This window comes from Balaenoptera acutorostrata, chromosome 3, assembly GCF_949987535.1.
Source record: "Balaenoptera acutorostrata chromosome 3, mBalAcu1.1, whole genome shotgun sequence".
NCBI classification, from domain to species: Eukaryota; Metazoa; Chordata; class Mammalia; order Artiodactyla; family Balaenopteridae; genus Balaenoptera; species Balaenoptera acutorostrata.
Window position 1 is genome coordinate 142,074,484 of NC_080066.1, and position 72,089 is coordinate 142,146,572.

The following is a 72,089-nucleotide window of genomic DNA, read 5'->3' on the forward strand; positions in this document are numbered from 1 at the left end:
AACACCATCATTTACCAGGTAAGAACTAAAACAAGCTATGTGTGCTATAAAATGGGGGATGGGGAGCGGTATGTATACTGGATATTAGCCTTCATGTGCCAACCTCTCTTTCATATTTCTGTATTACTTGAGTAAAGTCCTGAGTATGGGATGGGAGAGTATTAAAAAAATGTTAAAATTTGCACTGTAAAAATCATACATTTGTATAGAAAAATCTTTATTTTGAAAGTAACTCAAACCATGGCAATGAGAAGAAATGTGTATTGTTAAACTTTTTGGAACATTCTTCTTTTCTTTAAGCATATAAATAAGGGTGCCCACTGAGGTGCCAATCCTGCTTGGGTCTCTCTCTTAATCTTGCCTGAATATTTTTTCCTGCCTGATAACCAGTGTTTCTGAAAACACACTCCTGTATTTTCTTCCAGTGGACCAGCTCTGATATCAAGGCCATGTTTAGAGTGAAGTGCAGGTTCAAGGCTTATTTTGAGTGGTTGTTAATGACACGTAAGCTAGGTACAATGGAGACTCATCCAGGATTCACTTTGTATTTGGGGAGACTTGGATGGAATAGAAAAATGATAACTATGAATAGATCCAAAAGAGATGCTAAAATCTCTACATACTGTAACATGTTTGCGGAAAGACTGAGACTGTGACCTTGAGCAGTGGTTTTGCCCAGAGTAGGTGCTAAGTCCAGATAGTACTGAAAATGGAGTCTTGTTGCTTCTTTTGCTCAGGTCTAAAAGCCTGAGGCAGCATCATTCATGCTGTACACTTACTTCTCAGATACCTAAGCAAGAATGACAAGTCTAATTTTCTTTTCCTTACTCTAGCAAAATACCCACTGTCATCTTGTAAGGACAATATGATCAAGCCTCTTGGCTGAAAATGCATTTCCTCAGCCATAATGTCCTTAAGGCTTCTAAATAAAATGGAAATTCAAACTTTACTTTTAGAAAAAAATCACTATGTTGCACTTCTAAAAATAAGTTTTGTTCACAAAGAACTTTCTGTAATGCTAGAGGGAGGCATTCTAGCTGACATTTATAGAGTGTGGCAATAGAGTCTCCTAATAGATGTACAGTCAACAGTCTGCCATTAACTCTAGTCACGGGTAAAATAAAGGTAAGGGAGAGATGATATACAGCCCAGTGATGAAAAACAGAGAGCAGCAGTGATGAAGGTTTATGAGTCTGCTGGGCCAGACTCAGATACCTTCAGGGGCCACATAAGCAATGCAAGTTTGCAGAACAGTGTGTGTAATATAACACGGAATGTTACGGATTTTGACACATCAAGCACACACATTTGGGGACTAGCACAGGCTCATGAGCTACCAGCTTGTGATTCTATATTTACAGTCTGGAGCAGAGAAAAGTGGTCTCATTATTGGGATTATTTCCTTACCAGAGAAAGAACTGGGAACTAGAGAGAGGCAAACATTCATGTTACAAATCTCAACATTTCTCCTTTGGTTTTTTACCTGATGCAAATCATTAAGTCTTGCTGAGGCAAAGTCAAAAGTGTTTTGTAAATGTTTTCCCTGTTTTCATCAAAGCAAAGGATCATGATGAGGATGAACAAAAGAAGCCTGAGAACAGCTGGTCCTACAATCTATTAAAGAGAAAAAGAATGAAATGATGCCATTTGCAGCAACATGGATGGACCTAGAGATTGTCATACCAAGTGAAGGAAGTCAGACAGAGGAAGACGGATATCATATGATACGCTTATATGTGGAATCTAAAAAAAACGATACAAATCTACTTACTTATAAAACAGAAACAGATTCACAGACTTACAGAGCGAACTTAAGGTTACTGGGAGAAGGGTGGGGGCCAGGGATACTTAGGGAGTTTGGGATTGACATGTACATACTGATATATTTAAAATGGATAACCAGGGATAGCTTCAAGATGGTGGAGGAGAAAGACGTGGAGATCACCTTCCTCCCCAAAAATACATCAAAAATACATCTACATGTGGAACAACTCCTACAGAACACCTACTGAATGCTGGCAGAAGACCTCAGACCTCCTGAAAGGCAAGAAACTCCCCACGTACCTGGGTAGGGCAAAAGAAAAAAGGAAAAACAGAGAGAGAAGAATAGGGACAGGACCTGCACCAGTGGGAGGGAGCTGTGAAGGAGGAAAGGTTTCCACACACTAGGAAGCCCCTTCACTGGTGGAAACGGGGGTGGAGGTGGGGGAGCTTCAGAGCCACGGAGGAGAGCACAGCAACAAGGGTGCAGAAGGCAGAGCTGAGAGATTCCTGAACAGAGGATTGGTGCCGACCAGCACTCATCAGCCTGAGAGGCTTCTCTGCTCACCTGCCAGGGCAGGTGGGGGCTGGGAGCTGAGGCTCAGGCTTCAGAGGTCAGATCCCAGGGAGAGGACTGGGGTTGGCTGCGTGAACACAGCCTGAAGGGGGCTAGTGCCTCACAGCCAGCCAGGAGGGAGTCTGGGAAAAAGCCTGGAACTGCCTAAGAGGGAAGAGACCATTGCTTCGTGGTGCAGGAGGAATAGGATTCAGAGCACCATCTAAATGATCTCCAGAGATGGGCGCGAGCCATGGCTATCAGCACGGACACCAGAGGTGGGTATGAAATAAGGCTGCTGCTGCAGCCAACAGGAAGCCTGTGTGCAAACACAGGTCACTCTCCACACCTCCCCCGCCCCCCCCCCCCCACCGCGGGAGCCTGCACAGCCACCACTGCCAGGGTCCCGTGATCCAGGGACAACTTCCCCAGGAGAACACACGGCGCGCCTCAGGCTGTTGCAATATTATGCTGGCCTCTGCCGCCGCAGGCTCGCCCCGCATTCCGTACCACTCCCTCCCCCGGCCTGAGTGAGCCAGAGCACCCCAGTCAGCTGCTACTTTAACCCCGTCCTGTCTGGGTGAAGAACAGATGCCCTCAGGCGACCTACACACAGAGGCGGGGCCAAATCCAAAGCTGAACCCCAGGAGCTGTGCGAACAAAGAAGAGAAAGGGAAATCTCTCCCAGCAGCCTCAGGAGCAATGGATTAAACCTCCACAATCAACTTGATGTACCTGCACCTGTAGAATACATGAACAGTCAATGAATCATCCCAAAATTAAGGCGGTAGACTTTGGGAGCAACTGTAGACTTGGGGTTTGCTTTCTGCATCTAATTTGTTTCTGTTTTTATGTTTATCTTAGTTTAGTATTTAGAGCTTACTATCATTGGTAGATTTGTTTATTGATTTGGTTGCTCTCTTCCTCTTTTTTTAAAATATATATATATATATATTTTATAAATGGATGACCACAACAAAAGCAACAATGATTACAATTACCAAACACGAAACACACTCACACTATGTCATAATATTGACATTCAGTCCAGTAATCCTCCACTGTAACAGCTCCTTTACTTTGCAGTGAAAATTAATTTGTATATTTTTTGCCTCTGAGTCCTTGTGGGATTTTTTTTTATTATTCAAACAGAAAGTCACAAAAATTATAATCATCCTCATCAGTTTACTCAGTCCCATGTAATTAACTTTTTTTTCATCTTGATCATTTGTTAGCACTTTTATGAATTCATCAGTTTTCCATTAGAGTTCTGAAAATGCTTATTCATTCGGTTCAGCAGTATAGTCAGTTACCAGAAACCTGTACTTGTCAGAGTCTTTTCCATGAATTCCTTGAAGATGAAACTCTTTTATAGGAACATATTTGCAAAAGCATCAGAGTACACCCAGAACTGTCTGTAAATGACAAAAGACTTAAAAATGACCATGGTTAAAGATTTGATGAAAGTTCATAATAATGCAATTGACAAGGAAATTTAGTTATTTCTGAGATATACATTTTAAAGTAATAACTAGAATTAGGACTTATAACATTATACCAGAACATATAAGATTTTTAGAAATTTCATATAATGTCTGAAACATTTATATTAACATATTTCCATACAAATAACCAAAAGAAAGTTTAGTATTAGCTGTTTTTTGTTTGTTTGTTTGGTTGGTTTTTTATACTGCAGGTTCTTATTAGTCATCAATTTTATACACATCAGTGTATACATGTCAATACCAATCACCCAATTCAGCACACCACCATCCGCACTCCACCGCGGTTTTCCCCCCTTGGTGTCCATACGTTTGTTCTCTACATCTGTGTCTCAACTTCTGCCCTGCAACCTGGTTCATCTGTACCATTTTTCTAGGTTCCACATACATGTGTTAATATACGATATTTGTTTTTGTCTTTCTGACTTACTTCACTCTGTATGACAGTCTCTAGATCCATCCACGTCTCAACAAATGACTCAATTTTGTTCCTTTTTATGGCTGAGTAATATTCCATTGTATATATGTACCACTTCTTCTTTATCCATTCGTCTATCGATGGGCATTTAGGTTGCTTCCATGACCTGGTTACTGTAAATAGTGCTGCAATGAACACTGGGGTGCATGTGTCTTTTTGAATTATGGTTTTCTCTGGGTATATGCCCAGTAGTGGGATAGCTGGATCATATGGTAATTCTATTTTTAGGTTTTTAAGGAACCTCCATAGTGTTCTCCATAGTGGCTGTATCAATTTACATTCCCACCAACAGTGCAAGAGGGTTCCCTTTTCTCCACACCCTCTCCAGCATTTGTTGTTTGTAGATCTTCTCATGATGCCCATTCTAACTGGTGTGAGGTGATACCTCATTGTAGTTTTGATTTGCATTTCTCTAATAATTAGTGATGTTGAGCACCTTTTCATGTGCTTCTTAGCCATCTGTATGTCTTCTTTGGAGAAATGTCTATTGAGGTCTTCTGCCCATTTTTTGATTCGGTTGTTTGTTTCTTTAATATTGACCTGCATGAGCTGTTTATATATTTTGGAAATTAACCCTTTGTCCATTGATTTATTTGTAAATATTTTCTCCCATTCTAAGGGTTGTCTTTTTGTCTTGTTTATGGTTTCCTTTGCTGTGCAAAAGCTTTGAAATTTCATTAGGTACCATTTGTTTATTGTTGTTTTTAATTCCATTACTCTAGTAGGTGGATCAAAAAAGATCTTGCTGTGATTTATGTCCAAGAGTGTTCTTCCTATGTTTTCCTCTAAGAGTTTTATAGTGTCCGGTCTTACATTTAGGTTTTGAATCCATTTAGAGTTTACTTTTGTGTATGGTGTTAGGGACTGTTCTAATTTCATTCTTTTACATGTAGCTGTCCAGTTTTCCCAGCACCACTTATTGAAGAGACTGTCTTTTCTCCATTGTATATCTTTGCCTCCTTTGTCATAGATTAGTTGACCATAGGTACGTGGGTTTATCTCTGGGATTTCTATCTTGTTCCATTGATCTATGTTTCTGTTTTTGTGCCCGTACCATATTGTCTTGATTACTGTAGCTTTGTAGTAGAGTCTGAAATCAGGAAGTCTGATTCCCCCAGCTCCGTTTTTTTCCTTCAAGACTACTTTAGCTATTCGGGGTCTTTTGTGTCTCCATACAAATTTTAAGATGAGTTGTTCTAGTTCTGTAAAAAATGCCATTGGTAATTTGATAGGGATTGGATTGAATCTGTAGATTGCTTTGGGTAGTATAGTCATTTTCACAATATTAATTCTTCCTATCCAAGGACATGGTATATCTCTCCATCTGTTGGTATCATCTTTAATTTCCTTCACCAGTGTCTCATTGTTTTCTGAGTACAGGTCTTTTGTCTCCCTAGGTAGGTTTATTCCTAGATATTTTATTCTTTTTGTTGCAATGGTAAATGGGAGTGTTTCCATAATTTCTCTTCCAGATTTTTCATTATTAGTATATAGGAATGCAAGAGATTTCTGTGCATTCATTTTGTATCCTGCAACTTTACCAAATTCATTTATTAGCTCTAGTAGTTTTCTGGTGGCATTTTTAGGATTTTCTATGTATAGTGTCATGTCATCTGCAAACAGTGACAGTTTTACTTCTTCTTTTCCAATTTGTATTCATTTTATTTCTTTTTCTTCTCTGATTGCCATGGCCAGGACTTCCAAAACTATGCTGAATAATAGTGGTGAGAGTGGACATCCTTGTCTCATTCCTGATCTTAGAGGAAATGCTTTCAGTTTTTCACCATTGAGAATGATGTTTGCTGTGGGTTTGTCATATATGGCCTTTATTATGTGGAGGTAGGTTCCCTCTATGCCCACTTTCTGGAGAGTTTTTATCATAAATGGGTGTTGAATTTTGTCAAAAGCTTTTTCTGCATCTATTGAGATGATCATATGGTTTTTATTCTTCAATTTGTTAATATGGTGTATCACATTGATTGATTTGCATATATTGAAGAATCCTTGCATCCCTGGGATAAATCCCACTTGATCATGGTGTATGATCCTTTTAATGTGTTGTTGGATTCTGTTTGCTAGTATTTTGCTGAGGATTTTTGCATCTATATTCATCAGTGATATGGGTCTGTAATTTTCTTTTTTTGTAGTATCTTTGTCTGGTTTTGGTATCAGGGTGATGGTGGCCTTATAGAATGAGTTTGGGAGTGTTCCTTCCTCCACAATTTTTTGGAAGAGCTTGAGAAGGATGGGTGTTAGCTCTTCTCTAAATGTTTGATAGAATACACCTGTGAATCCATCTGGTCCTGGACTTCTGTTTGTTGGAAGATTTTTAATCACAGTTTCAATTTCAGAGCTTGTGATTTGTCTGTTTATATTTTCTATTTCTTCCCGGTTCCTTCTCAGAAGGTTGTGCTTTTCTAAGAATTTGTCCATTTCTTCTAGGTTGTCCATTTTATTGGCATAGAGTTGCTTCTAGTAGTCTCTTAGGATGCTTTGTATTACTGCAGTGTCTGTTGTAAATTCTCCTTTTTCATTTCTAATTTTATTGATTTGAGTCCTCTCCCTCTTTTTCTTGATGAGTCTGGCTAATGGTTTATCAATTTTGTTTATCTTCTCAAAGAACCAGCATTTAGTTTTATTGATCTTTTCTATTGTTTTTTGTTTCTCTTTCATTTATTTCTGCTCTGGTCTTTATGATGTCTTTCCTTCTGCTAATTTTGGGTTTTGTTTGTGCTTCTTTCTCTAGTTCCTTTAGGTGTAAGGTTAGATTGTTTACTTGAGATTTTTCTTGTTTCCGGAGGTAGGCTTGTATAGCTATAAACTTCCCTCTTAGAACTGCTTTTGCTGCATACCATAGGTTTTGGATCGTCGTGTTTTCATTGTCATTTGTCTCTAGGTATTTTTTGATTTCCTCTTTGGTTTCTTCTGTGATCTCTTGGTTATATAGTAACGTATTGTTTAGCCTCCATGTGTTTGTGTTTTTTACGTTTTTTTCCCTGTAATTCATTTCTAATCTCATAGCATTGTGGTCAGAAAAGATGCTTGATATGATTTCAATTTTCTTAAATTTACTGAGGCTTGATTTGTGACCCAAGATGTGATCTATCCTGGAAAATGTTCCGTGCGCACTTGAGAAGAAAGTGTAATCTGCTGTTTTTGGATGGGATGTCCTATAAATATCAATTAAATCTATCTGGTCTATTGTGTCATTTAAAGCTTCTGTTTCCTTATTTTTTTTCATTTTGGATGATCTGCCCATTGGTGTAAGTGAGGTGTTAAAGTCCCCCACTATTATTGTGTTACTGTTGATTTCCTCTTTTATAGCTGTTAGCTGTTGCCTTATGTATTGAGGTGCTCCTATGTTGGGTGCATATATATTTATAATTGTTATATCTTCTTCCTGGATTGATCCCTTGATCATTATGTAGTGTCCTTCCTTGTCTCTTCAACATTCTTTATTTTAAAGTCTATTTTATCTGATATGAGTATAGCCAATCCAGCTTTCTTTTGATTTCCATTTGCATGGAATATCTTTTTCCATCCCCTCACTTTCAATCTGTATGTGTCCCTAGGTCTGAAGTGGGTCTCTTGTACATAGCATATATATGGGTCTTGTTTTTGTATCCATTCAGCAAGCCTGTGTCTTTCAGTTGGAGCATTTAATTCATTCACGTTTAAGGTAATTATCGATATGTATGTTCTTATTACTATTTTCTTAATTGTTTTTGTAGGTCCTTTTCTTCTCTTGTGTTTCCCACTTAGAGAAGTTCCTTTAGCATTTGTTGTAGAGCTGGTTTGGTGGTTGTGAATTATCTTAGCTTTTGCTTGTCTGTAACGCTTTTTATTTCTCCATCAAATCTGAATGAGATCCTTGCTGGGTAGAGTAGTCTTGGTTGTAGGTTCTTCCCTTTCATCACTTTAAGTATATCATGCCACTCCCTTCTGGCTTGTAGAGTTTCTGCTGAGAAATCAGTTGTTAACCTTATGGGAGTTCCCTTGTATATTATTTGCCGTTTTTCCCTTGCTGCTTTCAATGATTTTTCTTTGTCTTTAATTTTTGCCAATTTGATTAATATGTGTCTCGGCATGTTACTCCTTGGGTTTATCCTGTATGGGACTCGTTGTGCTTCCTGGACTTGGGTGGTTATTTCCTTTCCCATGTTAAGGAAGTTTTTGACTATAATCTCTTCAAATATTTTCTTGGGTACTTTCTCTCTCTCTTCTCCTTCTGGGACCCCTATAATGTGAATGGTGTTGCATTTAATGTTGTTCCAGAGGTCTCTTAAGCTGTCTTGATTTCTTTTCATTCTTTTTTCCTTATTCTGTTCCACAGCAGTGAATTCCACCATTCTGTCTTCCAGGTCACTTATCTGTTCTTCTGCCTCAGTTATTCTGCTATTGATTCCTTCTAGTGTAGTTTTCATTTCAGTTATTGTATTGTTCATCTCTGTTTGTTTGTTCTTTAATTCTTCTAGGTCTTTGTTAAACATTTCTTGCATCTTCTCGATCTTTGCCTCCATTCTTTTTCCGAGGTCCTGGATCATCTTCACTATCATTATTCTGAATTCTTTTTCTCGAAGGTTACCTATCTCCACTTCATTTAGTTGTTTTTCTGGGGTTTTATCTTGTTCCTTCATCTGGTACATAGCCCTCTGCTTTTTCATCTTGTCTATCTTTCTGTAAATGTGGTTTTCGTTCCACAGGCTGCAGGACTGTAGTTCTTCTTGCTTCTGCTGTCTGCCTTGTGGTGGATGAGGGTATCTGACAGGCTTGATGGGAGGGACTGGTGGTGGGTAGAGCTGACTTTTGCTCTGGTGGGCAGAGCTCAGTAAAACTTTAATCCACTTGACTGTTGATGGGTGGGGCTGGGTTCCCTCCCTGTTGGTTGTTTGGCCTGAGGCAAGCCAACACTGGAGCCTACCTGGGCTCTTTGGTGGGGCTAATGACAGACTCTGGGAGGGCTCACACCAAGGAGCACTTCCCAGAACTTCTGCTGCCAGTGTCCTTGTCCCCACGGTGAGCCACAGCGCCCCCCACCCTGCAGGAGACCCTCCAACAGTAGCAGGTAGGTATGCTTCAGTCTCCCCTGGGATCACTGCTCCTTCCCTTGGGTCCCAATGCACACACTACTTTGTTTGTGCCCTCCAAGAGTGGAGTCTCTGTTTCCTCCAGTCCTGTTGAATTCCTGCAATCAATTCCCACTAGGCTTCAAAGTCTGATTCTCTAGGAATTCCTCCTCCCGTTGCCGGACCCGCGGACTGGGAAGCCTGACATGGGGCTCAGAACCTTCACTCCAGTGGGTGAATTTCTGTGGTGTTCTCCAGTCTGTGAGTCACCCACCCACCAGTTATGGGATTTGATTTTAATGTGATCGTGCCCCTCCCACCATCTCATTGTGGCTTCTCCTTTGTCTTTGGATGTGGGATATCTTTTTGGCTGAGTTCCAGTGTCTTCCTGCTGAATGATTGTCCAGCAGCTAGTTGTGATTCTGGTGTTTTCGCAAGAGGGAGTGAGAGCACGTCCTTCTGCTCCGCCATCTTGGTTCCTCCCCATATATTTTTTCTTTTTCTCTTTTTATGAATGTGTATGTGTATGTTTCTTTGTGTGATTTTTTTCTGTATAGCTTTTACCACTTGTCCAAGGGTTCTGTCTGTCCGTTTTTTTGTTTGTTTGTTTGTTTTAGTATAGTTTTTAATGCTTGTTATCATTGGTGGATTTGCTTTTTGGTTTTGCTGCCCTTTTCTTTCTTTTTTTAGTACCCTTTTATTTTTAATAATATTTATTTTTTATTTTAATAACTTTATTTATTTTATTTTTCTTTCCTTCTTTCTTTTCTTTACTCCTTTTTCTTCTGAGCTGTGTGGCTGATAGGGTCTTGGTTCTCAGGCCGGATGTCAGACCTGAGCCTCTGAGGTGGGAGAGCTGAGTTCAGGACATTTATCCACCAGATACCTCCTGGCACCACGTTATATCAAATGGCAAAAACTCTCCCAGAAATATCTATCTCAATGCTAAGACCCAGCTCCACTCAACGACCAGCAAGCTACAGTGCTGGACACCCTACCAAACAACTAGCAAGACAGGAACACAATCTCACCCATGAACAGACAGGCTGCCTAATAACTTAAGAAGTTCACAGACACCCCAAAACTCACCACCAGACGCAGTCCTGCCCACCAGAAAGACAAGATCCAGCCTCATCCACCAGAACACAGGCACCAGTCCCCTCCACCAGGAAGCCTACAAAAGCAATGGAACCAACCATACCCACTGGCGGCAAACACCAAAAACAACAGGAACTACGAACAAGCAGCCTGTGAAAAGGAGACCCCAAAGACAGTAAGTTAAGCAAAATGAGAAGACAGAGAAATACAAAGCAGATGAAGGAGCAAGGTAAAAACCCACCAGAACAAACAAATGAATAGGAAATAGGCAGTCTACCTGAAAAAGAATTCAGAGTAATGATAGTAAAGATGATCCAAAAGCTTGGAAATAGAATGGAGAAAATACAAAAAACGTTTAACAAGGACCTAGAAGAACTAAAGAGCAAATGAACAATGATGAACAACACAATAAATGAACTTAAAAATACTCTAGAAGGAATTAATAGCAGAATAACTGAGGCAGAAGAACAGAGAAGTGATCTGGAAGATAAAATCGTGGAAATAATGACCACAGAGAAGAATAAAAAAAAAGGAAAGGAAAGAACTGAGGACATTCTCAGATACGTCTGGGACAATATTAAATGCAACAACATTCGCATTATAGGGGTCCCAGAAGAAGAAGAGAATAAAAAAGGAACTGGGAAAATATTTTAAGAGATTGTAGTTGAAAACTTCCTGAATATGAGAAAGGCAATAGTCATTCAAGTCCAGGAAGCACAGAGAGTCCCTTACAGAATAAATCTAAGGAGAAACATGTAAAGACACATATAATCAAACTATCAAAAATTAAATACAAAGAAAAAATATTAAAAGCAGCAAGGGAAAACCAACCAATAACATACAAGGGAATCCCTATAAGGTTAACAGCTTTCAGTAGAAACTCTGCAAGCCCAAAGGGAATGGCAGGACATATTTAAAGTGATGAAAGGCAAAAACCTACAACCAAGATTACTCTACCCAGTAAGGATCTCATTCAAATTCGATGGATAAATTAAAACTGTTACAGACAAGCAAAAGTTAAGAGAATTCAGCACCACCAAACCAGCTTTACAACCAATGCTAAAGGGACTTCTCTAAGCAGGAGACACAAGGGAAGGAAAAGACCTAAAAAAACAAACCCAAAACAATTAAGAAAATGGTAATAAGAATATACATATTGATAATTACCATAAATGTAAATGGATTAAATGCTCCAGCCAAAAGATATAGACTTGCTGAATGGATACAAAAACAAGACCCATATATATACTACCTACAAGAGACCCACTTCAGACCTAGGGACACATACAGACTGAAAATGAGGGGATGGAAAAAGATATTCCATGCAAATGGAAATCAAAAGAAAGCTGGAGTAGCAATTCTCATATCAGACAAAGTGGACTTTAAAATAAAGACTATTACAAGAGACAAAGAAGGACACTACATAATGATCAAGGGATCAATTCAAGAAGAAGATATAACAATTGTAAATATTTATTCACCCAACATAGGAGCATTTCAATACCTAAGGCAAATGCTAACAGCCATAAAAGGGGAAATCGACAGTAACACAACAATAGTAGGGGATTTTAACACCCCAATTTCACCAATGGGCAGATCATCCAGACAGAAAATAAATAAGGAAACACAAGCTTTAAATGATACATTAAACAAGATGGACCTAATTGATATTTATAGGACATTCCATCTAAAAACAACAGAATACATTTTCTTCTCAAGTGCTCATGGAACATTCTCCAGGAAAGATCATATCTGGGGTAACAAATCAAGCCTTGGTAAAGGTAAGAAAATGGAAATCGTATCAAGTATCTTTTCTGATGACAATGCTTTAGATTAGATATCAACTACAGGAAAAAATCTGTAAAAAATACAAACACATGGAGGCTAAACAATATGTTACTAAATAACCAAGAGATCACTGAAGAAATCAAAGAGAAAATTTAAAAACACCTAGAAGCAAATGACAATGAAATACGATGATCCATAATCTATGGGATGCAGCAAAAGCAGTTCTAAGAGGGAAGTTTATAGCAATAAAATCCTACCTCAAGAAAAAAGAAACATCTCAAATAAATAACCTAACCTTACAGCTAAAGCAATTAGAGAAAGACAAAAAAAAAAAACCCCAAAGTTAGCAGAAGGAAAGAAATCATAAAGATCAGATCAGAAATAAATGAATAAGAAATGAAGGACACAGTAGCTAAGATCAATAAAACTAAAAGCTGGTTCTTTGAGAAGATAAACAAAATTGATAAACCACTAGCCAGATTCATCAAGAAAAAAAGGGAGAAGACTCTAATCAATAGAATTAGAAATGAAAAAGAAGAAGTAAGGACTGACACTGCAGAAATACAAAGGATCATGAGAGATTACTACAAGCAACTATATGCCAATATAATGGACAACCTGGAAGAAATGGACAAATTCTTAGAAAAGCACAACCTTCTGAGAAGGAACCGGGAAGAAATAGAAACTATAAACAGACAAATCACAAGTTCTGAAACTGAAACTGTGATTAAAAATCTTCCAACAAACAAAAGTCCAGGACCAGATGGCTTCACAGGTGAATTCTATCAAACATTTAGAGAAGAGCTAACACCTATCCTTCTCAAACTCTTCCAAAATATAGCAGAGGGAGGAACACTCCCCAACTCATTCTATGAGGCCACCATCACCCTGATACCAAAACCAGACAAAGATGTCACAAAGAAAGAAAACTACAGGCCAATATCACTGATGAACATAGTTGCAAAAATCCTCACCAAAATACTAGCAAGCAGAATCCATCAGAATATTAAAAGGATCATACACCATGATCAAGTGGGGTTTATCCCAGGAATGCAAAGATTCTTCAATATACGGAAATCAATCAATGTGATAAACCACATTAACATATTGAAGGAGAAAAAGCATATGATCATCTCATTAATTCCCCAAAAGCTTTTGACATAATTCAACACCTATTTATGATAAAAGCCCTCCAGAATGTAGCCACAGAGGGAACTTACCTCAACATAATAAAAGCCATATGTGAGAAATCCACAGCCAACATCATTTTCAATGGTGAAAAACTGAAACCATTTCAACTAAAATCAGTAACAAGACAAGGTTGCCCACTCTCACCATTATTATTCAACATAGTTTTGGAAGTTTTAGGCACAGCAATCAGAGAAGAAAAAGAAATAAAAGGAATCCAAATCAGAAAAGAAGAAGTAAAACTGTCACTGTTTGCAGATATTATACATAGAGAATCATAAAGATGCTACCAGAAAACTACTAGAGCCAATCAATGAATTTGGTAGAGTAGCAGGTAATGCACAGAAATCTCTTGCATTCTTATACACTAATGATGAAAAATCTGAAAGAGAAATTAAGGAAACACTTCCATTTACCATTGCAACAACAAGAATAAAATACCTAGGAATAAACCTACCTAAGGAGACAAAAGACCTGTACTCAGAAAACTATAAGACACTGATGAAAGAAATTAAAGATGATACAAACCGATAGAGTGATAAACCATGTTTTTGGATAGGAAGAATCAACATTGTGAAAATAACTATACCACCCAAAGCAATCTACAGATTCAATGCAATCCCTATCAAACTACCAATTGCATTTTTCACAGAACAAGAATAAAAAATTTCACAATTTGTATGGAAACACAAAAGATCCCGAATAGCCAAAGCAATCTTGAGAAAGAAAAATGGAGCTGGAGGAATCTGGCTCTTGGACATCAGACTATACTACAAAGCCACAGTAATCAAGACAATATGGTACTGGCACAAAAACAGAAATATAGATCAATGGAACAAGATAGAAACCCAGAGATAAACCCATGCACATATGGTCACTGTGTCTTTGATAAAGGAGGCAAGAATATACAATGGATCAAAGACAGCCTCTTCAATAATTGGTGCTGGGAAAACTGGACAGCTACATGTAAAAGAATGAAATTAGAACACTGCCTAACACTATACACAAAAATAAACTCAAAATGGATTAAAGACCTAAATGTAAGGTCAGACACTATAAAACTCTTAGAGGAAAACATAGGCAGAACACTCTGTGACAAAAATCACAGCAATATCCTTTCTGACCCACCTCCCAGAGAAATGGAAAGAAAAATAAAAATAAACAAATGAGACCTAATGAAACTTAAAAGCTTTTGCACAGCAAAGGAAACCATAAAGAAGGTGAATATTTACCCTCAGAGTGGGAGAAAAGATTTGCAAATGAAGCAACTGACAAAGGATTAATCTCCAAAATATATAATCAACTCATGCAGCTCAATATCAAAAAAACAAACAACCAAATTCAAAAATGGACAGAAGACTAAAGAGACATTTCTCCAAAGAAGATATAGAGATTGCCAACAAACACATAAAAGGATGCTCCACATCACTAATCATTAGAGAAATGCAGATCAAAACTACATTGAGGTATCACCTCACACCGGTCATCATGACCATCATCAAAAAATCTACAAACAACAAATGCTGGAGAGGGTGTGGAGAAAAGGGAACTCTCTTGCACTGCTGGTGGGGATGTAAATTGATACAGCCACTATGGAGAACAGTATGGAGGTTCCTTAAAAAACTAAAAATAGAACTATCATATTACCCAGCAATCCCACTACTGGGCATATAACCTGAGAAAACCATAATTTAAAGGCATCATATATCACAATGTTCATTGCAGCTCTATTTACAATAGCCAGGATATGGAAGCAACCTAAGTGTCCGTCGACAGATGCATGGATAAAGAAGATGTGGCACATATATACAATGGAATATTACTCAGCCATAAAAAGAAATGAAATTGAGTTATTTGTAGTGAGGTGGGTGGAACTAAAGACTGTCATAAAGAGTGAAGTAAGTCAGAAAGAGAGAAACAAATACCGTATGCTAACACATATATATGGAATCAAAAAAAAAATCATTCTGAAGAACCTCGGGGCAGGACAGGAATAAAGATGCAGATGTAGAGAATGGACTTTGGGACACGAGGAGGGGGAAGCGTAACCTGGGACGAAGTGAGAGAGTGGCATGGACATATAGACACTACCAAATGTAAAATAGATAGCTAGTGGAAAGCAGCCACATAGCACAAGGAGATCAACTTGGTGCTTTGTGTCCACCTAGAGGGGTGGGATAGGGAGGGTGGGAGGGAGACGCAAGAGGGAGGCGGTATGGGGATATATGTATATGTATAGCTCATTCACTTTGTTATAAAGGAGAAACTAACACACCATTGTAAAGCAATTATACTCCAATAAAGATGTTAAAAAATAAATAAAATAAAGTAAAATAAAGTAAAATAAAATGGATAACCAACAAGGACCTACTGTACAGCATAAGGAACTCTGTTCAATATTATGTAACAACTTAAATGGGAGAAGAATTTGAAAAAGAATAGATACACGTACATATATAACTGAATCACTCTGCTGTACACCTGAAACTAACACAACATTGTTAATCAACTGTTCTCCAAATAAAATAAAAATTAAAAAAAAAAAAGATCCTGACATCTACTGTTATGTTCTCGTCTTCCCTTTGCTTACTCCTTCTGCATATTACATACCAGAAAAACATGTTCCATAATCATTTGTAAAGAGTAGGGACTAATTATGAAGCCTTGGGAGAATCACTTTTCCTAGCTGAACATGTTTTTTTATCAGTAAGATAGGAATAATGATATCTTATGCTAGCTTCCTCACAAGATTTAGATGGAGAGAAAATTAAATGTTAGATAAGAATAGGGTTTCTAAAAGTAAAATAATTCCATATTAAAGTGACTTTTACTTATAATTATGAGATTATGATGATTCCTTACAATGAACTAAATTTTAATTTTAATCAGCTTCTCAGTCAACTATATATATATATATATATATATGCTGTAATATTATTATCTCCTTCTATGACTTTGAAATATACCATATATATTTTTCTACAAAAGAGTAGGCATATCTATAAATACTTATATAAAAGGCAAAAATATTTTTTACTCTGAAAATTCTCCTGTAGATGTGAAAGTGTATGTAAGTAGGTAGTTGAACCTGTCGTCCCTTATAATCAGTTACTGAGACCACCTCTAAGTGAGATGCAGCAAAAATCACCCATAACAACAGAAGAAACCATATAATTCCTGGTCCAGAGAACAGTTGTTAAAATATTGTAAAATATTGTCTTGGTAAAAAATTCTATTGCTAAAATTGAGGAGGAAGATTTTCATTAACCAAAAAATAATAAAAAAACATTTAAACTTAATGTTTCATAAACTGTAAGACCTAAATTGAAAGAATATTTTTGGAAATAAAAGGAATGGAATCCAGTTTATGGGGCTGTTTTTTCTGAAAAAGTGAAACTTCATTTTCTGCTTGAAACTGAATGAGGCAAATGTATGATTTTTGTGTCATTGAAATACTGTCATCATGTGTCCAGGTGAATAACGCTTTTGGAAGGAATTGGACCATTTTGCTCTAATCAAAACATTAGAAGACAGCTATAAATAATATCTTTTTCACCCCCTGGAAACTTAAAGTTCAAACTTTATTCAGCTGAAGGAAGATTTTTCCTTTCCTTAAAATTATGAGAAGAAAGTCCTTATGTATGATGATTCTTTGAATTGATTTATATCCTATGATGTTCCAATAAAAAATAAAAGACATATACATATAAGGCTTCACTAACTGATATGTTACAAGTATACTTGAGAGAGCCTCAGAAGAATGCTGCTACATTCAATCTGAAAAGTTACCTGGTAATCAGTGCTCACTTTAAATCAGCTACGTTGTTTAATGTCCTAAATAAGAAATGTCTATAACTACAGTTTCACTCACTCATTTATTCACCTAACATATACCTATTGAGTATCCATTGTGTGCCGGTACTAGGCATGTGTCTGCAAACAACATCCCTGTTCTCTTGGAATAACCCAGTGCAAGAAGCATGTCAGACAGTAATATGTACTATGAAGAAAAATATAAGAAAATAATTAAGGGAGATGGTGGGGACTGTGTTGGAGAATGTGCTTTCATATTAGATGGTCAGGGAAGATCCTCTGATAAGGTGACATTTGAGGCAAGATCTGGAGGAAATAATGGAGTGAGTCACCCATCTCAGGGGAGGCACACCAGGAAGAGTGAGTTACAGTGGTCAAAGATCTGAAGGCAGGAATATGCTTTACATATTTGAAAAAAATATGGAGGTCATTGTAGATGGAGTAGAGAAAAAGGAAGGGTGGTTGTCCTTATAATATTTGGTTAGGGCATAAAGTCCCATGAAGGTCCAAGTAAAGACTATGTCTTAATATGAGTGATATGGAAGACACTGCAGAATTTTAAGCAGAGGAGTAACACAATTCAGTTCACAATTTGAAATTAATAATTTGGAAGCCACCAGAAAAATACACACAGGTGTGTGAGCAGAGAGACTAGCTAGGGGCTCTTGCAATAATGCAAGTGAGAGATGATGATGACTTGGATAGGATGTAAGCAAGTAAAGATAGTGAGAAAACAAAACTGCCTAGATTTGCTGATGGATTAGAAGTGTGAAAAAGTAGTCAAAGATGATGGCAAGACTTTGGCCTAAGCAATCAGAAGAACAGAGTTGCCATTTACTAAGAATAAGATGGATCTGAAAGTAACAGGTTCAGGGACTGGGGGGAATTAAGAGTTCAGTTTTGGAAATATTAAGCTTGAGATACCTTCTCCACGTGTAAATTATTTTTCAAAGGCACTTATGTCCTCTGTCATCACTTCCTTCTTTTTTAAATTAATTAATTAATTAATTTATTTATTTTTGGCTGTGTTGGGTCTTCATTTCTTCTTTTTTTTTTTTTTTAAAGGAAATCACCACATCAATTTTAAATTTATTTATTTATTTATTTATGGCTGTGTTGGGTCTTCGTTTCTGTGCGAGGGCCTTCTCCAGTTGCGGCAAGCAGGGGCCGCTCTTCATTGCGGTGCGCGGGCCTCTCACTATCGCGGCCTCTCTTGTTGCGGAGCACAGGCTCCAGACGCGCAGGCTCAGTAATTGTGGCTCACGGGCCCAGTCGCTCCGCGGCACGTGGGATCTTCCCAGACCAGGGCTCGAACCCGTGTCCCCTGCATTGGCAGGCTGATTCTTAACCACTGCACCACCAGGGAAGCCCGGGTCTTCATTTCTGAGTGCAGGTTTTCTCTAGTTGTGGTGAGCAAGGGCTACTCTTCACTGCGGTGCACAGGTTTCACATTGCAGTGACTTCTCTTGTTGTGGAGCACGGGCTCTAGGCACGCAGCCTTCAGTAGTTGTGGCACGTGAGCTCCAGAGTGCAGGTTTAATAGGTTTGGCGCACGGGCTTAGCTGCTCTGCGGCATGTGGGATCTTCCCAGACCAGGGCTTGAACCCACGTCCCCTGCATTGGCAGGCTGATTCTTAACCACTGCACCACCAGGGACGTCCCTCTATGTGTAACTTTTTTTTTTAAATTAATTAATTAATTAATTTATGGCTGTGTTGGGTCCTCGTTTCTGTGCGACGGCTTTCTCTAGTTGCGGCAAGCGGGGGCCACTCTTCATCACGGTGCGCGGGCCTCTCACTATCGCGGCCTCTCTTGTTGCGGAGCACAGGCTTCAGACGCGCAGGCTCAGTAATTGTGGCTCACGGGCCCAGCTGCTCCGTGGCATGTGGGATCCTCCCAGACCAGGGCTCGAACCCATGTCCCCTGCATTGGCAGGCAGACTCTCAACCACTGCGCCACCAGGGAAGCCCTATGTGTAACTTTTGAGTAGGCACCTAAGTACACAATTTTGGAAAGCTAGAGATATAAATTAGGAGTTTGTGTTTAAAGATATATAAAACTTTGAGACTTGATGAGATCACCTGGGGAATGAATGTAGAGGGAAACAGGGAGATGTCCTAGGACTAAGGCCCAGGGCACTATAACATTTAGAGGTTGGGGACATAAGGATGATTCAGCAAAGGAGACTAAGAAGGAGTAACTTGTTAAAGGAAAACCAAGATAATTTTATCCTGGTAGCGAACTGAAAAAGTTGTTTCAAAGAAAATTAGTAATCGAGTGTTAACTACAGCTGATTGGTTGAGTAAAATGAACCTGAAAAGTGATCATTGGACTTTTGCAGCATCCAGCCCATTGGTGACTTCTAATTAGGGCACTTTCAGGGGAGAGATGGTGAAGAAAACCTGATAGACTGAAATCAAGAGACAATGAGTTTCAGTTCCAGCCAAAATGGAAGATTTACCATCCCATTTGAAACAATCAAAGGAGAAAAAAATAAACAGACAAAATATGGGACAATGGTTTTTAAGACCCTGGATTTCAGGCAATGCAGGATGGTGACCCCCAAAACACTCGAACAAAGAGGTTATCCTATAGGTTCTCCATTTTATTATTTTGAGAGAGTTTCCAGGCTGTAACACCACAGGGGGGAAAACAGGGCAGAGGGTGACCAACTTGTTCCAATTTGCCTAAGATTTATCCAATTTTAAACGTGAAAGATCTGCATCCCATGATCCCCTTCCACCCAAATTCTGGGATAACTAGGACAGTTGGTCACTTTATCTACAGAACTCGAATTGAAATGGAACTGAGAATCCAGGAAACTAAAGAAACTACAGTTCACAAAAATGAACAAAAAGGGAGAGCAGCACAGAGAAAGAACTCCAAAAATCTGCATAAGGTCAGTCTTCAGTTTTTCAACCTAGAGTCTTAATTAAAATATGCATGGGAGGGAATTACCTGAGGCTGGGAAAAGAGCTAACTGAAAGAATTAGAGGGAACAGAATGTGTCACTCATATAGGACCATGAATAATGCCTGTTCCCATCTTCCAGGTTGGAAAATATCTCACTTCACAGAGTATTATGTAAAGGAGTCAGAAGCATCTTGCTTCAGTACTGGGGACTAGTTAGTCCTAGACTAAACAATACTGTGGTTGCAACCTAATAAATCTTAAAAAGAGAACCTAAAACAATCAAAGTGTTACCAATAAATTAACTGCATTCCAAAACAAAGCTCAAGAAAACTTATAGGAACACAAAAATATGCAATACCCACTGAGGCAAAATTCACAATAGATGATATCCAATCAAAAATACCAGGCATGGGAAAAAACATATAAATACCAATAATAAGGAGAAAAATGGCAAAACAGATCCAGAACCAATATAATTACTAAAATTAGCAGATAAAGATATTAAAACAGTTATTTTAACTGCATTCTAGATATTGAGGCATGGAAGAAGTTGCAAATCAAATTTGTATAGATGAAAACTACAAGCACATAATGAAAAGTACATGGGGTGGATTAAAAACTGATTAGACATTACAGAAAAAAAGATTAGTGAACTTGAAGACATAACAAGAGAAACTATCTAAAAGGAAACACAGAAAGAAAACAAGAATTTGAAACCTTAGAAAGGATTATTCCATCAGTATCAGAGAGCTGAGCATTTAGAGTATAAGAGACATGATAGGAAGTTGTAATAGGAAAAAGGAGATAAAAAACATTTGCCTTAGAGAGGACATGTCCATGGGGGTCAAGCCCTGGATGGGAGGTTAAAATAAAATTCTTGAATAAACTTGGGTGCTTCACTGTAATAAGGTGCAAAGAGTAGCTCTCTTTACATTTTATTTTATTTTATATTTTGCATGTTATTATTTATTTAGATGTTTCAGCTCTTACACTAGGGTTTTTACAAGCTGGTGAACACTGACAAATGATATCTTCCACAGAACTCTAACAACACTTTCCCAGACAGTATAAACATATGGTTGAAATAACATTAATATGCATCATAATTTTATCAGTTAACAAAAAAAAAAACCAATGACCAAGTACCCAAATATTTGGTTGCACAATGCAAAAGACGTATAAATTATTAGATGTCTACTCAATTCATTAGCAGAAACCCACTTTTTTTTGCAAGAGAGGCTGGGAAGAGAAGGGAAAAAAGTAACACTTCAAAGAAGAATAATAGTTGGTGAGCAACTTCCAGTGTTCATAAGAAAATTATAAGAATTTCAGAAATTTGATAATTGAAAATTATTTTAAGCATGATAAAGCATCCTACCTTTTAAAAATATTCACTACATTAAAGGATATATCCTACATGTTCTATATAAGACAAAGGCAACATTTTATGAAAAATATTTAATATCCCCTCCCACTGATTTTTTCAGACCCTCCCTGTTAAGTTGTACCATAAAGTACAAAGATAGGCTGTAAGGGTTTTTTGTCTGGAGTCATTACAAACATGTGCTTCTGTACAACGTAGATTTTCAAAATGGAGATTTTCCATAAGAACATAAAAGGAGGACTTCCCTGGTGGCGCAGTGGTTAAGAATCTGCCTGCCAAGGCAGGGGACACGGGTTCAATCCCTGGTCCAGGAAGATCCCACATGCCACGGAGCAACTAAGCCTGTGCGCCACAACTACTGAGCCTGCACTCTAGAGCCCGTGATCCACAACTACTGAGCCTGCCTGCCACAACTACTGAAGCCCGCACACCTAGAGCCCATGCTCTGCAACAAAGAGAAGCCACCGCAATGAGAAGCCCGCACACCACAACGAAGAGTAGCCCACGCTCACTACAACTAGAGAAAGCCTGCGCACAGCACGAAAGACCCAATGCAACCAAAAATAAATCAAGAAAGAAAGAAAGAAATTTATATATAAAAAAAAAGAACATAAAAGGAGATGCATATGAAGGTGTTAAATAATCAACATAAGATTTGGTAAAAATTCAGTAAATACCAATTGTTGTACAAACCTAATGTGGACTGGTACAAATACGAGAGATGTAAACATAAATTGAGCAGGCAAATAATCGTATAGGCCCTACTTTCAGTGTTTGAAATGACTGAAGGAATGAACCACATAAGTACAAGAATGTTCATAGTTCCTGGGATTTCAGTTTTCCGTGATACTAAAAATATACAAGTATTGTGTTGGATATTTTGGCACCTGATATCCCTAATTGTTTTATACTTTGATAAGATTCTGGCATGAGAATCAATTTAAAGACAACATAATTCTGCATGATTTCAGGAAAGGAACATTCCATTTGGTACAAAAAATAAGTATATTTTCAATGCTGAACAATGAGTATCTTTCATTAAGCATCCAAATAGGTTGACTGTAATTGAACCATAGAGATTATAATTATGCCAAGCTTGTGATCTGGTAAAACTACTTTACAGCCTGCTGTGGAAGCTTCATTAGACTTGCTCACTAAGCCACCATGTTGGCTAGTATGAACGGCAAATTAGGACCTGTCTCAAGTTTCACTTCTAAGTCAACAGCATCAGGCATCCTGGTTTTGTTGACTATAATAGTTGTTTCTAAGGTCATTGGAATTTTGAAGCACATCCATATTTTAGCATAATATTTCTTCATATACAAAAGTTCCTTGCTGTTAAAAGCTGCACACTACTTTTGTCTTATGAACTGCACTGCATCTTCATATTTCATTCCACCTTCTGTTAATACCAGGACGACAAACACTGGAGCTCTGCTAAGACCTGCAACTCAGTAGCAACACAACAACCATGTTTTTCACAAAACTTAATTTTTTACAAGACTTAACCAGTCATCAACAATCTGGCTGGATGGCGGGGCACCATCATCAAAAGGCCACTTGTGAACATGGATGCCTTCTTCCTTCACAAGGGCAGTGCTATCCTGTTGTGATAACTCCCTACTTCTTAAATTTCTCCATAAAATGTTTAAGGTTGCATTGGTTAGACTGAATGTAATAGGAAATCTCATGTTCTCGTATGAGACTTCCACAAGATCTGGAAGGTTTATTCAAGCTATGTTAATTTAGTTAAAAACATCCAATAAGGTTATGAAAAAAATTTTTTTAATTGAATATAGAAATGACATAAAGAAACTGTTCTATTTTAATATACTCCACTTGAAATTCTCAGTGCTTTGAGTGTGAAGCTGGAAGTAATAGGAAATGAAGTGAACTTCCTAACAAGAAGCTGCAATCTTTCAATCCAGTAATACTGCGGCAGTGGATAGGAAGCACACTGAGTTTTATCCCATCTAGGTCAGAACTCATTGCAAATATTCTGCAGATTTCAATTCAACACTCTGTCCAGGTTAAATGCTCGTATGGGGGTTTCTTGGTGAAATAGTGATGAATTTCTATATTTCACTTGTCTCCAGAGAGGCCATGCTGTGCCTGGAAGAATCTCCATTGGCTGTCAGAAACTCCATAAATGTGGCCAAGAAAGGAATACTCATTAAAGGCTGTGGTCTAATCATACACCTGGGCCGTAGGTGGCAGGGACACAGGTGGTGGTGGGGCATCAGGTTCTACCATGCAGTGAGAGGCCCCGAGGAGAGCCTGGTGCTAAGTTGGCCCACAGCAGAGGGAGCCAACATGCATGCTGAGGCTCAAAGATTAACTTTTATTCAAAGAAGGGAAAGCTGGGAAATGAGGGAATTCAAAAGCACATTAATGAAAAAATTTATGAACAGAACCTATTTAGCCAAGAGACTTAATGGATAGAGGCAGGATGTTTATGTGTGTTTTGCATGGAGAAATGTAAGGATGTACGTGGGGCTGGGCAGAAATGTCTCTTAGCTCTTTCTCAGGATTACTCTAGTCTCTGTTTCCAACAGGTAGACCAGAACTTCCTGGCTGAAAACTCTCTGCTAACTTCCCTTGTTTCAGAATAAAATCCAGAATTTTCATCACGCCATATATTGTCTGGCCACAGCCTACCTCTCCGTCTTCAATTACCACTCATCCTCACCACATTTGCCCTGTGCTCTAGCAATTCAGGTCCCTTGGCATAACTCTAAGATGCATGATTTCCTACTTCTGTCTCTTTTTAAAAAGGGCTGGTAAGAGTTAAAGCATGGATTCTCATGAAGGTCCAAACTCTTTCTAACATATTTAGCTTCCTTCTTGCTAATTGGAATCCAATTGTAGTATACAGCTATCTTTAGAGGCCATCTTAAAATTGATATACCCATTTCTTTGTACCATCAGTACAAAAATATAGGGCAGAATATGCCTTTAACTTTGGAGCCACCTGCCTCACTTACCAACTCCCAAGAGAGAGGGTCAGCGGCTTATCGAATTCCTGCTGATGATTCTGCTCAAAAGGCTGCTTTCAGCAATGCACAGGGCTCTAGTCGATGGAATCCTTATTTTTAGAAATGCTGCATTCCCTCTAGTCTAAAAATAGCCCCTGACAGATCTCAACATCTAAAAGCCCCTTGGGTAAAATGTACCCAAATTTATACCTTTGAATTTATAGAATCTGACTAGGAAAATTTCACATGGGTATAAAATTCCAGGGATTGAAGATAAATGAGATAACTCGTATAATATTTTGAGCTCTGTGGACATAAATTGCTATATACATCTAAGGCACAGTAGAATAATAGAAAAAAAGAATAAGGGGAACTTAAAATAACTACTCATCAAACAGGAAAGCAAGTCTCCTCACTAACTTTCAGTTACATCGGTAAGGGATAACTGTGAATTTTGATGTTAAAGGACTCGTGATCTTGGTGGATGGTTTCCCAAGCTTTTCCCTTTGTTTTTCCCGTGGATTTTCTATCCATTCCTCTAGTTCAGTTAAGACAGGAAGAAGGAAAAACACTTATTTTCTCTATGTGTTAGTGTCATAGAGTTTCCTAAACCAACAAGAAAGTCAGGGGGATATAAGTATTCCCTATTCTTTAGCAACTTGTTTTTTTCCTCCTCCTCCTCTCATCCCACTCCAGATACTCTTTCTGCTGAGGTGGGAAGGATTTCAGAAATCCTCCTTTTTCCCACAGCTTCATGCTAACCTCACAAACATCACACTTACCCTAGTTCTCTGGACTGCACCCACCAACCACATTACTCTCTCACTGCTATGCTGACACTTTTCTGTTACATTCCGCACACTGACTCTTTAGAGTCCCTGATGAAGTAGCACCATCAGGAGTGTTTTTCTCTTGCCTCTTCCCATTTGTCCCTCAAGGAGACAGACCAACATCACCTGCTATCACACCATTTCAAAATGGGGCAGATACATTTTAAGAAACACATTTACTGTACCATATTAGCCTGAAAGCATATATATCCCACTTCTCCAGGGAGAGTTTAGCCACTCCCCAACCCCTCCAGAGCTGCATCTCCTTTCATCCCTGCATGCCTCTGAGACAGCCATCTCATATCTATCCCCTCTTTTGCTCGGGGGAAAAGGTGGATAGATATGGGCTGTTCAACACTATTCAGGTTTAGGGATCCTAGTTTTCACAATTTATAGAGATAAACTTTTGAAACTTTATTAGACATGATTCATCAATCCCTTTGTAACTTTGGATTTCTCTTTGGCAAAAGTCTAGCTCATGCAACAAACAAACTTCTGTATGCCTATCTCTCATTTCCCAGGATTTCAGTTCTAGTATACTTGAAATTCAGAACATTTCTATTGGGATACAACTTGTAAATATTTTAATGGCTTTTCCATTAACGACCTCTAAATTACTATCTCTGAGACCTGTAACCTGAGTCAGTCATTAATGTATCCAAATGAGGAAGTCAGAAAGAAATGTGCTAAGTATTTGCATGGAGAACTACATACATTAAAATATATCTATGTAATGACCTATATGGAAATAGAATCTAAAAAAGAGTGGATATATGTGTATGTATAACTGACTCACTTTGCTGTATAGCAGAAACTAACACAACCTTGTAAATCAACTATACTCCAATAAAAAATATTAATAACAAATTTTTAAAATATACCTATGATTTGTATATTTCTACAAAGATACAAAAAGGATTTACAGAATCACATTGAAACAGTTTTAGTGAGCAATGTATGATAAATAAAAATAATTGGATAATAATTAGCATTTCTAATTTAAGATATGTACAATATAATTGGTAGTCTCTTAATTAAATGAGCTCTTATTATCCCTATCAAAATACCAAGGGCATTTTTCACAGAACTAGGAAAACTAATTTAAAAATTTGTATGGAAACACAAAAGACCTCAAATAGCCAAAACAATATTGAGAAAGAAGAACAGAGCTAGAGGAATCATGTTCCTTGACTTCAGACTGTACTACAAAGCTACAGTAATCAAAACAGTATGGTACTAACACAAAAACAGACACATAGATCACTGGAAAAGAAGAGACAACCCAGAAGTAAACCCATGCAGTTATGGTCAATTAAACTGTGTCAAAAGAGGCAAGAATATACAATGGAGAAAAGACAGTCTCTTCAATAAGCAGTGCTGGGAAAACTGGACAGATACATGTAAAAGAATGAGATTAGATCATTCTCTAACACCATATACAAAACTAACTCAAAATGGATTGAAAATCTAAATATAAAAGCAGAAATCATAAAACTCCCAAAAGGAAACATAGGCAGAACACTCTGACAAAAATTATAGCAATAGTTTTTGGACCTGTCTCCTAAAGCAAAGGAAATAAAAGCAAAAATAAACAAATGGGATCTGATTAAACTTAAAAGCTTTTGCGCATCAAAGGACACCATCAACAAAATGAAAAGACAACCTACTGAATGGGAGAAAATATTTGCAAATGATATTTCCAATAAGAGGTTAATAGCCAAACTATCTAAACAGCTAATATGACTCAGTACACACACAAAAAAAACCTGATTAAGAATGGGGGGACTTCCTTGCAGTCCAATGTTTAAGACTTTACCTTCCAATGCAGGGGGTGCAGATTCAATCCCTATTTGGGGAGCTAAGATTCCACATGCCTCGTGGCCAAAATACCAAAACATAACACAGAAGCAATACTGTAACAAATTCAATAAAAACTTTAAAAATGGTCCACATAAAAAAAAATCTTAAAAAATTAAAGAAATGCACAGAGACCTAAAGAGACATTTTCCCAAGTAAGACATACAGATGGACAACAGGCACATGAAAAGATGCTCAACACTGTTAATGATCAGAGAAATGCAAATTAATACCACAATGAGATATCAACTCACACCTGTCAGAATGGCTATGATCAACAAGAATACAAATAACAAATGTTGGTGAGTATATGGAAAAGAGGAAACCCTAGTACACTGTTGGTGGGAAGTGCAGCCACTATGAAAAACAGTATGGTGGTTTCTCAAAAAACTAAAAGTAGAACTACCATATGACTCAGCAATTCCTCTCCTGGGTATATACCCAATAAACCTCAAAAACACTAATTCAAATAGATACATGCACCCCAATGTTCATAGTAGTATTATTTACAATTGACAAGATATGGAAGCAACCTAAGTGCCCATCAACAGATGATTGGATAAAGAATATGTCCCCCCAACACACACACATGATAAAATACTACTCAGCCATGAAAAGAATGAAATTTTGCCATTTGCCAGAACATGGATGGACTTGGGGGGTATTTTGCTAAGTAAAATAAGTCAGACAGGGAAAGACAAATACTGTATGATATCACTTATATGTGAAATCCAAAAAATGAAACAAAGTAGTGAGTATAACCAAAAAGAAACAGACTCACAGATATAGAGAACAAACTAGTGGTTACCAGTGGGGAGAGGGAAGGGGGAAGGGGCAAATTAGGATTAGGGGATTAAGAGGTATAAACTACTATGTATAAAATAGATAAGCTACTAGGATATATTGTACAACACAGGGAATATAGCCATTATTTTGCAATAATGGAGTGCCAAATAATATGGGGTCATATTCTTAAACCTTCACAATTTGCACTTTGGTCCAAAATTATTTGCATTATTCCCACATTCAAAATACAGTCACTCTCTCCTGATAGCCTCCACAAGTTTGATCTCATTGCAGCCTCAGGCTCAGGGCTGAGGCCCAAGACCTCATTACAGAAGGGCACGAGGGCCCCCTGGATTAGTTTCCTTGGATGCATCTCCTCAGGTGTGGTTTCTCTCAATTTTAATATGTGTGAATTAAAATGAAAAGTTATCTTCCTCCTACACATCCAATATACACTGGTGGGGTAGGCATAGGATAAGTGCTATAGGAACAACTATTCAAAAGGAAAGGGGAGGTGGAAATGGGAGGCCCAAAGTTCACTGATACACAGCAATTTTGAAACCCAGTCAGACGCATGTTTGCAGTTCCTTGATTAGGAGCCAGTTCTGCAACCTGGGACTGATTCTTCAGAGTTCTTGGTTCCATCTTATTGGATCGTTGTTCTGCCACTTGAGTTATCCTTCCTTTCCCATAAAAAGGAGGCTGTGTATGCAACTGAGTCATTTTCTCAGACTGTCTCCTGTCTGTAGAGACTCAAAGATCCAAATGCTCTTTTGCATTTTGTGTTGCCTTTGTCCCATTCTGTCCACACTAACACAATTACATTAAAAATGATATGGGCTTTCTGTGTAGCAATTTATAACTGATTCTTTTAGACAGAGATCAAACCCACAAATCTTTTCAAGATAAACACTTTTCTACCTTGAGTTCCCTGCGAGGCTTCTATGGGAAAACACTCCTAAGATTCTTAGGGACCTATTGTTTACCAGTGAGGGGGTGTATTCTGCCAGGGATGCCCTTAAAATCTTTCGAAGGCTTTTTTTTTCTGTTTGAAAGGATTTATGTGACACAGTGAAATTTTTCTGAGGTCTTAACAAGGAATCTTATAGGCCCACCCAGGATTTGGTCTTTGCCCTGAAGCTATTTCTTAACTTAAACGTTATATTATTTTATTTTTGCCATCTGGAGAGACTGGCACTGAGAAATGATTTTATCTTAACACCCAGAAAGCCCTGGATCCTTTATATTTCTTCCAAATTATGCTTGAAAAATGAGTAATTCCTTTTTGTGGTTCATCTGTTTATAACTATAACTTATCATACATGGCTAAAAGAGTTTATACTTCCAATATTCTGCACAAAAATCTCAGCTAGATCTATCAGTTCATGAGGTACATTTTCTATTTTTAATATTTCCATGATTAAGAGTTTCGCAAAACATTCTGCACTACATGAAATGAATCTCCTTTCCTCCAGCTTCAAATAACATTTTGCTTAATTTCCTTTAAGTCCTCACTAACAATCTCCTTGAGGCCTATCTAGCTTCTATTTATGGACTCTTCAAGTCCACTCAACTCCTGCTCACTACTGGAGTCCAAAGCCAATGTCAGCTGTTTTAGGTTTGTGTTATAGATACAGTCCAATTCCAGATACTAAATTATGTTCTTTTTCTCTGTTACTGCATGAAAAATTAACTCAAAGCTTAATGGCTTAACATAGCAATCGTTTTTGTTATGTCTCACAATTTCTGCAGGTCAAGAATTCCTAAAGAGCATGGCGGTATGTTCTGCCTTGGTGTCTTTCATGAGGTTGCACTTGGATGGTAGCTGGAGCTGGAAGAGAAGGGGGCTGGAGCAGCTGGCACCTGCTAGGGCTCTCTCACTCAGTCTCAGGCTTGTCCCTGTGATTTTGCGTGGGCTCTATGGACTTCTACAGCATGGCAACCTCAGGGCTCTTGTACAAGTACTCCAGTGAGCGAGACAGTATTCTTATTTCCTTTTGTGACCTAGCTCAAAAAGTCACTTACCATCATTTCTCTTGTAGTCACAAATTCTCCCAAATTCAAGGGGAGGGGGAAATATACACCCCACTTCTCAATGAATTGGGGGCTATATTTTAAAACTGCTACGATGAATTTGGCTTATTTTAATCACGCTTGTTAAACAAGGTCTTGTTTCTTAACCACAAAGTCTAAGTCTCCTACGCAAATTTTTCAGGAATACAATTCTCATCTTGGGATGAAAGTACCATAGAATTAATTTGAATAGCTAAATCATGGACTCTTAAGCACCAAATAACATGGCACTAGGGTGTCTTAACCATCTTGTTTTTGTCCTTTCTGCCCTTCTAAAACAATGACTCGAATTCTAATAATCTAGCTTCCCTATAGATGAAGGCTTCTCTCTGTTCTGCTCAGTTGTTCCCCTTTTCTGACCGTTGCCAATTAAAACAAGAGATATTTTAAATCAATTACGCTAAATGGTATGACCTTTGGGTGAAAAACATGACCTTCTGCTCTGAAGAGTTTTTGCATTATACAGTTAACTTCTCTGCCCCCATAAAGGACCTGAAATTGAAGATTTCATTATATCTATCACTTAGCACAAGTATCTCATTGGAGTAATGCAGTCATTATAACAGGGGAAAGAGGACATTTTGGCTGCTTAATATTAACAGGCTATAATGTGATCCTGATGACTATTCAATTTCCATAATCTTGATCTTATTTCTGTCTAAGGGAATAGAAAACATCAAGATGCAAATAAAAATGTTTTTAACAACACTAGGTCCTTAAGACAAAATTTGGGGTTTTTTCCTCTAGTCATTTTTATTTGAAAAGCTGATTGGAGTTTCAGTCTTACATGAAAATAAAACCCTTAAATAGTTGAAGTATTGCTCATTCCTTAGGAACAGTCTTTAAATATTATGTCATTATGTAAAACTCCTGGGTTACGTGTACATTGCAAGTTAATTTCACTACTCATCATCCATCACAGCCATCATGGTATTACAACAGGAGCATAGAGTATGGATTTAAAGTGGAGGTACTTAATCTATCTCAATCTACCTGGCCTTTAATTTTACTTGTTTAACAAGAGCACACACTTTCATTTCCAGCTGACAATCTCATGTGATTGGCCAGAACTGGATCTACCTACATGTTTAATTAAGGGGTGACTAAATTCTTCCATAATATAAAATTTTCTTTCTCATAATATAAAATTTTCTCATAATATAAAATTTCTTTCTGACTTTCTCATAATATAAAATTCTCATAATATAAAATTTAAAAAATCCAGGTAGTTAGAGTCAGAGGAATTGGCATTTTGGAAGATCTTTATCTTTTTCATTCAAAAGTTACCTGACTCTAAAATACTCTTAACTCATACTCATGAAATTCATCAGCTCGTCATATGTACGAGGTTGTAGAGCCTGGCCTCTCATCTCAGTATTTTATATTATCAAACAGAAGCCACCAATGAATCTTAGTAGGTGTAATTAATTACATAAAGGATAAACCAAAAAGAAAATACATTGCTACTATCAACTTCTCTTAGCCTTATGGCCTATATTGTTAACTGGAGTACCACTTCGCATAGTTGTCTCTAGTTTTTACCCTCTGACCAGGTTAACTAAAGCAAGTCTGTGGAAACAGGCTAAGCTTCTACCTAGGAAATGAGGCAGGAATCCATCAGAAGTTAGGTGCTTTTCCTTATTCTGCAATGTAAGAAGGCATCAATATGTGCAGACCATGTTCTCATTGATTGATTGGTTCATTCATCCATTTATTTATTCAACAAACATTATGTAGTATAAATCACGTTCCATGCAGAGAGAACCTTCCATATGTGCTCATTCTGACTTTAAACAATTACAAAGATCTCATCTCTTCCATTCAGGACAGATGAGAGATGAGACAAAATGGATTTTGATTGTCTTCCAGAAAGTCTTGGAAGGAAAATTCAGGAACACTGGCTGTCTTTTAATGTCAGAAATCAAAACCTGAATGCAATTAGTTTGCAGAGTCAAATTTGATATAAAAAGAAAAAAAATCTTTTAATTGAATAATATTTTGCATTTCCAGACATCTCTATAGCATTTCATTATCTTCCGTAATTATCTTCAATATTATTTGCATGTGTCAAATAAATTGCCTGGGGCACTTGTTTGGAAGTCTTAAAATTAATTTGATCCTTTAAAAGCTTTAATTAAATTAATAATTATTTTATTCCTAGATAAAGCAAAACTCACTGACAATATACCAATTAGTATATAAAAATGTATACCTGTGTCTGTTCACACACACATATATACCTTTCATTTGTATGCCAAATACTCTTCAATTTTTTCATATGCGATTTCTCTGTTGATTCTCACAAAGCAATTAGGATAAATATAAACCAAATATGTATCCTAATTTTAGAAATTAAAGCATACCTAAATTTACCTAATTAGAGAATATACCAGTCAGGGTTATATCATAGAAACAGAACTGCTACAAGTGATATAGAATGAATAATTTATTTTAGGGGTTGGACATCATACAATTATGGGAGTTGTTGGAGCAGACTATTATTTCTGTGTCTAATGTTGAACCTCAAGTCACTAGAGGTTAGCCAGAGGGGCAGTTGGAAAACTGGATGTGAATGAGAGCAAGGACAAACTGGAACTTGCAAAAATAGAAGGAGACAAAGAATGGCAACTGGAACTTGTGAAAACAAACTGGAACTCATGTCTGTGTCTTACCATATCCAACCTCAATGCCATGGGTATATAGGACAAGCTGGCATCTTCACTACATAGTTGCACATGCACTTGTGCATAAGCCGAATTGCCTGGTGCCCTGCACCAACCTTCAGAGCTGCCTCATTTCCATCTACCAAATCTTGTGCACAATATCTCCTATGGACCATGCAAACCCAGAATCATGCAGAGGAGCTCTAAAAAACATGGTTTAGCTTAGCTAAGCTGACCCAGTACAGAGCCAATGTAGGGAGATGTAGGACAGAATCTGGGTCTCCTAACTTAAGTCTTCTCCCATTACATTTGCCAAGGCTAATGTCCAACAGTAAGCTGATGTCTAGCATTGTCCACAGAGAAGCAGAACTTGGAAGACAAACCACAAGAAAAAAAATCTAATCCACTTGAAATGTGATGACCTCTACAGTGGTATGGTAAAATCAACTTGCTCAGCAAGGAAGAAGAAAAATCTTGTATGTTGGTTTATGCACCAGGCACATTTCAATAGAAAATTAACCTTTGCTTTGATCTTCACTACCTTTCATCATTTATGCTATTATTTCAATAAACTACTCTCTTTAGGCAGCTCTTAGTAAGTAAATACAATCATAACAATAGTCATGAGGATTAGATTGATTATCTAATTGTCATCACTTACTTTGCTTCAGTGAAAGTATTTATATCCCTGTGCTGAGCCATCGGATCCACAACCATGTGAAAATCCAGTGCTTGACCAGGAAGTAAAGCACTATTAAATATGCAGGGACTTTCATCCTCTTCATTTATGATTTGTCTAGCCAATTAACAACACTTATTAGATGAGAAATCTAAATCTTTAGGAAACAATGAATTATAGAAAAATTTCTCTTCTGTTTATTTCCAAGGTGCCCTTTATCCTGATTTTTCTCCATCTCCCAATTAAGGGGAACCTGGGCCTGAGGAACGATAGGAAAGCCTAAAGTTTGTGTGTTCCATTGTCTCCTAGCTGCAGTTTGTAGAGCCTAGAGGAGATGTACAAGACAGAAGGTCCTGGGGAAGAAAGAAAACCTGTGAGACAGCTCTTTTAAATGAGTCCAAGGGGCTAGAAAGAAAGTGAGAATTCAGGCACACAGAAACAAGGAACAAACAAGATGAAGAATGGGGATAAAGGTAGAAATGAAAGATAGGTGCCCAAACCCCTCAGGCAACCTTTGTTTTCAAGTGTGGACAGAGAGCCCCATGTGCCATGACCTTTTGGAAGAACTATTAGGGAGAAATGAGACTCAGACCCTAGAGAGGACTGCATGATACAGAGGGGTAGAATGGGGAGGGTGGGAGGGCGGCTCAAGAGGGAGGGGATATATGTATACATATAGCTGATTCACTTTGTTTTACAGTAGAAACTAACACAACATTGTAAAGCAATTATACTCCAATAAAGATGAAAAAAATAACTTTTAAAGAATAAATTATAAAAGAAACCTATAAAGAAAAAATAACTGCACATGGATCTTCAAATATCTCGATAAAAATTTCAATTAAAACAAACAAACAAAAATACATAACAAATGGTGGTCATTACTACACAGAGCCTAGAGATTGGAATTAAGAAGAGGCAGGGTCAGAATCAAATACTGTAGAAACTGAAAAGAAGGATCAAAGCCTAGGAGCTTCCTCCAGGGCACCTTTACACTTTCAGGCCTATCCCAGAGTTACCCACCACGACCACATATAGGCCATTCTTCCCAACTGCTATACACTGAGAGGGATTTGTTAAAATTATAAAATTCAGTACAGAACTGTGATCTCTTTAGCATATTTTCCATCATGTCTAGCAGTACCTGATATGAGAACAAATCAGCAAGACTGACTGTTACACAGGAAATATTCCCTGGTCAGTAACAATAGCTCTCAAGTTTGCTGTGGAGGAGCAGAGGGGCAGCTGATGTGAGTGAATGTCAGCACCTGAGCTTGTAGCTGGGGTGATATTTACTTTTAATGGCTGCTACTTTTTTTGAAAGAGCTGACCTACTTTTTTTCTCTTCACTCAGCTTCCACCTCCCACTGGCCCCGAGAAAAGGGGCAGGTTGAAAAAAAACCTGTCACAGTATTATATCAGAACCTCTACAGAATGTCATGAGAGGAGAAAACATGGAAAATAATAGAGTTCGAAAACATTTTCTTTTGAGGAAAGGAAAAGTTAGATTTACTCTAGAATCACCCAGACATTCAGGGAGGATTTCATGTCATTCATCCATAGTTAAAATTTGGAAACACTTGAATTGGCAGGTGGACTAACCAAGATCTATTTGCTGTAATTAAACACGTGATATAATAGTCACCTTATGGTAATTCTTTAAATGATTGCAAGCAGCTGGACTTTTTCAAGTTCTAACGTGCTTAAATATACAATAACTGGCAGTGATCAAGCTAAATATGGTAGAAATAAAATAACATAAGAAACTATATTTACAATCATTTCAAAGCTCTAACTAGAATTAGAATGATGGAAGAGAAACTCTAAACTTACTCTTGCAGCTTTCTCTAACTTTGTAGAACAAAACTCTGAACTCTCACCTAAAGGGTAAACCCACCTGATGTGAGATGTTTTTAATTAGATTGAGCCAGACCCCAGAGTGGGTCAGGAAGGAAAAAAGAGGAAAAATCTTCCTCAGAGCTTTTCTTCTACCACTGTTCTCCTGAATAGGCCTAGAAAATAGTCCAAACTTTCTCCCTGGGACAAAAACATAAAGACATATCTTGTTTTTGAAAATAGTGCATGGTCTTTACATGATTTTCAACTCAATTCAACCCTCTTTGAGTACTGTTCTATGCTAGGTACATATGTTAGGCCTCAAACCTGGGCCCTAAATATGAAGAAGACACAATTCCTGGGCCTAAAGAATTTAGTCCATTATGGGAGATGAACCCTTTAGTACTAACTATAAAGCAAAGCGATGGCGATGTTTGAAAAAAGCAAAAATGCATGTCTATGGTATCCCAAATGACTTCCTCAGCCATCATTCATTTAAAGGCTTTTGCCTTTGTCATATTGTTTTTATGTTAATGGAAGGATTTATGAGGCTGTGCTAGAGAAAAAAAATGTTAAAGGCATACTTATACAGAGCTAGCAGTATCTCCTTTGTCAATAACAAATCTAGGTAATTTTAGTTCCTGCTCAATTATGCAAAAGGAAATTGATAGAAGACAGTATAAAACATAGATGTGAATAATACAGAGTAACTCAAGGAGATGGAAATGGAGCAGATTATTCAGACTTCAAACAGGACTGCTAACAAAGATGGCTTTGGTTTCTTGCCACTTCCTTTAGAGCTAGAGAGAACAAGGTGATTTTACGTATTGGAAGTATAAATTGCTTGTACATAGATTTCCCCTTTTCATCCTCAGATTGGATGAAAGGAAAACTATGCCAACTGAAAGCAGGCTTTACATTCTCAGACTCCCTGTTATCTTTTATTTGATTTTGTCATGTTTGACTTTCACTAGCCATTGTTCTTCCAAACCCTTGATCAGGCAGTTTTTCTGGACCCTTCTTCTGAAGTATGATATGACCTTTATTTTCCATTTTTTAATGAATTGACTTATCAGGAGTCATTCTAAATTAAGCATAATAACAATGGAATTCTACATGAAAGACATTCTGGATTTCTGAATGTGCACCAAGAAGAATGTCATTTGAAATAATTAACTAAAAGTAGAATTTCCTATAATAAATCTACCTTGTAGATCAAGTATGAAGATGCTTTTTGCTGGTTTCTGTTTCAACCGTGACTTGCTGCAGACATTTACTCCCTCTGAGGACTCAGTGTTACTGCTTAAGTTAGGACCTTAAATATATAAACATTCTCACAAAAGATAGAAATCAGTGTCCATATAACACAGATGACACTCTAAATTCAACCTTATCTGGAAATAGGGATTTTTGCAGAAATCATTAGATAAAGTGAAGTCATTCTGGATTAGTGTGGGCCCTAAATCCAATGACTTGTGTCCAACAAGAGAGGACACACGGAGATTTCCACAGAGGAAGGACACCATGTGAAGACAGAGGCAGAGATTGGAGTGATGCCTTCACAAGCCAAAGAATGCCAATGATTGCTGGCAGAGAAGGCCTGGGAGAGAGGCCTGGAACAAATTCTCCCTCAGAGCCTCCAGAAGAAAACAATCTTACCGACATCTTAATTTTAGACTTCAAGCCTCCAAAACTGTGAGAGAATAAATTTCTGTTGTTTTGAGCCACGCAATTTGTAGTAATTTGTTATGGCAGCCCTACAAAATTAATATGGTTTCCAATTATTTTTATAACCAAAATACCCCAAGCCTCATTAACATCTGGGCAGGCAAAGAGTCACACATGTAGTAATAACTCAGATTTAATTGGGACTTGCTCACACTTTCTGATGCATGATATTCAGGCCCTTTGAAAAGATTTCCCCCTCCTCACAATCAAAATCCTTTATTTCTGGGTATCTCCAGGGAGGGTTTCTTGGGTACGCACCAATGTCTGCCCCAGTAGACCTTTTCATGGCCCCTGTGGATATCGCTCTTTGCCTGGTACTGTCAATGAAAAACTGAAGAACACGAGGTGCCAAAGTTTCAGGGGGGTTCTGTGACACAGGAGGGAGGTAAGCCTCGCTAACCCTTCTGTGTTACCTTGAGATAAAGGGTTTCTAAAACATTACTGATTTAGTAAAATAGCTTTTTAAATTTCTAAGTGTGTCTTTCTCTCTCCCTAGAAACTAGGCAAGGGGCTATGAAGAAAACAGGGGAAATTCAAATAATATCCGTCAGACTGAACCTATTACTGCCTCTCCATCAGTTAAGGAAGTTTTCCTTTCATCCAATCTGAGGATGAAAAGGGGAAATCTATGTACAAGCAATTTATACTTCCAATACGTAAAATCATCTTGTTCTCTCTAGCTCTAAAGGAAGTGGCAAGAAACCAAAGCCATCTTTGTTAGCAGTCCTGTTTGAAGTCTGAATAATCCGCTCCATTTCCATCTCCTTGAGTTACTCTGTATTTTTCACATCTATGTTTTATACTGTTTTCTATCAATTTCCTTTTGCATAATTGAGCAGGAACTAAAATTACCTAGATTTGTTATTGACAAAGGAGATATCGTTAGCTCTGTATAAGTATGTCTTTAACATTTTTTTTTTCTCTAGCACAGCCTCATAAATCCTTCCATTAACATAAAAACAGTATGACAAAGGCAAAAGCCTTTAAATGAATGATGGCTGATGAAGTCATTTGGGATACCATAGACATGCATTTTTGCTTTTTTCAAACATCACCATCGCTTTGCTTTATAGTTAGTACTAAAGGGTTCGTCTCCCATAATGGACTAAATTCTTTAGGCCCAGGAATTGTGTCTTTTTCATATTTAGGGCCCAGGTTTGGGGCGTAACATATGTACCTAGCATGGAATAGTACTCAAAGAGGGTTGAATTGAGTTGAAAATCATGTAAAGACCATGCACTATTTTCAAAAACAAGATACGTCTTTATGTTTTTGTCCCAGGGAGAAAGTTTGGACAATTTTCTAGGCCTATTCAGGAGAACAGTGGTAGAAGAAAAGCTCTGAGGAAGATTTTTCCTCCTTTTTCCTTCCTGACCCACTCTGGGGTCTGGCTCAATCTAATTAAAAGCATCTCACATCAGGTGGGTTTACCCTTTAGGTGAGAGTTCAGAGTTTTGTTCTACAAAGTTAGAGAAAGCTGCAAGAGTAAGTTTAGAGTTTCTCTTCCATCATTCCAATTCTAGTTAGAGCTTTGAAATGATTGTAAATATAGTTTCTTATGTTATTTTATTTAGCTTGATCACTGCCAGAGTTATTGTATATTTAAGTACATTAGAACTTGAAAAAGTCCAGCTGCTTGCAATCATTTAAAGAATTACCATAAGGTGACTATTATATCATGTGTTTAAATACAGATTGAAAAGAATGTGGATTTGCTACATAGGAAAGAAGCCTCATGATGGTAATTTCCTTCAGAAGCTGCTTTCACATCTGAAACCTAGGATATACTACTTAACTCATTTTCTGGCATCCAAAACAAAGTATAAAAATAAGAAGTGGAGAAAATGTTCTTCTATTACCGACAAGAAAAACTCTGCCTTTATTCATGCTGAAAACCAAAGTCAGCCGAGGGAGAAACTGAAGCTCCTGGCAGGTGAAGGGAATGTCAGTTTCAGGACTTCGTGGAGCCTGGTTTTCACATCTTCCTCTCACAGCCTCCAGCACTTTCTGAAGCCAAGTTTCAGTCTGTGGGCCAGACTAATATATTGACATGAAATCTCCTGCGCTACTTTGTATCCTTCTAATAAACAATGCTTTATCATAAGAAGTTTACTTTCATATATTAAAAAATAAAATACATTTTAGAATCCTCTAGAATTTACAATATTTCTGAAGGTCCTTGAGATGATAGCATTTTCAACTCATAGCATAGTACACTGCCACTGCAAGTTCCTGTTCAGATAAACTTTGTATATTACAAAATGGATTCTCCCCAATGCAAAATAATAATAAATAATGGCTACATCTACCATCTAATTTTTATTACTTATTATCTGTGGTTCAGCATGTTAACTATAATGTAACAATTATAAAAGGTTATAGCATTTTCCATTACAATTATTAGCAGCATTATAATGTTAGCAGTGTTATAATGGTTCAAGTTAAGCTCATCCTTATAAAAACTGAATGTTTCATAAGAACAAAGAATTGACTAGAAATGTCAATTTAATGGGAATATGACGGAAAGTTAAATTTCAATATCATCTAATGCACTATTTTTACTGTTAAGAACTAGTTCTATGTCAGAATAAAAAAATGCAAAACATAACAAAGAGAACTTCCAGGGACAACCCACACTTGTCTTCAACTTACTAGTAGCACATTCAGAGAGTAAAATTTACTAGTGGCACATTTAGAGGGTAAAATTGTGACCCATGTACCACATTTTGGTGGTTATTTCAAATATTTACTCATGATTCAGTTTTTGATTTGGACTTGAGGGCAATGTATATTAGCAGCACAGCTAGAAGTAATGTCAAGAAATAGACCAGTTGTTAAAATATTACTCCATGGCCTTTGTAGTGTGCTGTTTAGTCTTAAGTGACACTCTGACAGTGAATTTTTGCATTGATGCTTCAAAGTATAAAAATAATCTGCTGAATTGTATCTAGGGGAGAAGATGAAATTCTGATTATCACAACAAATATTTATGAGGACTGGAAACATTTTAAAAAATGCTTAAGAATCCCAGAGTTAAAATGTCCTTCCTGAGATGGTCTACCCAGTCCCAAAGCATGAGATAGCATTGCAGCTAAGTAAGTACACTATTTGAGAAATTGGAGATTCTAATAAATTGTTTATTTTTCCCACAAAATATTCAACAGCTTTTAGATCTAGGAAATGTTTTCATCTAATCAACAACCTGTAGGTCTAAGTAAAAGTCCTTTTTCACTGTTACTCAGCATAACAAAGAGAAGATTTTGACATACACAGATTGTTAGCAGTACATTGCTCTTCCATCTCCAAATGAAAATTAACACATGAAGCATATTTGAAAAGGGCTCTGGAGGAAATAGCTCCTGAGGCCAGGGCTCTTCAGTTTTTTGTTGGACCAACCCACCTTCCATGTACAATCTGTTTTCCTCTTCCAAACTTTGACAGCACTTTCATCATTATTGGCAACAGAATTGTCAGATGAGGTGATCCAGTTCAGACTAGAAGGACTATCTTCACACAAATCTGAGAGGTAAATGCTTGTCTGTCAGCATATATCCTTTTTAATATATTCACATTTTTCTTTCTAGATTACTTTTTGATGGAATGAGATTAATAGACATGTTTCTCATTGAAAAATTTGTAGCATGTTCTTCTTTCGCCCTAAACTTACCTCAACGACTTTAAACAGAAACTTCCAACCCATTGTCCTAACATTTAAAAATTCTCCATTTTATATTTAACATCTTTATTGGATTATAATTGCTTTACAATAGTGTGTTAGTTTCTGCTTTATAACAAAGTGAATCAGCTATACATATACATATATCCCCATATCTCCTCCCTCTTGAGTCTCCCTCCCATGGGGAGTGGGAAGGGTAAGCTGGGAAAAATTCTCTATTTCAAAATTTAATTACAGTTCTTTTTTCTTTGGAAGTGAAATTTACATACAGTGACATGCCTCTGTCTTAAGTGTACAAATCTAGTAGTTTTGAAGAAGGCATACACCTGGGTAACTCATACTCATGTTAAAATATAAAACATTTTCCTTACTTCAGACTATTCTCTCATGCTCTTCCTGTGTAATTTCTCCCCATTAAAAGCAACTATTTTTCTGATTTGTTTTGCCTGTTCTAGGGTTTCATATAAATGGAATCACACACAGCATGCAGTCTTTAGATCTGGCTTATTTCCTTTGGTATAATGTTTATGAGATTCTTGCACATTGTTGTGTGTAATTTTTTTATTGTTGTTAAGAAGTAGTCCATTGCATGATTAAACAAGAATTTGGTTATTTTACTGCTGATAAATATTTACATGGTTTCCAGTTTTATTACTACTGTGAATAAAGCTGCTGGAACATTCTTGTACAAGTATCTATGTGGACAGGTTTTTATTTCTCTTGGGTAAATGCCTAGGACTGAAATTGTTGGAGCATAGAGTAGTAGTATATTTAACCTTAAAAGAAACTTCCAAACTGTTTTCCAATTTTCTGTTTTTTATCATTTTATTCTCCCACTAATAACATAAATAACATATAAGAGTTTCCGTTGTTATCCAATCTCCCCAAAGTTTGGTACTGACAGCCTTTTTAATTTTAGCCATTCTAGGGACTTGCAGTGACATGCTATTATGGTTTTAATAGCTAATGTCCTGAAAACTAATACAAGCTTGCCTGTGCTTATTGGGCATTCATGTATCATCTTTATCAAGTCCTTTATATGTTTTTAAAACTGGATTTTGTCTATTCTTGACTTATAAGAATTCTTAGTGTATTCTGCATATAAAGTGTCATATATATGTTATATAAATATTTGCTGGTTCATTTTCTTAAAGCTCTATTTTTATGAGTAGAAGTTTAAATTTTGATTAAGTATACCATAACATTTTTTTCTTTTATGGTTGCTTTCTGTGTCTGCCTAAGAGATGTTTACCTAACCCCAGGTCACAAAGATATTCTCATTCTCATGTCTTTTTTCTAGAAGTTATATAATGTTAGCTTTTAGTTTTAGGTCAATAATCTTTCTCAAACTTCTTTTTTTGTATATAGTGAGACATTGGAGTTGAAGTTTACTTTTTTCATACGTATATTCAGTAATACAAAATCATATTCAAAACCATTAGTTGCAAATGGTTGAATTTTTATTGAATTGTTCCATTGAATTGTTTGGATCGCTGTATCAAAAATCAACTGGAACAACTGAGAAATCCCAGACAGGATAACACAACAAGCAAAGAAAGTTTGAAAGGTGGAAAAAAAAAAGGTGGACAGCCTAGGCTTCTGGGGACTTGAGGAACAACAGTGGTGAGTTCTGTTTCCTCATTGCCTTCTATATATCTCTGGACAGAGTGCTGCAGAAGCCTCCAACTCTGAAAGCCAATAGGCACAGTTAAAAAGGCTTCAAGTAAACCCTTACCTCTAGTTTAAGGGCCCACAATAGGGTGACCCAACAAGAATAAACTTATTGGCAATTCCCACCCTACTCCAATCAAATACCAATGGAAAAAGTTCACCCCCACCCACTATCGTTTCAGAAAGACCAAGTGGAAATTAATCTTTCACCCACTCCCCAGTCCAACAGAAGCAGGCAGCACTCTGATTCCCCTGCCCTATGCTGTGATGAGCTAAGCAGGAAGCTGCTGTTACATCCTTGCTGGCCTACAGAAAGCTGTGCTCCAATTTCCCCAGCAAGGATTTGTCAGTGGGGTTCAGCAGCAACTGAACTTCTATTTCCGCCCAGCAGCAACCGGCTTAGCAAAGCAGTGTGAGGTGGGACTCGGCACCGTCAGGCTTTACTCCCGCACCCATTTAGGGCCAAGGGGGTGACTAAGATACTATCCAATTATTCATCAACGAAGTAGAAGGAGGTGTGGGAAGCAGGGCTAGCTGGCATTCTGTTTCCCCCTCCCCTCTTCTGATATCAAAGGGCGAGGAGTTGACTATACATACCCAATTGGCCCTAGTGCTATACTTCAACATGAAGACTGCCTACTAATAAAAGATGATAAAAAAATAGAATCCATAGTCTCTCAACATAACATCCAAAATATCCAGGAGACAGTAGATAAAAATCACATACCAAGAACCAGGAGATGATTTAATTATTGGAATTATCTGATAAGGTTTCAAAGCAGCCATCATTAAAATGCTTTAATAAACAATTATATATTCTTTTGAAATACATTAAAAATTAGAAAATCTTAGCAAAGTAATAGAAACTATAAAAAATAATCAATATAAACTGTAGAGCTAAAAAATATAAATACCAAAATTTTAAAACTTGATAAATAATGGAATGGGGATGACAGAGAATGGAATCAGTGAACTTGAGCATACAACAATAGAATTTATCCAGTTTGAACAACAGAGAGAAAATAAATTTTCTAAAAATGAACAGAGTCTCAGGGACCTTTGGAACAATAACAAAAAAGTTAATGTTTATATCATTAGAGTGCCAGAAAGAGAAGAGAGAGAGTTGAACTGAAAAATTATTCAAAGAAATAACAGCTGAAAACTTCCCATATTTGGCAAAAGACATAAACCTACAGATTCAAGAAACCAAACTAATTTCAAATAGGATAAACCAAGATACATCATCAGTAAATTTTAGAGAGCTAAAGACAAAGATAACAACCAGCCTGAAAAAAGCCCACAGTATCTATAGGGGAACACCGATTTAAATGGAGACCAGGAGGAAGTGACACAATATTTTTAAAGTTATGAAAAAGAAAGAACTGCCAATGGCACATTTTATGTCCAGGGAAATATCCTTCAGAAAGGGGGAATAAAGGCATTTTCAGATGAATCCATAACCCATGTGTGATCATGATATAAAAATCAGACAAATCTCAATTGAGGGACATTCTGCAAAATACCTAACCAGTACTCCTTGAAACTATCAAGGTTATCAAAAACAAGGAAAGTCTGAGAAACTGTAACCACCCAGTGGAACAAAAGAGACACATGATGACTAAGTGTAATGTGGAATCCTCAACTGGACATGGAACAGAGAAAGGACATTAAGAAAAACTAAGGAAATATGAATAAAGTATAGATTTTAGTTAATATGTCAGTTCATTAATTGTGACAAATGTACCATACTAAAAATAAGATGTTAATAATGGCAGAGTCTAGGTGGGGGATATATGGGAACTCTCTGTACTCTCTTTGCAAGTTTTCTGTAAATCTAAACCTATTATAAAGTAGGAAGTTTATTTTTAAAAGATGCCCTTAAGATATAAAGAAGTCTTACAACTGAATAATACGAGATAGCAATCCAAAACAAATGGCCAAAATATTTGAAAAGATCCTCAGAAAAGAAGTTCAGATGGCAGATAAGTACATAAAAAGATTACCAACACTATTAACTATTAAGGAAGTATGAATTAAAGCTGCAGTGAAATACCACTAGACATTCACTAGAATGACTGTAATCAAAAAGACTGACAATGTGAAGGGTTGGCAAGAATGTTGAATAAATGTTGCTAGAAATGCAAAATGGTACAGCTACTTTACAAACAGTTTGGCAGTTTCTTGTGAAGTTAAATATACATTTATAGAATCCAGGAATCCCATGCCTAGATATTTGCCCAAGAGCAATTAAAACACAGCTCAATCAAAACACTTGAACAAAAAATTCTGAGGCCATTTTATTCATCAAAGTCTAAAAGTGAAAAGATCCCTAATATCTGTCAATTGTCAAATGGAAGAACAAATTGTGGTATATCCATACCATAGAATACTACTTAACAATTGTGATGTTTTTGTTATGTGCCAACTTGGTCATGCTGAACTAAAGTTCCCAGAATTCCTTTTTCATCTATGTTTCTGGTTAGCATGTGATACTTTTAATGTTCTTATTTTCCATTTGTATATTCTCTTGGATAAAGTGTTTTTTCAAGCCTTTTGCCCATTTGTTAGTTGGGGTGATTTTTTCCTTTCTGTTGAGATATGAGAGTTCTTTACAGATTCTTTATGTATTCTGGATACACATGTTTTGTTGGAGATCAGATTTGCAAATATTTTTCCCAGTCTGCAGCTTGTCTTTTTATTCTCTTAGCAGTATTTCATTGCTTATTCACAGCAGTGTATCCACTGAAAAAAATGTTAATTACGATGAAGTTTAATTTGGCAATCTTTTTTTCTCTTTGATGGACTGTTCTTTTAAAATTGTGTCTGGGAACTTTTAACCTAAATCCCAGTAATAAAGATTTTCTCCTATTTTAAAGTTTTATTATAGTTTTATGTTTTGAATTTAGTTCTATGGTTCATTTTGAATTATTTTTGTATAAGGGATGAGGTTTGAGTCAAGATTGTTTTTTTGCATGTCAAATTATCCCAACACCATTTGTCAAAAAGACAATCTATTCTGTATGAAATTGGCTTTGCAACTTTGTCAAAAATCAATTGGCCAAATGAACTGAATTATTCTGAATTGTACATTTAAAAGCATAAATGTGATTAACTTCATGTGTATTTTCCCACAATAAAATATCAGCTGGTCATATTTATGAGGAACTATTTATGGATTCTATGTTCAATGAAACATCTATCTGCTCTGTTGACATCTGTATCTGCTCATTCACCAGGACCATGCTGTCTTGATTATTTAGATTTTTACATGTGTTTAAATTGGGTAATGTGAGTCATTCGACTTTATTTTTCTTTTTCAAAATTACTTTGGTTATTCTATTTTTTTACCTTTCCCTATAAATTTTTGAATCAACTTGTCTAGTATCTATCTACAAAAATTCCTGTTGGGATTTTTCTTCAATAAGTAGATTAGTTTGGGGAAAATTGACATCTTAACTATTTTTTTTCAGCTTTGCTGAGGTGTTATTGACAAAGAAAATTGTAAGATCATCTTAACTATTTTAAGTATTTCAATCCAAGACATAGTATACCTTCTGATATACTTACATCGTCCTTGAATTGTTTCATTAGTGATTCGTAGCATTATGCATAGAGAGCCTGCACATGTTTTGGTAGATTTATACCTAAAAATTTCAAGTTTTGGTGCTAATGTAAGTTATACTATTTTTCAAAATTTCATTTTCCAGTTATTCATTGCTAGTACATAGAAATAAGATTGATATTTGTGTGTTGACCTTATGCCCTGCTGCTTTACAAGACATTTATTAGTTCTAGAAACTTTTTGATAGATTCCACGAACATTTTCACCTAGATAATCATGTAATCTGTGAATAGGGACAGTTATGTTTCTTTATTTCTGATATATATGCTTTTAATTTCTTAGATTTTCTCTACCTTATTTTCTCTACCTTATTGTACTGACTATGACTTATAATGTTGACTAGTAGTGGTGAGGGTAGACAGTTGGCTTTATTCACAATGTTAGAGTGAACACATTCAGTTTCTTACTATTAAGTGATATTTGTGGTAGGTTTTTGTAGATGTTGTTTATCAAGTTGAGGAAGTGCCTTATATTCCCAGTTTGATGAGTTTTTGTGATGAGGGAATAGATGTTGAATTTTGTCAAATTCTTTTTCTGCATCAATTGATATCATTATGTGATTTTTTTTCTTTATTGCATTAATATGGTGGGTTACATTGACTGACTTTCAAACATTGAACAAACTTTCAGTTCCTGGAATAAACATCATTCAGTTATGTTGTACTCTTTTTTCTATATGTAATTAGATTAAATTTGCTAGTATATTACTGAAGATTTTTTGTGTCTGTATTTAAGAGAAATACTTGTCTATAGTTTACTTGTATGTCTTGGCAGAAGTTAGCATTAATTTATTATTATTATTGATGTTTTCAAAGAATCATCTTTGGGTTTCACTGATTTTCTCTATTGATATTTTCAACGACTCATCCTTGGGTCACTGATTTTCTCTTTTCAATTTTATTGAATAGATTTGGTTTTTATTATTTCCTTTATTCTACTTACTCTGGGTTATTTTACAGTTTTCAGTTTTTAAGGTGAAAAAATAGATTATTCAGTTGAGATCTTGCTTCTTTTCTAATATAATCATTTAAGGGTATAAATTTACCTCTAAGCACTGCCTGAGATACATCCCACAAACTTTCATTTATTTGGACTTTCATACTCATTCAGTTCCAAATATTTTCTAATTTTCCTGTGACTTCCTTTTTAATCCATGTATCATTTAGATATGTTGTTTAATTTTCAAGTATTTGGAGATTTTCTTGTTATCTTTCTGTTATTAAGTTCTTGTTGAATTCCATTATGGTCAGAGAACATAATTTGCATGATTTCAATTATGTTAAATTTGTTTAATGTTTGGTTTAAGATATAGTAGTTTTTAAAAATTTATTTATTCAACAATTATTTTAAAAATACCTGTTATGTATTACACATTGCGCTAGGCAATAGAGATACAACAGTAAACTATAGAGGAGAGGATATTCCTTGCCCTTATGGGTAAGTGAGAGAAATCAAGTGGAGAAAAGAGATATTAGGTATGCAATTAGTTAATCATTTAAATATAATATTGATAAGTATTACAAAATTGATCTGTATAAGAGTTTTATCAGATTCTAGTTTGAGTAAAAAAAAACTACATATTTTCTCAGTATAGTATTTCTAATATAATATTTTATTTCAAAATAACATCTATTTGAAAACATTATGGCGATTTTGGTCTTAATTCGTTTTTGTAATGTATAACTTTTGCCACCTGATCGTAAGAAAGTCAAAGAATGTTTTTATAGATTATAGTGAAACGGCTATATAAATTTGGAACAACTTGACTCTAATCTTCCAAAGCAGAGGTTCTCCAAGTGTGGTTCTTGGATCAGCAGCCTCAGTCTCACTTGGGAATTTGGTCAGCATTGCAGATTCTTGGGCCTCACCCCAGACCTACTGAATTAGAAATTCTGGAAGTAGGGTGCAGCAAATAGGGTTGTAATAAGCCTTCCAGGTGATTCTGAGGCATGTTAAAGTTTGAGAACATGTGTTCTAAATGGTTCGATATTTGGCCACTCAAGGAAAGTAATATAGTATGTGAATAGTATTAATAAATTTGGGAAAATATGACAGTGACATTTCTTCATTCTTGGGTTTTATAAAGATTTGATTTGATCTTTAAGAAATATAATGAGCCATTATCATTCTGGGATATATCCTGAGTACTTTGAGGATCCATAAATTTATGAATATATGATATAGTAATTTTGTTTTAAGATATAGTTTGTCTTTTTTTCTTCTCTATTTCAGCAAACGATCCATAGGATTTGAGAATAATGTTTATTCTTCTGTTGGTTTGGGGTGTTTTCAAAATGCCATGTGTGTTGGTTACTGGTGTTATCTGGTTCTTTATCTATAGCCTATTGACTTTCTATTGGTTACTGAGAAAGGGGTTTTGAATCTCCAAACTATAATTGTTGGTTTGTTTATATCTCCTTTTAGTTCTATCAGTTTTTGTTTCTTCTAGTTTGAAATTCTATCGGTATGTGCTATATGCAAACACATTTAGGATTTTTGTGTTTTTTTGCTGACTTGACCTTTTGATTGTATGTACAGTTGACCCTTGAACAACAGGGATTTGAACTGTGTCAACTTATATGCAATATTTTCAATAAATACATACTCCATAATCCACATTTGGTTTAATCTGTGAAGGGCCGACTGTAAAGTTATATGTGGATTTTTGACTGTGCTGGGGTTGGTGCCCCTAACGCCCATGTTGTTCAAGGGATAACTGTAATTTCCTTCTTTACTCCTGGTAATTTTACTTGATTCAATATAAACTTTTCTGACAGAATATATCTACTCCAGCTTTCTATTGATTAGTGTATATATGGGATATCTTTTTGTATCCTGTTCCTTGAAAATATTTTATTGTGCTAAAATATACATAAAATAAGATTTACCATCTTAACCAATTTAAAGTGTAAAGTTCAGTGGCATTAAGTACATTCACAATGTTGTGCAACTATCACCACCATCTAACTCTATAACTTTTTCATAATCCCAAACAGGATCTCTGTACCCATTAAAAATAACTCTCCATTCTCCCCACCCCACAGCCCCTAATAACATCTGTTTTACTTTCTGTCTCTAAGAATTTGCCTATTCTAGGTACCCTATATATGTGGAATTATACGATTTTTTTGTGTGTCTGGCTTTCTTTCACTTAGCAAAATGTTCTCAAGGCTCATCCAAGTTGTAGCATGTATCAGAATTTTATCCCTTTTAACCATTTCATTCCATTATATGTATATGCCACATTTTGTTTATCCATTTACCTGTTGTGGATATTTGGGTTGTTTTCAACGTTTTGGCTATTGCGAATAATGCTGCTATGAACATAGGCATTCAAGTATCTGTTTGAATAAAGCTTTTAAGTATATAATGAGAAGTGGAATTGCTGTATCATATAGTAATTCTTCTATTTTAGCTTTATGAGGACCCCCCAAACTGTTTTGCACAGTAGCTGAACCATTTTATATCTCTTCAAGAATGCACAAGATTTCCAATTTCTCCAGCATCTTCACCGATATTTATTTTCCTGTTTTTTATAATAGCCATGCTAATGAGTGTGAAGTAGTATCTCGTTGTGATTTTAATTTTAATTTACCCAATGGTTAATAATGTTGAGATATTTCCATGTGCTCACTGGTCATTTGCATATGCTCCTTGGAGAAATGTCTTTTCAAGTCCTTATGTATTTTTTAAATTAAATTGTTTACTTTTTAGTAGTTGCTGACTTATAGGAGTTCTTTATCTATTCTGGACATCAATCCCTTATCAAATAAATGCTTTGCAGATATTTCCTCTCATTCTGAGGGCGGCTTTTTCACTCTGTAGATAATGTCATTTAATGGACAAAAGTGTTAAATTTTAATGAAGTCCAGTTTATCTACTTTCCTTTTGTTGTTTGTACTTTATGACAATGTTGAAATCATTGGCAAATCAAATGTCATGAATATTTTCCTCTAGGTTTTTTTTTTTTTAATAAAGTTGTCACAGTTTTAGTTCTTACATTGAGATTTTAGTCCATTTTGAGTTAATTTTTGTATATGGTGTAAGGTAAGGGTATAATTTCAGTCTTTTACATATGGATATCTAGCTTTCCCAGCACCCTTTGTTGAAAAGACTATCCTTTCTTTGTTAATGGTCTTGACACCCTTGTCAAAAATCAATTGACCATATATGCAATAGTTTATTTCTTGACTCTCTATTTGATTTCATTTATCTATGTATCTGTTTCCCATGCTAGAATCATGCTGTTTGTTATGGTAGATTTGTAGCAAGTTCTGAATTCAAGAAGTATGAGTTCTCCAACTTTATCTTTTTCAAGATTGTTTTGGCTATGTGGGGCCCCTTGAAATCACAAATGAACTTAAGGATAGATTTTTCTATTTATGCAAAAACATTGTTGATATTTTGTTAGGAATTGCTTTGAATCTTCAGCTGGCTTTGGGTAGTATTGCCATCTTAAAAATATTAAGTCTTCCAATCCATGAATGTGGGACTTTTTAAGTTTATTTTTATGTCTTCTTTAATATATTGCAGGAATGTTTTGTAGTTTGCAGTGTACAAGTCTTTTCCACCCTGGTTAAATTTATTCTTAAGTACTTTATTCTTTTTGATGCTATTTTTATGAAATTCTTTCTTAATATCCTTTTTGGATTGCTCATTGTTAATGTATAGAAATGCAACTGATTTTTACATGCTGATTTTATATCCTACAACTTTCTGAATTTGTTTATCATCTCTAACTTTTCTGTGGAATATTTAGGGTTTCTACATATAAGATTATGTCGTCTGTGAACAGAAACCATTTTACATCTTCTTTTCTAATTTGGATGTCTTTTATGTTTTTTTTTTTTTTTTTTACTTCTCCAATTTCTCTGGCTAGATCTTCCAATAGAATGTTGAATTGAAGAGAAACTATATTTGACATTAATAATAATAATAAAAATATATATGTCAGACATTAAGCTAAGTGTTTCATATACATGTTTCTATTTAACTTTCATTACAATGCTAAAAGATAGATACTATCATCCCCATTTTAGAGATAAGGAGAATGAAGCAGATGCTAAATAAATATCATGAGATTACATACCTAGAAAGTGATGGACCGACCTGGAGTTTGAATCAGGTGTGAGTGACCTCAAAAACAATAAACTTTCCTGTACACTTTGCCTTTATGTCAATTACAAAAGCAATACCATTAGTGAACTTTCTAAATTATGTATTTCTCATTTGCTAGGTAATGTTCCTTTAGGTATCCTTTTTCCTCACTGATTTCTTTCAAAGGAAGGCGACCTAACAAAAATTTACATTTTGTGGATATTTGGAATTTTAAATATTTGCTCGGAGGAAAAAGACTGAGTGTAAAATCTTTAATTACAGCAGATAAATTCTACATTCTTCTAAAACTGTGATAAAATCCATCAAGAGAAGTCATGGGTGACTTCTGGAGTCTGCATCATAAATGGAAATTCAGTAGCAGAAAATCTAAAAGATTCTTTAAGTTCGATTTGTTTCTTATCTGAATCACTAATTAAAACCAGACAGACTGTTTATATTTGGGTGATGATGCATGAAAAATGAAGATAAGTAATTTTGTATTTGTCTTTTAATAGCAAATACACCATTATAGGTAAAAGCATAGATTAGCATCCTTCTTGGCATACTCCAAAAATGATCCTATTTATGTGAAAAAACAGTAATTGAACAAGATGGACAGAGCATAAGTTTGGCAAGAAGATCAATCCTGCACTCTGGTGAATGGCTGTAACTCAAAATTTCTTATTGTTTCCATAGTTTTGTAATCACTCTTTCACTTAACAGTCTTTTCTGTAATACTAGCTTTTTAAAAATGCTTTTTTCAGTACTCCCAAGAAATTATCATCAGAAGCAAGAAGCTCGCTTCTGGAAGAACTATTAACTAGTTCAAGAGTCAGCTGATGAGAAAGCCAATGGTCTTAGTATTGCTTACAGTCAGGCTTCTTAAAGGTTCAAAAAGATAAACAGTTCCAGTGTACTAGATTCACTATAAATTTTTCATTATCATATATACATATATATCTGATTATATCAATATTGTATATACACATATAGCTAATATTTATAGTATAGATGAAGGATATAGTATGCTTCCTTGCATACCCTATGTAGAGACCTTACAATTAGGTTCTCTGTTAAGCACTGGGTGACACAAATTTGTATAAGACATGGAGACTTCCACCTGTGCTTTAAGAGCAGATGAAACATAGTAGAACTACCTCTGTAACATATGGCCTATCTGAATAATTCAGAATTCTATAGAAAGACAAACTTAAATACTTTTGTCTTGTATTGTGATATAGCCACACAGTAATATAGCAACCAATAGAATAAAGTCATCAAGAAGGAGAATAAAAAAGTGGCACAAAGTCAGATAGAGAATTAGGAAAGGTATCATAAAAAGGGAGACAGAACTTGCAAGACACATAAAAACAAAAGTTCTTCAGATAAGAAGAAAATCAAGAGAATTATCTATTAATGAATGAGTAGGGAATATTAGAATTACACCTAACATTGAAAATATGGGGGTTTAAATACTATTAGGATCATAGATAGAAATTATGATCTTTTGAGCAAAAATAAATAATGTAAAACTTTTAGAAAGAACATGATCCATCTGCATCCATCTCACCAGACACATATCGGGATGTTTGCAAGTTTAGACCATGAGATGGAGAGGAGGTGGGATCTTAAAGCAAAAGTTTTTGGTACAACACAAGAAATGGCTGGTAATAACTAAACAGTGGTAATATAACTTATACTAATATAAATAATAGTGAATGCTGTGTTACTGAAAGCATTCAAGCAGAACTTAAGTGACTATATGTCAAGAGGTGATTGCTTTTTTAGAGTGAAAAATTAGAATAAGTAGATGACTTCTAAGCTTCGTTTCAAATCTAAGATATTATTTTTCTATCACATTTAATTTTTTGTTTATATTCCTTTTCCTGATCCTATTCCTTTTAGTAATAAAATTTTCATTTATTTCCCTTTGCTGTAAATATTAATTGCAAAATCTATCACTTCCCCAGTATTGACTACTGCATGTTATTTACTGCAGCAAAAGTTATGACCTATGAAACTAAAAGAGTGGAAAACAGTCTTTCAGGAAATAACACCTCATTAAATATGCAACTCATGTCAAAAATGTCATGCTATTATAATATTTTATTATTATAGAATTAAAATATGTTCATTGTAGAAAATTTAGAAGATTCATATGAAATGTAAATTATCCTGTGGACCAAGAGAGGGAAACATTTTTTCTCTCCTCTCTTCCTCCTCTTTCACTTTCTGAAACAGAGATTTAACATTATAGGCTATAGATTGGAATGCTGCTAGGGTATATTTTCCAGTGGTCAGAGTCATTATATTTTAAAAAGTTAAACACTGGATGAAATTTTTTCCCCTCTTCACACCTTCAAATAGGAGGCAGTAGTTGTAATTGAATCCAGGCCTTTCGTGAGACCCTGTCTGTTCCCCTCTCTTTTCTCTGCCACCACAATCTAGAAGGTCCCAAGATGAAGGCTGGACTTGGGAGTAGAGGGAAATGGGGGTTGAGTGAGCATTAGATTTAGAAGAGATTATTTAGATCTCTATCATGGGGCACCACCTTGTTGGGATGTCAGATATACTGCCAGATAACAAATTTGTTCCTTGGAGGATTTGTGTAGAAGAATGGCTGAAATATGGGATGGAAGTCCAGTATTACTTGATTACCTGGTCAAATATTACCTACCAAAACTCTAGTCTCACTCTGATTCCTAACAATTCCTTCTACCCAGAGATGAATTTTGGAATACTTTAGTGCAAAGCCTTACTGTCTTCCTTCCATATTTTGAATCCAGGAATTTTTTTTAATCTTCCAAAGTACAGAGAACTGTAATATTTATAATTTAACAATTACTTTACATGGTATGAAGTAAATTTATAACATAACTTTGGAAGTTTCATTGCATCTATACCTAATTATTTCACACATGAGTGGCAAGAATGTTAGTACCTACACAATGGCCATATTTTCTCCTTTTCCTGTCCATTTAACCTCGATTTTGTTTGGGGTTGCAGTGTATTTATCCCCTAGGAAATGATTGAAGAGTGTTCCATATAAATCATGGAAATTCTATCTCTTTTTCCAGATACCTACTTTCCCAGCCTCCCTGCATCTAAAATTTGCCATATGACTCACTTCTGGCCAATGAGAGGTAGGGGCAAGTCTACCGAGATAGGGAGACTTCTGGGAAATATCACCCCTCCCCATGATGAATGGAGAGCTTTATTTATCATTTACTTCATTTTCTCCAGGTTGCTGCTTGGATCTGTGGCCATAATTTTATGGCCAACAGAAAGAGGACTAAAAAAATGCCGCCCAGTGAGGATGGCAGAGAAGGATAGAAAGAGCCTAGTTTCTCAATCGGATTGCAGAAACAAACTAGGAGTAGACTATTTCCACACTATTAATATGATCTTCTGTGCCTTGCAGCAAAATACAACTTATGCTTCCCCTCTTACCAGCAGAGCTTTGAAGAACATTTACATAGTTAAGTCTTTATTCACATTCATGATTATGTCTTTATGATAAATTTCTAAAGATAGAATTATTAATTCATAGGATGCAAAACACTAAAGCTTTTGATGTATATTGCCAAAATTCCTCGAGAAAGACAGTAGACATTGAGGATTCAACAAACACTATAGAAACCCTTTCAGAAGTAAATTGTACCAAAAATGTCAATTTTCCTTAAGAAGATCCTATATCTCTACAACTTTCTGGAAAGTCCAGAAAAATCCCAAGAGAAAACAGAGGGTCCATAAAGTCTGGAAAACATAATCAAATATATAGAATGTCATGAAAGACATTCTCTATCTGTAAATGCATGCATACATAAAAAAAAATTATCTAACTTTCCAGACTTATGTACAACTGGTAGAACTATCAACTGGCAATGCTGTTTGAGTTCAGAGTTTAAGTACCTTGATTAGGATGTGCAGGAAATCACTCCATAGCACAGCATAACTCTGCAGCTAATGTGTTGTCTTCTGAAGACTGTCACAGGAGAGCCTAAAGTAAAACTGGAATTCTACTCTCAGACACTTAGGGTGAGCTTCTAAACTTAAAAGTCCTCACTGTGCCATCTTCTCAGTCTCCCATCTTTGGTAAATGTCATTCCAAAGAGTTATAAAGCCAAACTTCAGCAATAGCATACTAAATGCAGTGAAATGGTAGAGAAACATACGGCAGGCTTATTACTCCAATATAGTTCTAATTACTGACATAGCAGAACCCCATTATCAGGTTAGTTAACTGAGAGGTGAAAGAAAGGTTGAATGTACAGAATGTCCTTTTGAGAAGTTTTTATTTTTTTGATATCTGTATTATAGCTCCATTCGACAAGTCTTTTCTGTGTATACCACTGTGACTATTCCTAATATCTAAATTTATATGCTAAGATATGTTTAAAGCAAAGTTCTGGGCCATAAAATGTTACTTCCCTTAATAAACAATTTATTTCCAGCTTCCTCTGGGGTCAGTTAACAGTAGGAATGCATGGGATTTTAAAAGATCTATTCACTCTAATAAGAATAACAAGTTCATTCTTACTATTGCTGACTGCTCTCTAATAAAATGGGCCCATTTACTTCTAGCTATATATTAAGTCAGAACATTACATACATGGAATGTGAGACTATCAACCTGGTCTTTCACCTTGAAATGTTTACAAATTAATTGAGAAGAGAGTACAAGTATAAAAGGAAAGTTAACTATGTTTCCCTATGTTAACACAGGGAAAATACCTGTGGTTAAGATTGGAATTATGCTGCCACAAGCCACCTTCAGTATGGGCTTCTGGCTACCAGGACTGTGAGGCAATACATTTCTGCTGTTCTTAGCCACCCAGTTTTTGGTACTTTGTAAAAGCAGCCCTAGGAAACTGTGTTCTCCCTAGTACTTCTCACCATCTGAAAGTTACCTCATTTGTTTACTCATTTACATTGTCTCTCCTCCACAGAATATGTTTCATGAGAGCAGGGACCACAGCAGCTAGAGATCCATAGATGGATGAAATATAACGTTTATCTGTGAGGGATTGAGGAGAGTATTATGAATTAAAATGTAAAGCATTTACATATTCATTAGTTGAACAAATATTTAAGCACTGTCTGTTCCAGGTACTGCTGCAAGTGCTGAGGTCACAGTTGGGGAACAAGAGCTTACATTCTGCAAGAAAGAAAGATAAATAAAAAGATATAAACAAGATAAAGAATATAAAATAGAGTAATATGATAGAGACTGAAATTGTAAGAAAACTTTAAGTCAAGAAAGATCAGTCAGAAATAAGCTAGGTCTATGTAAGGAGCAGAGTTGAGAAGTTAAAAAGGTGAGCTGTTTTTTTCTTTTTTTAATATTTATTTATTTGTTTATTTTTGGCTACATAGGGTCTTAGTTGTGGCATGTGGGATCTTTCACTGCAGCGCATGGGCTTCTCTCTAGTTGTGGCACACAGGCTCCAGAGTGCATGGGCTCTGTAGTTGTGGTGAGCGGGCTCCAGAGTGCATGGGCTCAGTAGTTACTGTGCCCAGGCTTAGTTGCCCTGCGGCATGTGGGATCTTAGTTCCCTGACCAGGGATTGAACCCGCATCCCCTGCACTGGAAGGCGGAGTCTTAATTACTGGACCACCAGGGAAGTCTCCAAAAGGTGAATGTTTAGATTAGGTGAATGAAGCATACGATGGGACAAATAACAATGAGGGGGGCAGGTGTTTAATCTCATAAGACCTGGTAAGCTATGGTCAGGCACGGATTTTACTCTAAGTACCACAGAAAGTTATTAGACGCTTGCAATTAAGAGTTTGCCATACTCTTGACACTGTGCATAGAAAACACTAAAGACACCACCAGAAAACTACTAGAATTCATCAATGAATTTGTTAAAGTTGCAGGATACAAAATTAATATACAGAAATCTATTGTGTTTCTATATACTAGCAACAAACTATCAGAAAGAGAAATTAAGGGAAAAAATCCCATGTACCGTCACATCAAAAAGAATAAAACACCTAGGAATAAACCTATCTAAGGAGGTAAAAGACCTATACCTGGAAAACTATAAGACAATGATGAAAGAAGTTGAAGATGACACAAACAAATGGAAAGATATACTGTATTCTTGGAATGGAAGAATCAATTTTGTTAAAATGTTTACACTACCAAAGGCAATCTACAGATTCAATGCAATCCCTATGAATATACCAATGGCATTTTTCACAGAATTAGAACAAATAATTTTAAAATTTGTATGGAAACACAAAGAACCCCCAAAAACCAAAACATCTTGAGGAGAGGAACAGAGCTGGAGGAATCAGGCTCCCTGACGTCAGACTATACTACAAAGCTATGGTCATCAAAACAGTATGGTACTGGCACAAAAACAGAAATATAGATCAAAGGAACAGAATAGAGAGCCCATAAATAAACCCATGCACTTAAGGTTAATTAATCTACAACAAAGGAGGCAAGAATATACAATGGAGAAAAGACAGTCTCTTTAATAAGTGGTGCTGGGAAAACTGGACAGCTATGTGTAAAAGAATGACACTAGAACATTCTCTAACACCATACACAGAAATAAACTCAAAATGAATTAAAGACCTAAATGTAAGATTGGATATCACAAAACTCCTAGAAGAAAACATAAGCAGAACTCTCTTTGACATAACTTGTAGCAATATTTTTTGGAACCACCTCCTAAAGCAAAGAAATAAAAACAAAAATAAGCAAATGGTATATAATTAAACTTAAAAGATTTTGCACATCAAAGGAAACCATCAACAAACAAAAAGACAGCGTACTGAATGGGAGAAAATATTTGCAAATGATATGACCAATAAGGGGCTAACATCCAACACATATAAACAGTTCATACAACTCAACATCAAAAAAAAAAAAAAACAGATTAAGAAATGGGCAGAAGACGTGAGTAGACATTTTTCCAAAGAAGAAATGCAGATGGCCAATAGGCACATGAAAAGATGCTCAACATCGCTAATCATCAGGGAAATTCAAGTCAAAACCACAGTGAGACATCAACTCACACCTGTCAGAATGGCTATCATCAGCAAGAACACAAATAATAAATGTAGGCGAGGATGTGGAGAAAAGGGAACCCTTGTACACTGTTGGCAGGAATGTAAATTGGTGAAGCCACCATGGAAAACAAAATGGAGGCTTCTCAAAAAATTAAAAATAGAACTGCCATATGACCCAGCAATTCCACTCCTGGGTATATATCTGGAAAAAACCACCACTAATTCAAAAAGATACATGGACCCCAAAGTTCATAGCAGCATTACTTACAATTGCCAGTATATGAAAGCAACCTAAATGTCTATCAACAGACGAATGGATAAAGAAGATGTGGTATATATGTATATACAATGGAATACTACTCAGCCATAAAAAATAATGAGATTTTGCCATTTGCAGAAACATGCTTGGACTTGGAGGGTATTATGCTAAGTGTAATAAGTCGAATAGAGAGAGACAAATGTGTGAAATCTAAAAAATGCAACAAACTAGTGAATATAACAAAAAAGAAGCAGACTCACAGATATAGAGAACAAACTAGTGGTTACCAGTGGGGAAGGGCAGTGGGGCAGGGCAACATAGGGGTAGGAGATTAAGAGGTACAAATTGTTATGTATAAAATAGGCTACAAGGATATATTATACAGCAGGGGGAATATAGCAAATATTTTATAATAACTCTAAATGGAGCATAACCTTTAAAATTGTGAATCACTATATTGTACACCTGTAATTTATATTATATTATACATCACCTAAACTTCCATCAAAAAAAAAAGGTTGCCATGTTCTGAATTATTTTCTAAAAATATCACTCTACTGCTGTGTAGTTAGATGGACTATAGGGAGACAAAACTGGAAACAGAAATATTAGTTAGGGACCTGTTGCAGAAGCCCAGATGAGAGAGAGTTGTAGCCTTGTCTAGAGTGGTAGTAGTAGAATTGATGAGAAAGGTTATCAATGCATTTTGGAGGGATAGCTAATAGTACTAGCTGTTGGTTGGAAGATAGAGGCACTGGAAAAGAAGAAATCAGGACAAATTCTTAGGTTTCTTCATGATCTCTTACTTTTATTTTTAAAACTTAACCCTATTGATTGAATGACAAATCTTCAATTGAGAAATGTTTATTTTTTGTTTAAATAGAAGAGAGTAGACAGGTGTTTGAGCTAAATGATCTTTAAGCTCTTGGACAACTTGACTGTCTATGACCCTAATGCTCAGAGTAGAGCAGCTACTCTGCTATTGGTCAGTCAGTCTCAGGAATTGAGAAGCCCACTCAGTAAGAGGGCAGTTGGGACTAGGATGGAGACTCCATCTATACTGGATGCATGTTTTCATTAATTTTTCCAATTTCACATGACAGTGCTTTGATTAAATACAATCATTATCACTTCTGGCTACCCCTGTGTTCTAGGCTTGATGTTAATGCTTTAAATATGTTACCACATAATTCTCATAAAAATGCCATGCAGTAAGTAAAATTAGTCCTCTCTTATAGATCAAGCAACTGATTCTGAGATAGCAGTAAATTGTCCAAGACCTTAGAGCTAGGAAATAACGTGATCCGAATTTTAACCTAGATCTGTCTAACTTCCAAGATTGTTCTTAACTCCTATTTTGTACTTCTTCATCTCTGATTTGTAAAGATCTTCAGGGAATAATAAATAAGGGCTGTGAGAAGAATTAAAAATAGGGTGGATCAGATAAATATTTTTGTCTTATTTTAACTTAGTTTATTTGAAATCTGTCTTAGTATGAAATAGTGTGAATATGTTTTAGTGTGTGAATATATACATATATACACACATTTATACCCACATATGAAACACACACAGACACACACATATATCGACTCTCAATAGAAAAAAAATCTCTTAGTAGTAAGACAGGTAAAACCCTCTTCTCATGGGTAACTTTAATTTCAGATCTACTCAACAGATCAATACTTTGGCTTATTGGAGAAGAAGCTTCCTTGAGCCAAAATGAGAGTGTTCTTTTAAAAAGAAGAAGAAGAAAAATGCCATTTTTATTGCTTGCTCTATGTTCCTGTTCATTCGTTGCTTAGAGAATAAATCAAAGTGACAATGAGTTGAAATGAAAATCAAGTTTTGCTAGCATTTTCATCTAAAGAATTCTTCAAAAAGCTGAAAATGAGAGAAAAAAATGAAAGTCATTCTTATTGCTAATGAAATGTTTCCTTGCTGTCAAGCAGTGTGTGGCTGGAAGAAAAATGACTTAGACTTAACCAGAAACTCAAAATATGGTGCATTTTCAACCTGGTAATTAAGCAGATATGAGATGTCACAGTGATTGCTACAATGGACTGGCTCTGAAATGCACACTCTGGATTAAATGGTACCTGAAAGGTGAGGGTACCACTCTGTAGTCTTGGCTAATCTAAGTGAAATGATGGCATTGGGAAGCCACTCCTGCTGGTTCCCACTAAAGCATGTCCCCATGCACCTGCTCGAAAAGCAGGTGTTTTTTTTTTCCATAGATCTGATTTCAAAAATAAGGTTAAAAGATGACAGCTGTGAGAAAATGAAGCCATTCTCTGGAGAGTAGCTGCCCTGTGGGATAAGGAAAACAGTTCTTGGAAGCCAGCCCTGTAGCACTTTATTAGTCAGGTGTAAAAGGAGCTGCCTCCTCTAGAACTTGAGCTGAAAGTTTCCTTTTAAGTCTCTCTTAGGCAATATAATTTTTCACTTTCTCAAACCAAAAAAAAAATGAACATCTATACCAATATATTCATTTGACATTCAACCCACAAGTATTTGTTGAGCAATTACTAATATTAACAGCAATGCTAACATGCTCCTGAAAAAAGTAAAGAACTTTGTAAGTTAAGGAAATTTTTATGTGTCATAACCAAAAAAAGTTTTAATTCAGCATTTAGCATTTCTACACGCATGCTAACAGACTGCTGTTACTGTTGATTAAGGTCATTTGGTGGTACTGCTCAGGGATATACAAATCTTTCCATGAGAAACATTTCAAACTCAAATACAGTTATCAAATTCCTATTTTGCACAAAGTATGTGTGCTGTGGAGGAATTTAATGAGGAGAATCTGCTGAAGAAAGTAGACACATAGACAGTGAAATTCAAGTCACAATTATGCTTTCATGGTAAAAGTGTCCTATAAACACAGAACAGAGGAACATAAAACCCAACTTGGGCAATTAGGGAATGATTTAACGGCATCGTAGTTGAACCTGTATCTGGATATAAACAATAAATTAGGGTGGAATATTCTGGCAGAAGGACCAATAGAAGCAATGAAGGCCCAGAGACTACAAAATTTGGGGAATGACAACTAGTATTCTCGTTTGAGGGTAGAAGTGGGAGTGGGGGAAGGGAAGATTTTAATGGGAGATAAAAATGAAGTGAGTGACCACAAATATCATGCTAAAGAATGAGGGCTTTATTTTTGTAGCAAATCAGGAAACATTAGCAGTGCTTGAGCAGGAGTGGGTCATGATCACAATAGTGCTCTAGGAAGATAAAGCCTGTGGCTATATTGGGGACAGAGAGATAGGATTGGTTTAAAGGCTGTCACAATAGTCCAAACACAAAGTAATGGGTCCTCAAATGAGTACAATGGCAGTAGGGATGAGGGAGGAAAGAGATGTCAGCAACACTGAAGAAACAGAATTAGTATTGGTTGTTAGTAGATTAAGTTTTTGGTTAGATGTGAAGATGTCCTGATAACTGTTGGAAACTCTGAACTCAGGTCAAGAGAAGCCAAGGTTAGTAATGTAGATCTGGGAGTCCTTTGCATTAAATTTAAATTTGGGGTTTATAGCAGTGGATGAAGTTGTCCAGAAAAGGAAAATATAGCAATTACTAAGGAGGGGACCATGTGAAATATAAGTGTTTAATAGCTTAAGAAGTGGAAGCATCAAGGGAGGACGCATAGTGAGCCAAAAAGGCAAGAAGAGGCAGGAGTGGTCCAGGCTTTGGGGAAGCCAAGTTGGATGGAGTACAAAAAGCAGGAGTTGGTCCTGATGATTTGTAGGCATTGGTGACCATTGGCAGAGCAGATTCAGATACAATGTAATGGCCAAATGAAAACTTCCTAAGGCTGGGGAGTAAAGAACAAAGAATGGAGAGGTAGTGAACAGAGATGACTTCTTGTGACATTAGGAGTTTAGCATGGGAGAGTATGTTGAATGGGAAGCAGAGGCAAAAGTGATGTTTTTAGCAGTGAGGACACAAGAGAATGTGTGTCCTGGAGATCTGGAGAAGGAAACCTGAAGAATAAAGTTGTGAGGGAGAGGATCTAAGAAGAGTAAGGGGAGCACATAAGAGGACTGACTATACGGTTTGCCATGGCAAGATAGAATGTTTAAAAATGCAGAAGATATTGAGGTGGGTGAGAAGTAAGCCTACAAATCCAGTGAGTAAGAAGTACAGCATTTTGAAGGGATGGCCAAGCACAAGCCTAATCCAGTTGGAATAAGGAATAAAGGATTAGAAATGAGGCTGAATGAAATTTATGTAAGGAGATCTGGTTAAGTCAACAAGGATGAAGGTAGAAGCAGATTAGGGGAAGAGAAAGACCTGATAACTAATAGGTGTTTCTATCTGTGATGGTTAATTTTACGTATCAGCTTGACTGGGCCGTGGGGTGCCCAGATTAAACATTATTTCTGGGTATGTCTGTGAGGGTACTTGCCCTCCCCAATGTGGGTGGGTATCATCCAATCTGTTAAAGGCCTGAATAGAACAAAAAGCAGAGCAAGGGAGGATTTGTTCCCTTTCTGCCTGCCCATTTGATCTGGGGTATCAGTCTTCACCTACGTTTGGACTAGGATTTACACCACTGGCTCCTCTGGTTCTCAGGCCTTTGGACTCAGACTGGAATTACACTGCCAGGTTTCCTGGGTCTCCAGCTTGCAGACAGAAGATCAAGAGATTTCTCAGACTCATCTATCTATCCATCCATTCATCCATCTTTCTATCGCTCTATCTTTCCATCTATTCCCCATTGTTCTCTTTCTCTGGAGAACCCTAATACACCATCTCTACCAGTACATCTATAGTATGTTTGTATGTGTATACATAGATATACATACATATACACATATATCCATTTTCCTTCCTATAAATATTTTATATCAATTTATTTTCCTGCTTATTTATTCAGAAATGAGATTACATTTGAAGAAATATCTTCAAGTCACTTAAATCAAGTTATTACAATAAGAATTAATTTAACTGATGAGGACAAAAGTTAAGGCATAAAAATGGAAAAGAGAAGTCTAATAGGTCACATGTATGTAGTATTTTTGCAATGGTCAAAGCACTTGTACATACTATGTGATCTTCTTTGAGCCATACAGTATAGCTCTGGAATCACTCAGGCAGGAATTATTTTCCCTATTCTTTCAGTGAAGAAACCGGTTTTGACCACACAGATCCTCATCTTCTAAATCCTGATGCAGAGCAATTTCTGTTGCAGTTCTCACATCATGTTGTCTTTCTGTTCAGATAAAGATTTTAGGTTTTATTTTTCAAAGGAGTAAAAAATAAGGAAGAGTAGAATCTTTTCAATGCTCAAGTTTTTATAAACAGTTAAGTTTAATGTCTAATATTTATACATTAATTTATTGTTTATAAGGAGTTTTAATAAAATCTCAATGTCCATTATGTGTTCCTTTGAATTCCAAGACAGTCTTTTATTGCATGAGTATGAGTATTATCAATTTCACCTTCCAGCTTCCTCAACGCTAGACCCTGTGAAAAGTGCTTCAGTCTGGCAAAAAAATCAGACTTTAGAAGAATTACTGGAGAGAAAAGAAACCACACTTTGATAGCATTAATTATTCAGTTGAAACTTGCAGTCTGGATATTCAAGAAGCTTCTGACATATACCACATTACAGTCAGGCATTAGAGAGACTAGCAACACAAAAATTTTCTTGTTGCCTGAGGCATGTTTTAATTTAAGGCTCAATGATTCAGTCCTACATGAGCAACTGAAATACAAACTTTTCTTTGGGAAGTTGGTTTGAGAGGACTTTGGGTTTAACATCTCTGAAGAGCTTAAGTAACATCTGGCAGAGTAGGATTGTTGTTTTATTTGGTTTAGAATTGTTTATAGGTAAAGACAAACTTTTATTAAATTCTGACATGTTTTCATTCTCATTTAATAGGAAAGAAGATATGTCATAGGTTGGGCAGCAATAAAAACAGCATTCTTCAGGGAGTATGTTAAAGTCATTAACACAGGACTTCATCCTGGCTTCTTTCGGCAGGACCAGCCTCAAGGGACAGTTTCTGTTGAGTCTCACCTGAAATTTATTATTTACCAAGTTGTTTAAGATCTGAAAAATGGTGGGGCTGAGTGTCTCAGTGCTTTCTGCAGCTTCAAGGGGCCCATCTTCTGAGGCTGGTTCTTTCCCCAGGGTTCTGTCTCAGGCTTGTAATTTAAAAAGACTGCCATATTATTTTGGAGGTTAAGCTGAGAGCTTCCTTGGGTAATTGAGGTCACCTTCATGTGGGCAGGAGTTGGTTTGAGGTAATTCCACTTTTTTTAATCTTTCTTTTTCCTTTTCTCTGAAGATGTCTTCAGAGATGGCAGTGAAAAAGGACAGAGTGATCTATTTTTTTAGCTGTGGTATGTTCATGAATGTTCAGGTTTTAAATTCTTTGTACAATGTATGTTATATATAATTCTTTATATGTATAAAACAGTTCATTTCAAACCTTTTAAATACTGTTTTCAAAATGTTTTTTAAAAGTGATATACTCTCAGAAATTAGACTCTTCCTTTACTCTATTTCCTGTGCTTTTCTCTGATTTTGGCACTTGTGAGGAGAGAAGCAAAATTAAACAGTCTTCTAAAAATCAACTCTTTCAAAGGCTAAGGATTGTGGACTGGAGAGCTGGATTGTAGCCAGTTAATTACCTTTAACAACTTAGAACTTAAAAGGGCATTTTCTTTAATTTTTTTGTGTTTTCTCTCTCTCCCTCTCTCTCTTTTTTTTTTTTTTTTTGCATTTTTCCTGTGTTGTAGGATTTTTAAGACTTACTTTTAAAATGTTGCAGAGCTGTAGTGCTGCAGAAACTGGATATAAAGCAGCATAAGAAGACCTAACATTTAGAGTGAACTTGACTGAAATCAGATGGGAAAACATTTGGGTCTTCCTCCCTGCCACGCACCCCCCAACCTTGCCTGCTAGGACATTATCTCCTTAAATTAAAGTAACCTTCCAAAAATCACAATTTACACAGTGGCTTTCTTATCATTTCTTTTAGGAGTGAGGAAATAAGATAATGACCATGAAAAGCAATTATCTGGAAGAGGAGAGAAGATGTGTGAGAGGGAATAAAAAGGGTAAAACCAAAATATGTAAGAGTGTCTATGCCATAACCACTTTAGAATGCCTTTGCTAATGTCTGAAAGCTTCTGAGCTAGGGGAGGGATGATCCCAGTGAATAAGATACGTGTCATAAAAGGAGAAGAATGAGGCATGTTCTTTTCTTATTCACTGGATATATGCGATTTAGGATGATGATGGTGATGATGATTTTTGTAACATAAGGAAGAGAAAGCCAAGGAGAATGGTTTTGGCTTAGTGTGTGGAGGGTATACAATGGTCTTTCAGAGAATAAGACCAGTCCTCTGCTAAGAAAGTCTCAAAACAGGGCTATTAGCTTCTTTTCAAAATCACAATAACCATCCCAAATAAATGCTTGGTAATGCCACGCTGTCCTACTATGTTGTTCTGATCAACTCATTGTCCCGCTCTCAACAATAACACCATTCTCTATTCTTTTCAGAATTGTATACCATCTCTCCAGCTTTTTCCTCATTCTTGACAGATAGCCTCAGTTCATACATCACTTGGAAAACTGAAGCTATCAGATGGAAACTTCGCCAGCTCACTGCCTCCGAACTAACAAACCTACATACATCTGTCCTCATCATCTCTTACTTTTTTTTTTTTTCCTATTTCATCAGATGAGTCCCTTTTCCTATCTAAATCCACTTCTTCCACTGGTGCTTTAGATATGACCCTTTCTGCCCTTCTCAAGAACTTCACTCCACTATCCCTTGTCTCTTTTGTAGTGGTCCTTCTGCTGGTTACGTAAAACATGTTCAGGTCTCACAGTTAAACCTTCCTTCAATCACAAATCCTCCTCCTATTGCCTCACTGATCTTCTCCCCTTCACAGATTCTCTAAAAGATATGTACATATTTTCTGTCTCACTTTCTTATTTTATACTTATTCCCCAATCCATCCCCCTATCAATTCACCAAAGCAGTTCTTTCAAACGTCACGGATGACCTCTATCTTCCTCAAAAGGCCAGTTTAATGACTTGCTTATTGTATCTGACTTGGTAAGAGTATTTGACACAGTTGATTCCTCTCTCCTTCTTGAAACTTCTTTTGATTTTAATCATTCCACATTCTCCTAGATTTCCTTCTTTCTTTCACATGCTCCCTTTGTAGTTTCTTTTGCAGGCTTGTCCTCCTTCACTCAGGCATCAAATGTTGTATTTCCTCAAGCATGAGTTCTTGGCTGCAGGCTTATCCTCCTTCACTCAGGCATCAAATGTTGTATTTCCTCAAGCATGAGTTCTTGGCTGCATTCTCATTTCACTCTATGGAGTCTCCTTAGGCAATTTCTCCCAACGCATGATTCCAAATGCTCCCCATACACGAATGGCTCCCAAAGTATATCTTTGGCTCTGGACCATATATATCTAACATCTACTAATGTCTCTTATTGGATGTCACATAGGTACTTTAAATTCAAAGTACTCAGGATGGAAGTCAATTGATTCTCCTCCACCCCAAATCTAATAAGACCTTTTTTACTATTCTTTGTACTAATGAAAGTCTCCACAAATCATCCAAGTGAAAATCAGAAATCTGGAGGGCATTTGTAATCTTGCTCTCTCCCTCATTTGCTATCATCCACTGATTTCTAAAACTTGTCCAGCTTAATCTCCCAACTAACTCCCAATCCATTCCACTTGGCTCTATCCACTGTCCCCTAGTCCTGGACATCATCCTCTCTTGCTGGGACTATTATAGAACCTACTAACTAGTAATTCAGTTTTTATTCTGACAGCCCTCCCCACCACAATTCATTCTCTGAATTACAGCAGGTGTGATCTTTTCAAAAGAGAAATCAAAAATCATGATGCATCCATTATCTTTTAAAACATTTCAAGGGCTGTCCATTGATCTCAGGACAAAGACTTCAATCTTCAGCAAGGTCAAAATGATCTAATGCTATAGATATTAGATATCTCTCCACCCTGTGCCAGTTTTTCTTTATATCTTTTCTCCAACAACTGCGGTCTTTCTCAGTTTCTCAATGAACCATGTTCTCTCCTGCTCTAGAACTTTAATATATTTTGTTCAATACTTCTCCCCACTAGCCCTCACCTCATTAATCCTTATCCATCCTCAAATCTCACCTTTAGTCACCTAACTGGTCACTTAATACTACCATGGTCTCAATCAGGTTCCATGTAATTCACTGCCATAGAATAATGTCCTTTCCTTTGGACAATCTAAATTTGTAATTATTTATTAGCAAGATTTTATTATTAATCTCTCTCCCTCTCCCAGAAAGCTCCATGAAAGCATGGATCGAGCTTCTTTTTTGCTCACAGTCATGTCTCCATCACTTAATCAAGTGCACAGTGAATAGAAGCATTTAACCGTTTTTAAATAACTATAATTCTGAATAAGATCATCATTATCTTCTTGTCCCCATGTTAATGTTAAATCCATGGTGATATGAGAGAAAAGGAAATAGGTAGGAGACTAGAGAAGTTAAAGTAATACTGAACTTATAACTTCTTTGTGAAAATTTTCTGGGCCGAGCTTGGGCTGAGATTAGTGGTCTCCGACTCCTCTGCATTGTGCAGGGAACCTAAGTATCTGTGACCTCCGGGGACAACTTATAGCACAGTCACTTCTTCATGCAATTCCCTCACTGGATCTTTGGTAGCCTATTTCACAGAATTCAGATACCTCATCCTGGATTGTAGGAGTTTTGGGGAACTTGAGTTTATGTACCTCACTAAAGAGAAGCCCTCCATTTTGAACACTCCTAATCTTTGTTCACTTTGCCTCATATGTTGTCCTTTCCTTTCCACTGTGCTTCATTCTCTCCCATGAATCAGTTGCCTTCTGGTATAATTAATTCCAGGGAGGCCAGGCTTAGTGAGGCCTTTCATTTTAAGTTATTCCCTGCAACTGGGCTTCTCTATAGCCCACTTAGCATGAAACTGGGGGGTGGGGTGGGGGGAGACAAGAAAAATATAAATTAAAAAAATTAGTGTCAATATATTTTTCTGTACAGATTTGTATTTTTGTATAACCCTATACATGTATTGCTCTGTAAATGTGCTATGTTGCTGTTTCATGCACTTTATTTGTACAATATAGCAGGTTTCTATAACATACACCCTACCTTACAGCAAGTACACATAAATATTGATAGACATCTTTGAAAAACTTTATCACTTTGTGCAACAGACTTAGGTTTCTCTGAAGACAAAAGCATCCCTGAAGCCAAGTTTTTTTGTTTTAAAGCTTTGTACTCAATAGTAATGTAGGTAGTATATGTCATTACATTGTATAACCAGAGACAGGCTTGGAAGGATGAATTCACAAAGTGAGTGAGTAGAGAGCCCAGAAATTTTGCCTTCTACAAATTAGTTGATCCTTCTCTTCTCACTTTTAAGTGGGAGAGATGACTATAAACATCTGAAAGCTTGTTAATGTATTATTCATGAAAGGATCCTAAAAAGTGTTGTTTGGTGCATGCTTTTGAGTCTGAAGGTACATGTACTTACATCTAAGAAAGAAAGCAGTGAATAGAAATCCTGTCAGCAAGCACAAGGAAATATGTCATTATCAATTTGAGGATTCACTTTTTCTGGAAGGTTGTAAATATATCTTTTTAAAACTGCTGATCCAATAATGCATTGGTTATAAACCATTTTTACTTAATCCTAAATTCAAGTATTCAGGATGATTGCAAAATAATGTAAAAAATAAAAGTGTTATTTTATTCAGTTATTTCTCATTGTATGATATGTATGCATTGAATTAAAAGAATTATAAATGTCTATACATAAATAAATTATTTTAGCTACATATATGAATTTGTGCCCTTCTAGTAAAACTCATCCGATACTCTGAATTTTTAAAAATGGGCAAACAGAAATTGATTTTTTGGTCAAATTTATAAAAAGGTATTGTTCTGAACCCATGGCATTATGCTTATGGAAATAAAAATTCTTACCTAGTGGTACAAAAATATGGAAGTGAGTGTGAATGGTTTATGGTACCTTCCTACCTTCTCTACTCTAGCTCCTCTGTATGGGCTGCCATGTTGCACAAGTCTCCCCTTGAGGTGTGCAATGCAGTAATATTGCCTGCCACTTTAATATTTCCCCGTGTTAGAGAAAGGTCTTCCCTGACAGGTGTTCTAACAATCCCCTCAGAACTTAGCTCTTCTTTTGTAATGTAGTTTCATTGTATAATAAAGCTTGATGAATAGTATTTCCACCAATAATTAATATTAAATGTTCAAATATTAAAAAATTAGTTTAAAGAATATTACAATGAAAACCATATACATAACCCTTAGATTCTATATTTGACATTATACACTGTAATTTATTTATTACATACCAGTCCACCTATTTATCTGTCTGCCCACACATAAGTCCATCTAATTTTTGATATGTTTCCAAGTAAGTGAAACATCAGTGCAGGTATCCCATAGTACTTCAATGTGCTCACACTAACTTAAGTTCCATCTTCGTTCACATTTCTTTTCCTTTTGAGATAAAATTTACATACAAGGAAATGAAGACTTTTAAGTGTACTATTCTATAAGTTTTGTAAACACGGTTTATCTAACTGCTATCCCTTTTAAGATATATTATAGAATATCCTAGAAAGTTTCGTCCTGCCCTTTCTCAGTCCATCCCGTTTCCTAGAGGCAAGTTCTGTTCTTATATATATTTTTAACAGTGATTAGTTTTGCTTGTTCTAGAATTTCATATAAATGAAACCATACAATCTATACTCTTTTGTGTAATGTCTCTTTACTCAATGTTTTTGACATTCACCGATATTTTTGCACAAGACAATAGTTTGTTCCTTTTACTGTTAAGTAGTATCCAACCGAATGTCTATATTACAGTTTATCCATATCCTATTGATGAACACTTGGACTCTTTTCAGTTTTTGGCTATACAATAAAATACAAATAATATTTCTAGGCAGGTTTTTTCTTTCAGCCATTCTAACTGATATGTAGTCATGTCTCATTGTGATTTTAGCGTTCACTTTCCTGATGTAAATTAATGACATTGAGCATTTTTTTACGTGTATACTTTTTTGAAGTGTTTGTTCAAAACTTTGCCAATTTTTTCTTATGTTTTTAGTATTGCATTGTAGAGGTTCTTTATCTTGAATACCAGGATATTTTCGGATATATGTTTCACAAATATATTCTCTCAGTCTGTGACTTGCCTGTGTATTTTCTTAATGGTGAATTTTGGTGATCAGAGGTTTTATATTTTGCAAAGTCCAATTTATTATTTTTTATTGTGCTTTAGTATCATGTCTACAAACTCTTTGATGTAGCTTTGGTCACAAAGATATTCTCCTATGGTTTCTTCTAAAAAATGTGTAATTCTAAATTTTGATCTATGATCCATTTTTAGTTAATTTTTGCATAAGGCATGATATTTAGATTGAGATTCATTGTTTTGCATATGGACGTGCAATTATTCCAGCACCATATGTTGAAAAGACCATCATTTCTACATTTAATTTCCTTTGTAACTTAAAAAACACCCCCAATTATCCATATGTGTAAGGGTCTATTTCTGGACCATGATCTCAGTATACTTTGTCCTCTTTCAAAATTGTTTTAGCTATTCTAATGTCTTTGCCCTTCCATTTAAATGTTAGAATCAGCTTATTTATAGGTAGCACAAATTCTGCTGGGACTTTGATTGAGCTTGCATTAAGTCCATAGTTAATTTAGGGAGAATTGTTTATTTACATTGTTGATTATTCCAACCTATGAACTCAGTACTTGTCACCATTTATTTTAGTCTACTTTCAGTTTTCAACATATAGATCTTGTACTTGTTTTGTTAGATTTACATATAAGTATTATATATCTTAATGGTACTATTTCAAATGGTATTGTGTTTTTAATTTTAGTTAACAATTTTTTCATTACTAATGTATAGAAATATGATTGATTTTTTGTGTGTATTGGCCTTGCATCCTTTGACCTTGCTAAATCATTTATAAATTCCAGATTATTTGTAGACTGTGATATTTTAAATTTCTTAACATGTGCAAATTGGAAAAGTGTTTATTTCTTTTTTTATATTATATACGAATTTTATTTCCATATCTTGACTTATTGCACTGGTTAGGACTTCCGATACCATGCTGAATAGAAACGGTGAGAGTAGTCATTCTTGCCTTGTGTCTGATCTTATCGGGAAAGCGTTCAGTCTTCCACCTTTAAGTAGGATGGCAGATGTAGGATTTTTGTTCATGCTTTTTATCAGTTTGAAGAAGTTCCTCTCTCTTCTTGTTTTATTGAGAGTTTTTATCATAAATGGGGATTCAAATATTTCTCTGCATCTGATAATATGATCATGAGTGTTTCCTTCCTTGGACTATAAGATGTAGAGTACATTAACTGATTTTTTTCCCAGCTTAATTGAGATATAATCATCAAATAACATCATATGAATTTGAGGTGTACAATGTAATGATTTGATACATCTATATTGCAAAATGTTTACCACAGTAAGGTTAGTCAACACAGCCTTGACCTCACATCTTTGGGTTGTTATTAAATGGTGAAACATTTAAGATCGACATGTATAGCAACTTTCAACTGTAGAATATAGTATTGTTAACTATAGTCACCATGCTGTACATTAGATCCCTGGAACTTATTTCTCTTGTAGCTGAAAGTCTGTACACTTTGATCAACGCCTCCCCAT

The 72,089-nt window shown here is 36.2% G+C and overlaps 1 pseudogene; it reads right to left on the reverse strand.

The window, feature by feature from the left end:
• Positions 1-22,774: 22,774 nt before the first annotated feature.
• Positions 22,775-45,925, reverse strand: LOC114239214 (protein tyrosine phosphatase type IVA 1-like; annotated as a pseudogene).
• Positions 45,926-72,089: the final 26,164 nt, after the last annotated feature.